General features: G+C 38.7%; 1 protein-coding gene and 1 pseudogene across 1 annotated transcript; one reads left to right on the top strand and one right to left on the bottom strand.

Moving 5' to 3' along the window:
- Positions 1 to 14,195: 14,195 nt before the first annotated feature.
- Positions 14,196 to 17,211, top strand: LOC117719504 (secretoglobin family 3A member 2-like; annotated as a pseudogene).
- A 24,397-nt stretch (positions 17,212 to 41,608) lies between these two features.
- LOC117719621 (serine protease inhibitor Kazal-type 1-like) lies at positions 41,609 to 50,098 on the bottom strand. Its single transcript, XM_034517804.2, has 4 exons — positions 49,998 to 50,098; positions 48,235 to 48,266; positions 46,581 to 46,687; positions 41,609 to 41,726 (listed from the first exon to the last, which is right to left on the bottom strand). Exons 1-4 carry the CDS (start codon positions 50,050 to 50,052, stop codon positions 41,666 to 41,668), a joined length of 255 nt encoding a protein of 84 aa, XP_034373695.1. The 5' UTR covers positions 50,053 to 50,098; the 3' UTR covers positions 41,609 to 41,665.
- Between the last annotated feature and the right edge of the window lie 20,826 nt (positions 50,099 to 70,924).

Here is a 70,924-nt window from a genome sequence, read left to right as displayed (position 1 = left end):
CGTTTGGCATTTAGCTAAGGTTGTCAAGATGATTACAATGGATGTACATGGCAAGGTAAGGTTGCTTTCATTGTTTTCTTAAAGGCAAGTTAAACTTAAACAGGCCGAGTACACAAGAGGACAGGAGATTGGGGACATTCTTTTAAATGATCTCAGAACACTCATTAACTTGTTTACAACACCTGAAGAAATGTAAGTCTTGTTAAGGCAAGTGTTATTTTCGGATCAAGCAAAAATACAGCTAGGTTTAAGGGGATGCAAACACCTTTTAAAATATTTTGGTACTACCATGTTAGGTGGCCATTTCAGCAAGCTTTTCCAAAGTCTACAGCTGTCATATTTCTGAATCTCACACAGAGGTTTAACTACTATGGGTCTACTGGTCATCAACTCAAACCTAACACTTCAGAGGATGGGGAACAGTGGATCCCAACACAGAACCAGCACGTCCATGTGTGATAGATTTCATTAGTCCTGTAACTGATTGCAAGGTAAATGAGTCAATGACTGGGTCTTATAGGCTGACAGCAGTGGATACTTTCCTTTAGTTCTTCCTGACCCCAAGCTAGCAAACTGGAAGGTGACCTGAAAATAGTAAATGCAGTTATTATTCTGTCTTAGCCATGTCCTAAGTTGGAGGCCACTCAGCAATTCTTAGTGACCTTCAGGTTAAAACAAAGTGTTAAAACTAAATACTTGTTTGTTGATTGGCCTGAAAGGGAGAGCTCTGCTTCCCTGTCCAAGGCCAGTGTCACCCTGAGATAAAGACAATTTTGCATCTTTTTAATAAAATGTACAAGGAACAAAGGCCTTTTATTCTTTAAGATGTTTGTTTACTTAGACTCCACTTAAAGTAGGCTCCTTTCTCTTCCTCTTTCTCCTTTTGAAACAGTCATTTATCTGATCTTTGGCCTCAGTGAAATTCTATTTGTCTCCATGCTATACCTTCAGATATTTGAGAATGATGTCTTAGGCCCAACCTAAATTCTCTCTTCTTTGAGAAAGCCTAGCCTAGCAAGTTCTCCATCTTTAACATTATTTTAAGCTTTTTATCTGTAGAGTGTGTTCAGTTTTACTTTTGTGATTTTAAAGAGGAATGTTTTCCCAGAAGAATGCAATGCTTACACATCACCACAGTGAGTCCAGTAATGGTGTCTCAATTTCATTCATTATTTCCTGAAACTTGTACTTTTTGTTCACCTTACACATATATGACCAGGCCCTTGGGTCAGTCAACAGGGTCTGTAAGAAAGAGAGTGTGGATGGATGGGCAAGAAACAAGAAGAATGAAGTCAAGACAGTGTCTCATCAAGTCTCCTCTATTGAAAGAATATCATGGGTATGTAAGCACACGTAGGAGAGTGCAGCTGGAGACACTTTACCACAAGTGCCTTGCAGCTGGGAGCACTAAACAACAAAACAAGATATTTATCAGAGGGTACTCAGCTGTTATAGGTTGCTTGCAAGTCTCTTTTCATGGTGGAAAAGTATTAACCTTCAAATATATGGCCTGAGATGGCTGCAAAAATGATAGTCGCTTTCTGCTAGGAGATGGCTCTCAACACACATAGACGGAAACTATGTTTCTTTTATTTTATGGTGTTTTTGAGTGACTGCTAATTTTTGCTCTTAGTTCTGCTCTTTTGCTGATCTCCCACCCAAGGGGAAGCACTTCATCTTCACCACTTCCTTAGCATGTAGAAAGAGGAAACTAAAGTGCAAGTTTCATTCAACAAGTTTTACCTGTATTTAATGTAAGTCAGGAGTTGGTGGAAGGAATACATACATTTCATTTTCATGACTCCCAAGAGATGGAGATAAAGGCTAAAGGGAAGCATAGAAGGGAAGGGTTTGGAGATGGGAAACACATGTAGGGTTTTTTTTTTTTTTTGAAGACATCCATCACAGAATTTCCTTCTTCATCCATTCAAACTAGGTCCTTATGTGTGTCTCCGTAATAAAGCATTAAACTAAGAGTTCTAGTTGTTTTCTTCTTTTTATTTATCTTTTTTTTCTAGACTAAACTTTGGGATTATGAAGGGTTTTATTTCCATAATCAAGTACATTACCCAATGCAGTGATATTACAACACTGTGTGTGTGTCTGTCTGTGTGTGTGTGTGTGTGTGTGTGTGTGTGTTGGATTCCTTTATTCTAATCACTTTTTGGCACAGAATATTTTATAAATTTGCAAAAGCCAACACTGGACAACAAAATGCCTGAAAAACAAGGAGGGTTTTTTTTTGTTTTTCTTTGTTTTCTTTTTTTAAATGTGATCTCACCTAGAAATTTTCTTCAGCCATTTCCACACCTCAGTAATCAAACACATGCTTTTGATTACTCTGTTCTTTATTCTGCCCTCTGCCCAGAAATCAAATAACCAGTTTGTTTCTTGTCTAGAACAAAACCTTGCAACATCTCATCTCTGATGACGTAATCGCCAACAGGTACTTTTCAGACTATCACGCTATAACGGTAGTTCTTTTATTTATTAATCTTCCAGATTAATTGTGGAGCCAGCTGTGGAGAGACTAACATTCCCAGCACACTGTAAGACAACCACATGCCTAATTCTCAGGGAAGAAGGGCCCTCAGCCTGCCTGTGTGATTGAGAGCTAACCTTTGCCTTAGGACCCAGGTTTCACAGACTTTTCACAAAAATCCTGGGACCAGACAAGTGTTAGAATTTACACACACACACACACACACACACACACACACACACTCACACTCACACACACACTCACACTCACACACACACACTCACACACTCACACTCACACACACACCACATTCACATTTATAAGACTATATAGACACACATTTACATACATGTATGCATATACTTTAATATGTGTCTATCCCTCTCTATTTATCATCTATCTATACACTTACCTATCTATTTATCTATCTATGTATACATTGATCTATCATCTATCCTCTGTCTATCTATGTGTGTTTTAGTAAGGTTACTTCATGATGCAGTTTAGAAAACATGGGTGTCTGCCTTTGGTACTTAATCAAAACACCATAGACTCTTCTTATCAAACAGGTCAGGGATATCCCAGCAAAACATAGCTTATGCAGAGGCTCCTAAACCCACAATTTGTTTGCATCTTAATAATCCAGATAATATAAAACTCATTTGGTATGCTTAACCTTCAGAACATACTATTTGAGACTAGCCTGAGACCTATAGTTTGTGTGTGTGTATTGCATGATATCAACTTACTCTAAGAGTATATAAACATATTCACATGTAATATGTATCTATTACATTTATCAAAATATTATAAATTATAAATATTAACATATGAATTATTATGAAATATATTTATATATTATAATAATATATACTATTATATTTAACTTATTGTGTTATACTATTAAGAATAATAGTAGAATGACTATATGGAAATGCTTTGGTACTATCATAGCATTGTTAAATGAGCAAGTGAAAGCAATTTAAGTTGGGCATTGTCTACACAGAAAACAATTACCCTATGTTTCTTGATAAATTTTATTATTAACAGACGTACAGCAAAAAAACAAAAACTTTTTTCATCATGTATCTGTGAGCTTTCAAATATTAAAATAAGGACTGTGAACTTGTACATAAACTGTTATGGGAAATAAGAAGCATATTGCACATAAATTTTATTATGACAAACACCATCAGAAGCTTAATAAATGGCACATAAATTTTATTATGACAAACACCATCAGAAGCTTAATAAATGGTTACTGAGATGCTCATGTTAATTTTGGATCAATCTTCTGCCTTCTTCTTGTGGGTGGGTATAGTCTTCCTCAGTTGTAAGTTTAATTTGCACAAATCTCCTAAAACTTCTTTCACCCTATTTTTTCCTAAAGGTGCAAGGCACTGGTGAGGAAAATTGGTTGTGTCAGATTCAAAACAGTTCTGAGTGCCTCCCACTCAGCCTTTTCATTGTAGAGCTCTGGTCTCTCCTTCCAGGTGTCTTGTTCCTTAGCCAGTCTTGAGTCCTCTCCAGCAATGATTAACTAAATTCTCAGCACAATGAGGGGGAACTATTCCAATTGTGAAATACAAATGTTTATGGAAAGAAAGGAATTTATATAATATCTAGACACCAGAGAATTTAATAGTTAAAGATTATAATGTATATCTAGGGGCAAAGGGCAGCTACTAAGTTGCTATATTTTAAATAAGAAAACATGGGAGGGGCAGGAAGCAAGTACATCTTGATGGGTAAATATGAGAAGTGACTGCAAATAGTTGGAGGAGATTTCCTTCTGGTGCTGTCCCTCCTGACTGACCTCTTGCACCTTCCAAATGAGTGCTCTGGTCTTTCTCATCCTTAATGTACAGTGTATGTTTCTAGACTCTGGCTGGCTTTGCTTTCCCATGAACATTTTCAACAGAGGGCCTGAAATCACTTCACCTGTGCTATATAAAGTTAAGCTCTTTAATCTTATCGTCAGTTGTCCTTTTTTGATTCTTTCTACTTTTCTCGAGAGCTGCCAGGGTCACCTTTGCTCCAGGCTCTGCAAGGGTTTTATGGAATCCATCATTGCTTTCAAGATGTTCAGTGTGTCTATATCCTTACTATTCCTTTTCTACCACTGTACCCTATTCCAGGATTATCCCTTCAAGTTTGGATGCTCTCTTTTATGTGTGAGAAGCTGTGGTTCTGATGGCCCAGAGAGACAGAAGACTTTGGCATAGGTCTTGCTCCTCTTAGTCCTTGTTCTTCCCCCTTCTCTCAAATCTCTCCTTCCTGCAATAACCAAGTTACCAAGCCACAATTAAGCAATTTCTAAAATTTTGATTGGTTATATTTTTACTGAAAATTCCTTAGTTCAGACCCCTATGCATTGACCTATATTTTGCCATTAAAAGTAGATGTTTTAATTTACAATAGTTTTTAAATTACAGAAAAATAAAAATATGTACTACAAAGTACATGGTACAGCATGTGCCCCTTTGAGTTCTCTGATGGACAGTAATATGTAATTTTAAGCTGAGTAAAACTTTCCTTCATAAATTTCTTGTCAGGATATTTTATCACACCATTAGAAATCAAAATAGAATACCTACCAACACACATAATCTCTATGACTGTAAATATAGTCAAGGTTTTATTAGGCTCAAGTTTCTATAACTATAATCACTGTTTAAATTCTGATCTCATATCTTGTAAAAATTCAAGATGGCTTGCCTACCCCAACAGTAGGATGTGCTGTTCTCATTGATGAAGTGTCTACCTTCCCCAGCCCTCTCCCATTCCTATCTCCCTCCTCCTTTTTTGCCTCTTTGTTCAGACTGATCTGCTCATCTGCAGTTATTTCATTCCCAATAGTACAATATTGCTTACTTTGAATATGTTGTATACCATAAATAACAAACAGTACATGTCTAGCTCCTTCTGTATGTATTATATTTAACTTACTCCTGTCAGCAAGTCTGTGAATTAGAATTAATTACAGATGATAAAACTAACATGCACAGAGGCTAATAAGTTACAGAATGTCAGAAAGAAATTGATTTTGAGCTTAGTTCTGGTCAATTTACATTCACATTTGTGGCCTGAAATTTGGTTTCCTCTGCATATACCTCTCTGAAGGCATGCAAAAAATTCATATTTATATTCCCAATTTTCTGTCAAAAAAGCATCCCTGTGATTTACACTAGTATTTTGCAAGATCTTCTGTTACTATTTATATCCTTTGGACAGAAAGGTTGTTTTCATAACTCGTTACACTAAGAGCCTGCATATCTCTGTGTCTTGAACCAGTGCATTCCAAGACAAATCATGACTGGTCAACACATCACTATTGTGCTTTCCTATTATGGAAAAAACAAGGCATCCTGAAGCTTGTGTTCTGAAAGGGTGTGGCTCATCCATGTTGTCTTAGAGAAAAACAGTCACATTGGTTGCTTTTAGGATCTGAGTGTAAAAGTCAATCCAGAAAATTATTGCTTTTACTGTTTCTATGGAAGTCTTAATTTTTGATTTACAGTGTTCACACTGCCATCTGGTTCTGTTCACACTGGTTCTGTTCCATCTCTCCAGAGAAAGGACAGTCTTCACAGCTATCAATATCTCCATTGTTCTCCTAGGCTCTAAGATGCCTGAAATGCTTCCCCATCCACAATTTCCTGTGGGTGAATTGCAGTGCACACATGCACTCCCTCTGGCTGCTCATGGCTTATACTTGACTCCAGCAGCAGTGTCTGGCTTTTAGAAATTAGTGTCCTGATGCCTGTGTCAGGCATCACTCTGGTCCTATAAGAGGATGACGCAGCCCTCTAACCAGTATATCCTATCTGAGCTTCAGAACTCTTATCTCTGCAAGGGAAAATAACATGAATACAAGATGTAAGGTGATAATTCAGGAAATGTTCAGAAATATAACCAAAAGCAAAATTTCAGCAGACTGATCATTATCACTTCTATTAGTTTTAATACTGTTGCATATAATACACTTGAACTATACTAACTGTTCAAAATGGTGTTTTTTTCTCTTAGTTTCATAGTACTCATAAGGAATATGAGTTCAATGAGATGATATACACAATCAAGACAGAAAGAAGTATCATGCTGGGCTATGGCTTTTCTTTGTCTAAAGTCCATAATTTTGAACACTCATCAGCATGTGACAGACAGATGGTGGTAATCTCTGTTCAACAGCATGTGAATGTGGTCTGTGCATCTCTCACTGGTGCTACTTTCTATGTTCCTGTCCAAGACTTATATATAGTTCTATTCTTTTAAAATATTACCCTCAAGTATTAATTACATTATCTTGAAATCTTAGAACTACAATTTACGAAAAAAAGAATGCAAAGAGAGGCTGAGCATTGTCCGAGCCCGTGTTCACCAGACACAGGTTATTTATTGTGTCTGCTTATTTATTGAGGTTCTGGCATGACAGAATGATCCTGATGGTACTCTCAATGTTAACCAACTGAGTATACTGTAAACATTATAAGGGATAGAAGTGTCTATGCTTCCAGGTCCAACAGCCGATTTGCTCACTCTCCTGTCTGCACCCTCATCTCTCACACTCAAATATTACTAAATTCAGTAAGAAAGCATCCAAGCTTTCTGGCACACAGTGTCTCTTTTTGTGGACTTATCATCACAAAAACACTAAAAACTAAACACCAAACCAAACACAGCACCAAGAATGCAACAAATCTTCCATCTTGAACTGTTACTTTTTGACTTTAAACTTTATAACCAATTATTGTTTTTAAGTATAAGACAATAACTTCTTAATACACTTTGTTTTCTCCATACTGTTGGACATTTCAGCTGTCATCGCATTGAGTCCTGGGAGCCTTTCACATCCCAAGTCTCTTGGACTTTCTAGAGGTTCCCTCAACCTTACCACCACCCACAGCCGCATATTTCTGTTGATTTTCCTGGACATCTGAGCTTCTCTTCTGTCTCCCCTTAAACTTGATCCCCTCCCCTTTCTTCTTTCATCTAGGACCCTCCATCCTTCTGCCTCCTGTAATTATTTTGGGATTGAAGCTTCCTGACTTGAGCCTTCCTTATTGTATAATTTCTTAGGGTCTATGGGCTGTATCACAGGTATTCTGTACCTTATGTATCAGTGAGTACATACCATGCATATCCTTTTGTGTCTGAGTTACGTATTCAGAATATTTTCTAGTTCCATTCAGTTGCCTGCAGAATTCCTGATGTCCTCCTTTTAACCTCTTAATAGTACTCTATTCTATAAATGTATAGTATTTTCTGTGTCCATTCATTGGTTGAGGGACATCTCTGTTGATTCTAGTTTCTGGTTATTACAAATAAGGCTGCTATGAACATAGTGGAGCAAGTGTCCTGGTGGTCTAGTAGCATCTTTTGGGTATATGCCAATGGGAGGTCCTTGTTGTATGGTAGAACATATTTTGGGTATTTTCCCACAATCAGTATAGCTGGGTTTTCAGGGAGAACTATTTCCAGTTTTTTTTTTCAAGAACTTCCAGATTGATTTCCACAGTGGTTATATCAGTTTTCAATTCCACCAGCATTGGGGTAGTGTTCCCCTTTCTTCACAACCTTGTAAACATGTGCTATCACTTGAATTTTTTATTTTAGCCATTTTGATTGGTGTAAGGGGGAAACTCAGGGTCATTTTAATTTGCATTTCCCTGATGACTAATAACTTTGAACATTTCTTTAAGTGCTTCTCAAGCTATTTGAGATTCCTTGTTGAGAATTCTCTGCTTAGCTCTGTACTCCATTTTTTATTTGGGAGACAGAACCTGAAGAAACCACCTCCAGTAGTTAGACAGGGCCCTCAGTGAAAGGGATGGGGACACCACCCCTTCAAAATTTTTGACCCAGAATTGTTCCTGTGTGCAAGAAATGCAGGGAAAAATAGAGCAGAGACTGAAAGAAAGGCAAATCAGTGACTGGCCCAACTTAGGATCCATCCCATGGGTGGGCACACAACCCTGACACTATTACTAATGCCATGTTGTGCTTGCAGACAGGAGCCTAGCATGGCTGTCCTCTGAGAGGTTCTACCAGCAGCTGACTGAGACAGACACAGATACAGCCAAGCATTGGACTGAGGTTGGGGACCCATATGGAAGAATTAGAGAAAGAACTGAAGGATCAGAAGGGGATGGCAACCCCAAAGGAAGAGCAACAGTGTTAACTAACTTAGATTTCTGGGAGCTCACAGAGACTAAACCACCAACTAAAGAGCATACATGGGCTGGTTCAAGGACCCTGGCACATATATAGCAAAGGACTACCTTTCCTGGCCTCAGTGGGAGAGGATGCAGCTAATCTTGTAAGAAGTAATGCTCCAGGAAAAAGTGATGGTGTGTGTGTGTGTGTGTGTGTGTGTGTGTGTGTATGTGTGTGTGTGTGTGTGTACTGAGGTGTGCGTGTGCTCATGTCCTTTCTTAGGTGAAGGGAGAGTGGATGGGATGAAGAACTCTTGGAGGGGGTATCAGGAGGAGGCAACATTTGGGATATAAAGAAATTAAATAATCAATTAAAAACTGTGCTTTTCCCTTGGTCCTGTGAAGGCTTGGTGCCCCAGCATTGGGGAATGCTAGGATTATGTGAAAGGACTGTGTGTGTTTGGGGGCGTTGGGGGGTGAGCACCTTCATAGAAGCAGGAGGTTGGAAGGATGGGATGAGGGTTTTTGGGGGGTAAACTGAAAGGGGGATAACATTTGAAATGTAAATAAATAAAATAACCAATAAAAATTTTAAAAATATGCTTTGCTTTATAGACAAACTGTAGTATAATTTCTATGTTGGCCACAAGAGAGCAAATGTATACACAATTTGAAAGTGTTTCTTGATCGGTATCAATTTCACAAATCTGTTGGGAGCTGATTTTTACCAGAAAGCTGCCAGATCATCTTTGCAGCCATCTGGAACCATATACCCTGATAGAGACTTGTTTTTCAACAGCATACAACAGCTGAGCACACTCTGACAAATATCTTGTTTATCCCACACAGCTTGTTTTGCTGTTTAGTGACCCCAGCTGCATGGTGCATGTGGTAAAATGTCTTCACCTGTGTTCTCCTGCTTGTGCTTATAAATACCCAGGATTTCCTTGTAGTAGAGTGTATAGGAAGGTCAATAGGAGGTGTGAATATAGTCTGTGGGAGACAGTAAAGGAGACTTGACCACACACCCTGTCTTGTCTCCATTCTTTGTGTCTCTTACCCCTCCATCCCCACTCTCTCTCTTGACCAGAGCACTTACCCCAAAGCATGGGGCAGTGTGGATAGCAACATAGTAGCCCCAAAGTGTGGGGGGCAGTGCAGTCCTCAACATTAGTGGCTCCCAAAGCGTGAAGAATGCAGTTCTCAAAACAAATCCTCATAATTTTTTATGACTTGGACTTCTACTTTTTCCTCCACCTCCACTGTAAAACAAAACAAAACAATGAAGATAAGATTTCATGTAGCCCAGGCTAGCCTAAAACTCAGTCTGTAGCTTTGAATCCTTGATCTTCTTATCTTGATCTCCTGTTGCTGAGTATAAAAACACACACTTCCAAACTTGCTTTCTTTGGCACTTGGGACATATATCTTATTAATTAAGAACAAATAATAAGGCATGTATGCAATAAAAGATCTCTCTCAATGTTTGACAGGCCTCAAGAAGCTGAAGAAGTATCTCACAAATACCATGCTTGCCAGGAGCACCTGCATCTTCCCAGCACTGTGCCTTAGTCATTAACATCACAGTTAGTGCAAACATTTAGGAAAAAGAAAATAATTTCTAACGAAGACACTAATTCCAGCCCTATCTCTGGGAGAGAAGAGTCTGAACTCTAAGGGTCACTGAGTGTGGTCATGCTCATTTTGACACCTAGTGGGAGGGTTTGCAGTTCCCACATACAGCATGGTCCAAAGCCAAAGCCTGACACTAAAGGGAGACAGTGTCAGTGTCACTGCTATATTTTGCCAGGTTACTATTTAGAATGCAAAAGTATAAACCAAATGCACCAGCTCTCTGGCATTGTTCTATAAACCAGAAAGGACCACACACAAAAAAAGTTGGTGACCACAGAGTAGGTTTGGGAGTGCCCTGTTGCCATGGAGCTAATTGTAGCATGCTTTTTGCAGGTTTGTGAGACCAATGCTCTGGACACAAGTACTGCCTTTTGTTTCTGAATGTGTTCCTTTCCCCATTCAAGACCTTTGGTCATGTCCTTCTAAATCAAATGTCAATCCCATTCAGTTAATCATGGTTTAGAATACAAGTGCCACACTTCCTAGCTAATTCTTCAGATACACAGTGCTTGTTTCATATAAAGCAAACATATGTAGCATGTGTTTAATTTCTGTGCTAGTGAGATAGAAGGATAGTACAAAGAATAGAAAATTACAAGACCTCAACCCACCCATCTTTGTTCTCAGTCTAATGAAGTACCCCAGTTTGCCTTCTAATATAAGACATTACAAATTCTATGTTTTGCCTTCTGTCTTCTTATCCAACTATTTAAAGTCAAGAACCACTTGAAGCCGTGAGCCCTTGACTGAAACCATCCAGTCATTTGTGACATGTTGCCTCTTTTTCTGCTGTTTTTCTCAATTTTGTTTTGGTTTCCTCTCCATTAATCAGTTATTCTCTCTGCTTTTGCCTTCCAGGGTTACTTTCCATTGGGAATTTTCTGTAAAGCATGAAAAGCTATTGACCTGCGGTAGCATGGAATTATTCCCCTAAACAGAATTAAAGCAACATGGCTGCCTTCATACTGGCTATGCTGAGAACCTATCACTGCTCAGTGTGTGTGGGTGGTGCTGAAGGCCTGGAGAGTTCCTAAAGAGCCACTGGTCACTATTCCACTTTGGAAGGTTTAAGAAACTGAATTTTTGTGTCTGCAAAAGATGACAATGGTGGCATCTGTAATGGTGAATAAACTCATCAGCAAGATATCAATAATTTATAAACATTCCTGAGCCACATGTGAGACAAGATGACAAAAGGAAAATATATATAAAATATTAAAAAATATATAAATTAAAAGATATAAAAAGAAAATATATGTTGTGTGCCCCTGGAGAGGGTGCTATCTTACATTCTGGAAGAGGAAAGTCTTCCCACTTTAGTTAACACAATCAAGACAATCCTCTAAGTGCTGAACAGTGCTGAAGCTTGTCTTTAGTTGATTCCTGATGCAGTCAAGCCAACAATGAAGACTAACCATCACAGTATGTTTAACTGCTGTTTAGTGGAAATACATCTTAATTACTTAAACATAGCAAAATTCAGACCAGAATAGAAAGGCATTAAATCTTGGCTGTTTGTTTTAATTCTTATAATTTATTCATTGTCATAGTTTCATTGTATGTAGTATAAAGTTTCATAAATATAATTTTACCATGTATATAATATATTTTCACAATATTCTCTTTATCACCCACCACTTTCCCTTTCTACCTATCTCATTGTGGTTTTAGTTTACTTTTTCTTAATAGCAAAAGATGAACCTTTAAAAGTAAAATTTCCGACCTTTCATAGTTCATCTTCTGCATTTATTTATTTCACTAACTGCGTATTGAATGGATAGTTTGACTTTATGGTATTTGGGGTTTTTTTGTTTTTTGTTTGTTTGTTTTAGATCTTTTTTCTAAATCCAGGATATTACTTTTCTTTCAGAATCTCTAGCCATACTTTTCTCTCATTTGTGGACTACCTAACTTGTTCTATGTATGCTTCTTGTACTATGCAGAAGGTTTCGAATTTCACAGAATAAGCTCAGTTACCATAGTTCTGAAGGACTAGAGTTATTTTAAGAAAGTTTTTACCTGAATATGAGGGCAATCTGGGTGCAACGTCTCTCACCCCATGGATTACCAGAGTTGAGTTGACTGGTCTAGCTGCCTAGGCATGTGTCCACTTTCTTCCTGACCACTCCAGGTGCATCCTTTCTGAAACTGAATGTTCCATTGAAGAAGATCTTCCCAGAATAGAGGAGGGCCAGTCTTTGTTTGAGGGTATACTAGTAGCATACCTTCAAAGAGCTCTCAAGAAAGTCCTTACTCGCCTAGGTCTAACAAAATTTCCTTTTTCTTTAAAAATTTTATACTTCTGGTATTTTATACTGAAAATTTATACTTATATAAAAGTTTTTCATCCATTTTGAACTCACAGGATTGGTAAGGGCTTAGGTAAAATGTGGCCAAGATTCTTACTGCTATTTCAAAGGGAAATACTAAGCCAGATAGAATAAATGGGGTAAAGTTTGACTAATTTAAACAGTGTCAGTATGTCAGTGGACTCTGGAGCTACTAGGCTGCCTTTAATTGGTTAGTACACAGACACACAGAGACACACAGACACACAGACACACAGACACAGATACACAGAGACACTGAGAGAGGAGGAAGGGAGAGGGAGAAGGAGAGAGCAAAAGTGAGAGAGGTAGAGAAAAGGAGATTTTTAAATCAAACTACCCCATGGCAGCCCTAGTGAAAATAGCAGAGATTTACTGTGCCTAAAGAAATGACACAAGGCTTATGGGAGGTGACTTTGAAGGGTTAATATAGCCACCTCATGTACTAATATGTATGTGAAAATATCTGAGAAAGGAAACTATATATAGCAGAGAAAGCAGCATTGTCTTTGCACAGAAGTGAGCTGTAGTCTTTTCATTTGGGTGATCAAGTAGCTGAAATTAATGACAGTGCAACAATCAGGTGTGTATAGAAATAGTAACAGAGGACCTATGTATTAATTTTAATTTGGCATACATATTTGTTTGCATAATTTATCAAAACTTTAAAGCAATACCATACCTTCAGATGAAGGCAAGATTGGACTGAAATGTTAAGGGACTGACAGCACACTTTGTCTTCTTAGCATTTTTCTTTTTTGGTGTTGAAAATTGTAAAATATGATCAGTGGGTTCTGAGATTCTTCCAGGAACCAAATGAACTTTGTGCCCTGTTTCTCCTATTGAAGATTGTCTTGTACCCTTCCTTACATTCAATCATCAGCCAATGTCCCCACTGAACTCCAGTAAATGTTTAAAAATATGGTCATTCTGGTGTCCTATGGCTGAGCCCTGGGTCCCAGGAGGGCAGCCTTGGAAATAGATTTTTATCTCAGAATGAAGATTGATAGAGATGATGCTATAGATGACACAGACATAGACAGAGGATAACAGACACACTCTCAATTTTTCATGAATTACTAGAGGACATTAGGAAAAGTAACAGAAATCTGGTGAACTGGTCTTTAGTCAATATGTGAATATTGATCAGTGGGTAATTTCAAGAAAAACATGGCAGTGCCAATCAGCTAAATCTAGAAGTTCAACAAATAATGCAATTCTCTAAACTTTAAGTGAACAGAAAACAAACTATAAAAAAACAATCCTCTAAATCTCAACAGAAAGCCTTCACTTCTGCTTCAGTGTTCTTCCAGGAGAAAATCCTTTGCCATCTGTCATTATTTCTATGCAAGGGCATGGGAAAAAAACTACTTAAGACTACTTCTGTGAGTGGCTTTGTTTCTCACAAGAATGTGATGAAACTTAGAAAAACTTCCAGACTGTTTAGTTAGGAAGCACACCCTTCATGCTCTTCTTTGATGAGGTAAGTCAACAGGCAGTGGTTGAAATTCAGGTCTTTACTGCATATATTAATACCCCTGAGGAAAGACTGCTGTCCAGTGACAGAAAGTAGAATTATTGACACTGTGATTTTGTTGTTTTTTCTGACTGCATCCAAAAGTCCAAGAAAACAACACAGGCAACAACTATGAAGCTGGTACCTATCTTTCTGGTGGTGATCATCTGTATTTGTGGTTATTCTGGTAAGTCACTATCTGGAATATTGATAGCTCTCCAATTTTCTGTTTCAATTGTAATAACACAACTAAAACTGGCATACTGGCAATAGAGTATGGTAAAAGAGCTCTCAGAGTCACAGAAAATTGTAACTGTTGGAAGATAGTGGCGCTCCTCAGTCAATCAAGCTGTAACTCAATATAAGTACTATTCCTAATGCACAGTAAATTAGTTAGGTTACTAGATTGATTCTCCTGAAGTAGGTACATTTATCAGCTATAAACACTATTGTAAATGAGCTTATAGTGGGGCAGAGGATGAGCTTTCTACAGATATTGCTGTACTGCACTCTCCAGTGAGGTGTACAGGCAGGGTTCAGTGACTGTACTGGACAGTGAAGTGCATAATTTTCAAATGGGTCATTAGAAGTCCTTTGAGAGAGAGTTGCTGTAACTATCAGGATGAGATGTTTGGGTCCTTGAGAAAAATCCTTGATAGTAGCCATTGCTCACCAAGGGTAAAATGTTTGGAGACTGTTCTCTAGAAAGATATAGAAACTCTAGAAACTTGTGGAAGTGTTTAATGTGAACATCATGAAGATTAATCATGAGATTTTAAATGTTACCTGCACTTAGAATCCTGACCAAAGACGGTTGGTTTTACTAGATTTTCCTTGTTGAGAAATCTGGCCATATTTAAATATTTCTTTGATCCTTAGTGTGCATGGAACATTTTTCCAGACAAAGAAGGCAGAAGAAAGGAACAAAGATCAAAATAACGAGCAGTCTACAAAGAGAAAGTTTGAAGAGGAATCAGGTTACAGAAGATGCAGATGGGCAAGGGACAGGCTTCAGTTTCATACTTTGAATCAGGAATCAGAAAACAGACAGTTTTTCAGAGAAATAATGAACCTCAGAAAAATCTTAGCTACTAAGTTACAATTTATTAGGTGAATGCTCACATGCACATATATATTTAAATATCTGCACAAGTTTTTCTAAAACTATATTATGCATATTTTCCTATTTTGCCTATCTTCTCTGCAAAGTAATTTGCCTTTTTTTTTTAACTGGAAAATTTAAAAAATTATTTTAATTTGTAATTATTAACTTGTCAACTGTATAAATTGATAGGCTTCACTGTGATAAATGCATACATTTATACATCCTTAACTGACCATGTGCAGCTTCTCTTCTTTCTACACCTGCCTTTTATAAGTAGCTTGTTCAGCTTCTATACATCTCTTCTGATTTATTCCAGTCCCTCATCATCCCTGACCTTTTTATCCCTAGTTTACCATTACTCCTTAAATCAAAGATATAAAGTATAATTTCCCCATGCAAAACCTTGATAACTTCCTACTGTCCTCAGGAAATTTTTCTGTAATTATGGGTATGGCATTGAAGGCTTTCAAATATCTTACTTGACTGATTTTTTTCTGCATTGCCTGATTACTTAGTTATTGGCCACACACTGAAATTCTGCATTCTGACCCCACTCTCTGGACATATGATTAGCCATTCTTTATGCGTTCACATTCATTTACACCACGATGATATATATCTAATTGTCTTCACTCTTCTTAACTCAGAACTGTTCCTTTTCTAACTGGTGACAGTTATGGGGTAACACTGAAATCAAGTAATATCATGTAGTCTAATCTAGTTCATCCATGCTTGGCCTTGACTGGAGAAGCTTCATGGCATGTCTCATTTGCCTAAAGGCTATGACTGTGGACAACATATATACAAAATACTCTCTTATTCAATCCACCATTAGTATCTACTGAATGAGTTTCCAGTACTTTTCCTTACTGCATGACACAATCAGTCCTGAACATCAGGCACAGCATCAAACATAAACTCCTCACTCTTATGGAGCTTCTATGACAGAGAAAAAATGAAGCTGGTAAAATAACACACACATAATATTATAGATATCAATAAGAAAAATATGAGAGAAAAGCAACAGAAGATTCTGTTTAAATATGCTGGCTGCTACAGGCTTCTCTAAGAAGTAACATTTAATAAGGAGACAGATCACAAGAGGCTAAAAATACTGTAGCTGTGTGGAGAAAGTTCTAGGTTGATGAACTGCCATATGTCATGTCCCAAAGCTATCAATATGAATGGAAAATCCAAAGTAGTGGATGCAGATTGGAGATATTGATGGGCACAGAGGGAGGAAATGGAGTCTTCGACAGGGATGGTTGTACCATATTTAACTCTTTGCTCCTGTTTGCTCTGTACTCACTGCCTTTCTGATCAACAGTGTCCCTCTTCCTGTTGACAAAGTCTTACCTTTACCTTTGGCCAACCTTATTCCCTTACTTGATCCTTGAAAGATGCTTCTGAAAACCCTGGGCATTTCTGTAGAACATCTGGTGGAAGAGCTGAAGAAGTGTGTAGATGATCTGGGGCCAGAGGCTTCAGAGGCTGTGAAGAAGCTTCTGGTAATTATAATTTGTTCTTATTTCCAGAGAGAACCAATGCTACCTGAATGAACTCCCATCACTTATAAGTGTATTATTTCTTCTTCATTGGTTATACTCAAGATATGTGCATATCCCAGGTACTCCAAAAAGCAAAACATCTGCATATACAGAAAGAATGTTTGAACAATCTAAGCTGTGACTTTATCTAATTGCACAGCCTTGGGATCCTTGATAAGACCCACTGAGTCTTTCCTTCAACATCAGCACAATGTTGTCAAATAGGAGACTGAAAGTGAATATTTTTGAAACATAATAATTATGGGTAAGAAGGCTTATAATATTTATCTTTGTGTTTCTATTTTTAGGAGGCTCTTTCACACCTGGTATAAAATCTGCATAAAGAGATTTAAGGTGGGAGTGAAAAGAGAAGAATGTGCTCACTCTGTGTGGCTGGATCTTTCTATCATTTGTAGACTGAATGTCATAGAGTTTAGGGAATCTAGAAAAGTATGAATAAAGCAATGAAAATATCTGTGGCTCAGCCTGTGTTCATTCAATAATATAACTAGACAATTTCCTCTTCTGTCACACTCTCTAGAGACTACTATTTGACAAATAGTCCAGCATACCTCAAAGAACATACTCATTCCTTTCTCTCTGTAAGACAGTATTGTTTATTACATACCATTATTTATGTATTCATGTTTCCAGATTCCTCATCTTATTCGCCCATTAAAACAATTCTATTTTCTTGGCTGATAATTTGCTATTGCAAGTACCTTTCCTGAACAGCTGGAATCAGTCTGCACAAGATAGTCATTCTATTCCTTCATGACCTCTTCTTCAGTTTCTGCTTCCAAGTTCATGTTTGATTTCCTGTCCTAACTACCATTTATAATGTACTGTAAGAAATAAGATGAAATAAACCATTTCCTCTCAAAAAATGGAAAAAAAGTAAGTAACCTTCAACAAGACAAAGACCATGCTAATATCATTGCAACCCCAAGACTGAAATTTCTATTAAATCTGTAGTTACATTAAGGCCATTCAATAGCTTTAAAATGCTTTTAATACATAATCCTCAGGCAAAACACTCATAAATTATTTATTTTTTCTTCCAAATCTAGAGTCTGCAACAATATTAGCCAGACAGGAATCCCAGTGGATCAATAGGGACACTAGTCTACACACAAGACTTTTGACCCCTCACATTTATCTTGTCTACAAGAAATGCAAGCACAGGGATAAAGCAGCAACTCAGAGAATGGCCAACCGATAACAGTCTCAACTTGGAAAACATCTCATGATCAAGTGCCAGTCTCTGACATTTTATTAATGTCAGAGTATTAATGGTACTGTGTTGGGAGCTGACTCCTAGCAGAAAGCAGCTATCATCTTTGCAGCCATCTCGAGTCATATACCCTGACAAGAGACTTGTTTTCAACAGCCTACAACAGCTGAGCACACTCTGATAAACACCTTGTTTTTCCCACATATCTTGTTTTATTGTTAGTGCTTCCAGCTGCAAGACACACATGGTAAAGTGCCTTCAGCTGTGTTCCCCTGCTTATCCATGACTGCAAGGCATGTGGTGAAGTGTCTATATACCCAGGAGTTTCCTTTTAGTAAATGAGACTTGGTCACACACTCTGGCTTGTCTCCATTCTTTGCATCTCTTCCACTCCACCCCCACTCTCTCTCTTGTTAGACCCTAACCTGTGGACCAGAGCAGCAGCTAGAGAGGGACACAGTGGCCCCCAAGCCAGGCAGTATGGGCCTGAACAGTACTCTATGTCTCTAGCATGGCTGCCCTCTGAGAAGCCCCACCAATCAACTGACTCTGACAGAGCCATACACCTACAGCCAAATACTGGTTTGAACTTAGACCCCTGGTGCTCTCAGAGATTGAGCCATCAACCAAAGAACATACATGGGCTGATCCAGTATTCTTGCCTGGCCATAGGAAGCAGTCTCCTCAGGCTACATATCCCCAGTACTGTGAGTCACAGCTAAGGATCCCCATTGATTCTGGGGTGCCTCCCCTATTTTTCAGGTCTCTGTTTCTTCCTGAAGATGTTCCCTAACTCCCCCCACACATATGTATTGCATGTTTCCATTCATTCTCATAGCCATGCATCCATCCCTTCTGCCCCTCCTCACACATGACCTGGAACCCCCACACCCCTCCTGAGTACCCCTCCCAACCAGTTCCCTCCCTACATCTTCCTTTCACTTCCATTCCATTCCCCTTTCCATGTGAAGCTCAAGCATCCTTCCTTGTGCCCTTCTTCCTGGCCAGCCTCCTTGGGTGTGTGAAATGTAGCATGGGCACCCTGTATTTTATGACTAATATCTATTTTAAACTGAACACATACCATGTATACATGTTCTTTGGGGACTGGACTACCTCACTGAGGATGATATTATCAAGATCCATCCATTTGCCTGCAAAATTCATGATGTCTTTGGTTTTCATAGTGGAATGGTATTCCATTGTTTAGATGTTTCACATTTTCTTTATCCATTCTTCAGTTGAGAGACAATTTGGTTGTTTCCAGTTTCTGGCTATTATAAATAGAGCTACTATAAATATAGCTGAGCAAGTGCCCCTGTATTATTGTATGGTTTGTTTTGGGTATATGCCTAAAAGTGGTATGGCTGGGTCTTGAGGTAGAACTATTCCCAGTTTTCTAAGAAACTGCCAAACTGATTTTCAAAGTCCTTTTACACGTTTGCACTCCCACCAGCAGTGCAGGAGTATTCCTTTTGCTCCACATCCTTGCCAGCACATACTATCACTTAAGTTTTTTTTTTTTTATCTTAGTCATTTTGATTTGTATAAGGTGGAATCTCAGTGTTTTGATTTACATTTTCCTCATGACTAAGGATGTTGAACATTTCTTTAAGTGCTTCTTTGCCGGCCGTTCCAAATTCCTCTGTTGAGAAATTTCTGCTTAGCTCTGTTCGGTCTTGCTGTGGTCTAGGGATCAGGGTGACTGACTTCAGAGCATGAGTTTGGCAAAGTTCCTTCTGGTTTCATTTTAAGGAATAGTTTTAGGAGTATTACTATTAGCTTTTTTTGATAGTCTGACAGAATTCTGCACTAAAACCATCTGCCCTTGGGCTCCCTTTGGTTAGGAGACTTTTACTGACTGTTTCTATTTCTTTAAGAGTTATATGGCTCTTTAAATAGTTTACCTGAACTTGATTTAACTTTCATAAGTGGTGTGTGTCTAAAAATTCTTCATTTCCTTGAAAAAATTTTCAATTTTGTGGAATACAGGTTTTTGAAGTAAGACAATGATTTTTTCAGTGTCTGTTGTTATGTCTTCCTTTTCACTTCTGACTTTGTTTATTTGTATTCTGTCTCTCTGTTTTTTGCTTAGTTTTAGTAAGGGTTACTCTATCTTGTTGATTTTCTCAAAGAACCAGTTCTTGATTTCATTGATTCTTTGTATCGTTTTCTTTGTTTCTAACTGATTGATTTCAACCCTAATGTTGATTATTTTCTGCTTTCTACCCAATGTGAAGTGCTTGCTTTTTTTTTTTTTCTTCTAGAGCTTTCAGGTATACTTTTTAAATTGCTGCCTTATAAAAGTATTAGTGTCAGGAAATTTTTCAGGCATTATTTTAAAGCCTGTTCACTACACAGATATAGACACTCCTTTGTTTAACATACTTATGTCAAAGTTCATTCATTGCAACATCCCTAACCAGGAGTGTAACCTAATCAAGTGTAAACTTATCTATTGAGCAGCTAAAAATAATAATTTTTGGTCATTTGTTGCTTTGTGTATGTATTTTATTCAATAAATGGTCATTAAATATTGATTTCAGTATTTTAATTGATATTAAACATGCAGTGACAAATGAAACCAACATGCTCCACTCATCTAGAAATCTTACAGAGGCCAGATTATCCAAAAAATGCTCTAGAAAGTAGTTGATGGAGTGAATAAGCACATAATGCAGAGAACTTGGCATCTTCAAAGAAATGACCTATATCTGTGTTGCCTAAAGTTGTTTGAACAGATTTAGGGAACATAAATTGAGACTGTACAAGTAGAAGAGTAGAAGCCAAGAGTTGAGTGTCTGCATCATGGCCATTTCTTTCTCTAACCACACAGAAAGGCTTTGAATAGTTTTGTTTTGGTGTTCTCCATCTCCCAGAATGGAATCACCACTCATACTGAGACTTTAGTCAGCCACCTACTATTCTTTATTGATACTGCCCTCACTCTGACAGATACTAACTGACTCATGGTCACACCTGTGTACAGTCAGCTCCTAGTTTCTTGTATTCTCCCACATCACTCCTCTACATTGACACCAGTTTGTTTTGTTCTGTCTACCTCTTCCAAGTGCTGCTAAACCTGCCTTTAAATTTCATCTAGCCTCTACAACAAGCAAGTGAAGTTTTAAAATGTAAGCCAGTGTTTGCATTAATAATTTTAATGCTTAAACATTTTTATTTAAATTTGGAAAGCATTTTTTAGGATAATATGTGAGATCATGTAGGATTACTTTTCTTTTTTCATTGGATATTATATTTACGTTTCAAATTTTATCCCCTAACCCCTCTTCCCCCCACCACCCAGGAATCTCCTATCTCATCCCCTCTCCTCATGTTTTTATGAGGATGTGCCCCCACCTACTGCCCCACTCCCACCTCCCCACCCTCAAATTCCCCCCCTCACTTGGTGTTCATCTTTCATGGGACTAAGAATCTCCTCTCCCACCTATGTCAGACAAGGCCATCCTCCTCTTCATGTACAGATGGAGTCATGGGTCCCTCCCTATGTGCTTCCAGGCTGGTGGTTTAGACCTTGGGGAGCTCTGTTTGGTTGGTATTGTTGCTCTCCTCATGGGACCACAAACCCTTTCTGCTCCTTCAGTCTTCTCTCTAACTTCTCCATTGGGAAACCCTTGATCAGATCAGTGGTTAGCTGTGAGCATTGGCCTCTGAATGTGTCAGCCTTTGGCAGACCTCTAAGGAAACAGCTATATCAGGCTCTTGTCAGCATGCACTCCCTGCCATCCACATCCATGTCTACCTTTGGTGACTGTACCTGGGATGGAGACCCAGGTGGAATGGTCTCCAGAGGGCTCCTCCTTCAGTTTCTGTCCCAGAGTTTGTTTCTATATTTGCTCCCTTGAGTATTTTTGTTATTCCTAAGTAGGCCTGAGGCATCCACACTTGGTCTTTCTACTTTATGAGCTTCATGTTGTCTGTGAGTTGAGTCTTCAATATTCTAAGCTTTTGGTTTAACATCCGCTTATCAGTGAGTAAATACCATGTTTGTTCTTTAGTGATTGGGTTAACTCACTCAGGATGATAATTTCTAGTTCCATTCATTTACCTAAAAATTTCTTGAATTCATTATTTTTAATAGCTGAGTATTCTCCATTATGTAAGTGTACCACATTTTTTTTTATCCATTCCTCTGTTGAAGGGCATCTGGGTTCTTTCCAGCTTCTGGCTATTATAATTAAGGCTGCTATGAACATAGTGGAGCATGTGTCTTTGTTGTATGTTGGAGAATCTTTTGGATATATGCCCAGGAGTAGTATAGCTGGGTCCTCAGGTAATGCTATGTCCAATTTTCTGAGGAACCGCCAGACTGACTTCCAGAGTGGTTGTACCAGCTTGCATCCCCACCAACAATGAAGGAGTGTTCCTCTTTCTCCACATCCTCGCCAGCATCTATTATCACCTGAATTTTTGATCTTAGCCATTCTGACTGGTGTGAAGTGGTATCTCAGTGTTGTTTTGATTTGTATTTCCCTGATGACTAAGGATGTTGAACATTTCTTAAGGTGCTTCTCGGCCATTTATGTTTCCTCAGTTGAGAATTCTTTGTTTAGCTCTGTACCCCATTTTTAATGGGGTTATTTTGTTGTTTGGTGTCTAATTTCTTGAGTTCTTTGTATATATTCGATATTAGCCCTCTACTGGATGTAGGATTGATAATAATCTTTTCCCAATCTGTTGGTTGCCATTTTGTCTTGTTGACAGTGTCCTTTGTCTTACAGAAGCTTTGCAATTTGATGAGGTCCCATTTGTCAATTCTTGATCTTAGAGCATAAGCCATTGGTGTTCTGTTCAAGAACTTTTCCCCTGTGCATAGGTATTTGAGGGTCTTCCCCAACTTCTCTTCTATTAGTTTCAGTGTATCTGGCTTTATGTGACGGTCCTTTGGTCCTTTACCCACTGGAGTTGAGCTTTGTTCAAGGGGATAAGAATAGATTAATTTGCATCCTTCTATATGCTTACCTCCAGTTGAGCCAGCACCATTTGTTAAAAAAGTTGTCCTTTTTCCACTGGATGGTTTTAGCTCCCTTGTCAAAGATCAAGTGACCATAGGTGTGTGGGTTCATTTTTGGATCTTCAATTCTATTCCATTGATCTTCCTGCCTGTCTCTGTACCAATACCATGAAGTTTTTATCACTACTGCTCTGTAGTACAGTTTGAGGTCTGGGATGGTGATTTACCCAGAAGTTCTTTTATTGTTGAGAATAGTTCTTGCTATCCTGGGTTTTTTATTATTCCAAATAAATTTACAAATTGCTCTTTCTATCTCTATGAAGAATTGATTTGGAATTTTGATGGGGATTGCATTGAACCTAGATTGCTTTTGGCAAGATGGCAATTTTTACTAAATTAATCCTGCCAATCCAGGAGCATGGGAGATCTTTCCATCTTCTGAGATCTTCTTTTATTTCTTTCTTCAGAGACTTGAAGTTCTTGTCATACATATCTTTCACTTTCTTGGTTAGATACACTCCAAGATACTTTATATTACTTGTGACTATTGTGAAGGGTGTCATTTTCCTAAATTCTTTTTCAGCTTGTTTATCCTTTGAGTAGAGGAAGGCTACTCATTTGTTTGAGTTGATTTTTTATCCAGCCACTTTGCTGAAGTTGTTTATCAGGTGGAAGTTTTAGGGTCACTTAAGTATACTATCATATCATCTGCAGATACTGAAATTTTGATTTCTAGTTTTCCTATTTGTATTCCTTTGACTTCATTTTGTTGTCTAATTGCTCTGGCTAGGACTTCCAGTACTATATTGAATAGGTAGGGTGAGAGTGGGCAGCCTTGTCTAGTCCCTGATCTTAGTGGGATTGCTTTAAGTTTCTCTCCATTTAGTTTGATGTTGGCTACTGGCTTGCTGTATATTGTTTTTTTTTTTTTATGTTTACTATGTTTACTTTTACTATGTTTAGGTATGGGCCTTGAATTCCTGATCTTTCCAGGACTTTTAACATGAAGGAGTGTTGAGTTTTGTCAAATGCTTTCTCAGCATCTAGTGAGATGATCATGTGGTTACTTTCTTTGAGTTTATTTATGTAGTGGATTACATTGATGGATTTCCAAATATTGAACCATACCTGCATTCCTGGGATAAAGCCCATTTGATCATGATGGATGATTGTTTTGATGTGTCCTTGGATTTGGTTTGCGAGAATTTTATTGAGTATTTTTTATCAATATTGAGAAGAAAGATTGGTCTGTAGTTCTCTTTCTTTGTTGGGTCTTTGTGAGGTTTAGGTATGAGCACACTTGTAGCTTCATAGAATGAATTGGGTATTGTTCCTTCTGTTTCTATTCTGTGGAATAGTTTGCAGAGAATGGGTATTAGGTCTTCCTGGAAGGGCTGATAGAATTCTGCACTAAAACCATTTGGTCCTTGACTTTTTTTGGTGGGGAGACTTTTAATGACTGCTTCTATTTCTTTATGAGTTATGGGATTGTTTAGATGGTTTATCTGCTCCTGATTTATTTTTGATACTTGGTATCTTTCTAGGAAATTGCCCATTTCATCCAGATTTTCCAATTTTGTTGAGTATAGGTCTTTGTAGTAGAATCTGATGATTTTTTTAAATTTCCTCAGTTTCTGTTGTTTTATCTCCATTTTCAGTTCTGATTTTAATAATTTGAATACTGTCTCTGTGCCCTTTGGTTAGTCTGGCTAAGGGTTTATCTATCTTCTGGATTTTCTCAAAGAACCAGCTCCTGGTTTTGTTGACATTTTGTGTAGTTCTTTCTGTTTCTATTTGGTTGATTTCACCTCTGAGTTTGATTATTTCCTGCTGTCTACTCCTCTTGTGTATATTAGCTTCTTTTTGTTCTAAAGCTTTCAGGTGTGCTGTCAAGTTGTTAGTGTATGCTCTTTCCAGTTTGTTTTTGTAGGTGAAAGGGTTAAATTTTTTCAAAAACTCCTAACAGGCTGAGCAGAACCAAGAGTCCAGATCAGCTTGGACATGAGCTCTGTGTTTCAGGAACTTGGCTGACCATGAGATAGATGGTTGATTACGAATAGGCTCTTAGAAAATAGCCTATACAAAAATGTTCCCCATGACTATTCCTTAGACCCTGTCACAAACTGAATAATGGGCTGGGACTTTCCACAGGTACTCTCCAATAACCCCCGTTTACTCCCCCTGTGTTGTGGTTCCCCCCTCACAACCCCCCTGTTGTGGTTTTTGGCTTTAAATTCTCTCTGTCTCCAAAGCCCCAGGGTCAAACCCCACTGCCCCTGTGTTTGTTATGGGTCTTTACCTCAACATGTTGATCGAAATATACCTCTTGCTGATTGCATCAAGTTCGGTGTCTTGTAAGTTATTGGGTGGCTGCAAATTACTGAGGCTTGGGTGAGGTCTTCCCTTCATGGGGGCCTTACATAGGCACTTAGAAGAGCTATGAGTTTTCCTCTTAGTACTGCTTTCATGGAGTCCCACAAGTTTTGGTATGATGTGTCCCCATTATCATTGAATTCTAAAAAGTCTTTAATTTCTTTCTTTATTTCTTCCTTGACCAAGTTATCATTGAGTACAGCATTGTTCAGTTTCTATGTGTATGTGGGCTTTCCATTGTTTTTGTCATTACTAAAGACCAGCCTTAGTCCATGGTGGTCTGATAAGGTACAAGGAATTATTTCAATCTTTTTGTATATGTTGAGGCCTGTTTTGTGACCAATTATATTGTCTATTTTGGAGAAGGTACCATGGGGTGCTGAGAAAAGGTATATTCTTTTGTTTTAGGATGAAATGTTCTATAGATATCAGTTAAGTCCAATTGGTTCATAACTTCTCATAATTTCATTGTGTCTCAGTTTAATTTTGTTTCCATGATCTGTCCATTGCTGAGAGTGAGGTGTTGAAATCTCCCACTATTATTGTTTGAGGTGCAATGTATGCTTCAAGCTTTAGTAAAGTTTCTTTTATGTATGTGGGTTCTCTTGCCTTTGGGGCATAGATGTTCAGAATTGAGAGTTCCTCTTGATACATTTTTCTTTTGATGAATATGAAGTGTACTTCCTTATCTTTTTTTATTACTTTTGGTTGAAAATCAATTTTATTTGTTATTAGAATCGTTATTCCAGCTTGTTTCTTCGGACCATTTGCTTGGAAGATTGTTTTCCATCCTTTTACTCTGAGGTAGTTTCTGTCATTTTCACAGAGGTTCGTTTCCTGTATGCAACAAGGTGCTGGGTCATGTTTATGTATCCAATCTGATAGTTTATGTCTTTTTATTGGTGAGATGAGTCCATTGATATTAAGAGATATTAAGGAAAAATGAATGTTGCTTCCTGTTATTTTTGTTATTGGAGGTAAAATTATGTTTGTATAGTTATCTTCTTTTGGGGTTGTTGGAAGATTACTGTCTTTGTTTTTCTAGGTTATAGTATCCCTCTTTGTGTTGGAGTTTTCTGCCAATTATCCTTTGTAGTGCTGGATTAGTGGTAAGATATTGTGTAAATTTGGTTTTGTCATGGAATATCTTGGTTTCTCCATCAATATTGATTGAGAGTTTTACTGGGTATAGTAATCTGGGCTGGCATTTATGTTCTCTTAGGGTCTGTGTAATATCAGTCCTGGATCTTCTGGCTTTTATAGTCTCTGGTGAGAAGTCTGGTGTAATTCTTACAGGTTGTCCTTTATAGGTTACTTTACCTTTTTCCCTTACTGCTTTTAGTATTTTTTTCTTTGTTTTGTACATTTGATGTTTTGACTATTATGTGGCAGGAGGTATTTCTTCTCTGGTCTAGGCTATTTGGAGTTCTGTAGGCTTCTTATATATTTATGGACATCTCTTTCTGTAGGTTAGGAAACTTTTCCTCTATAATTTTGTTGAAGATATTTACTGGTTCTTTAAGTTGGGAGTCTTCACCCCCATCTATACCTATTATCCTTAGGTTTGGCCTTCTCATTGTGTCCTGGATTTCCTGGATGTTTTGGGTTAGTAGATTTTTACATTTTGCATTTTCTTTGACAGTTGTGTCAATGTTTTCAATGGTATCTTCTGCACATGAGATTCTCTCTTCTATCTCTTGTATTCTGTTGGTGATACTTGTGTCTATGACTCCTGATCTTTTTCCTAGGTTTTCTATCTCCAGGGTAGTCTCCCTTTGGGATTTCTTTATTGTTTTTACTTCCATTTTTAGATACTCGATGGTTTTGTTTAATTTCTTCACCTGTTTGGTTGTGTTTTCTTGCTATTCTTTAAGGGATTTTTGTGTTTCCTCTTTAAGGGCTTCTACCTGTCTACCTGTGTTCTCCTTAAATTCTTTGAGAGTGTTAATGTCCTTCTTAAAGTCCTCTATCATCATCATGAGAAGGGATTTTAATTCTGAATCTTGCTTTTCTGGTGTGATAGGGTGTTCAGGGCTTGCTATAATGGGAGAACTGGGTTCTGATGATGCCATGTAACTTTGGATTCTTTTGCTTATGTTCTTGTGCTTGCCTTTCGCCATCTGGTTAACTCTAGTGCTGCCTGCACTCACTGTCTCTGACTGTAGCCTGACTTTCCAGTTATCTTGCTTGTGTCTAAACTCCTTAGGGTCCAGATGTCTCTGATCTTTTAATCCTGAGATCCAGTTGCTCTGAGTATAGTGGTTCCTCTAGGATGTCTCAGGATATGCTGTCTCCACGGTGGCAGACCAGCTAGGTGTCCACTTCTCTGGGTGCAGTGTCTCCTCTAGGATGTCTCGGTATCTGGTGTCCATACAGGAATAGACCAGGCGGTTGTCTGCCACTCTGGGTTCAGTGGTCTCTCTAGGATGTCTCGGGATCTGGTGTCCACACAGGAGCAGACCAGGCTGGTGTCTGTTCAAGGCAGCAGGCCCAGGTGAGGGGCTGAAGGGGAGTGGTATTCCGCAGGGGCAGGGTTTGTGTTTCTGCTACTCTGGGTTCAGTGGTCCCTCTAGGATGTCTCAGGGATCCAGTGTCCACACAGGAGCAGACCAGGCTGGTGTCTGTTCAAGGCAGCAGGCCCAGGTGAGGGGCTGAAGGGGAGTGGTATTCCGCAGGGGCAGGGTTTGTGTTTCTGCTACTCTGGGTTCAGTGGTCCCTCTAGGATGTCTCAGGGATCCAGTGTCCACACAGGAGCAGACCAGGCTGGTGTCTGTTCAAGGCAGCAGGCCCAGGTGAGGGGCTGAAGGGGAGTGGTATTCCGCAGGGGTGGGGTTTGGGTGTCTGCTGGAACCTGAGCTGCCTGCACCCAGTTATGGGTCTAGGACAGGCGAAGGACAGTGTATGAGTGTTCTTACCTGCTGCTCTTGGTTCAGTGGTCCCTCTAGGATGTCTCGGGATCTGGTGTCCACACAGGAGCAGACCAGGCGGGTGTCTTACATATCTCATTTAGAGCTAAACATTATACAGTCTTTATTCTCAGTACATTGACCTGGTAGGGTCTCTGTTAATTGCCATTCACTGCAAAATAAAGTTTACTTGTTGAAGGTTGTACTTATTTGTAGTATAGTATTAATAGTTCAGGAGTTGTTTTGATAATATGTCCATTTAGCAAAATAATACTGGGTTATCCCACTAGGACCTGTGACTTATCTAATCATAGTTTCTTAGTCCTATCAATAGTGTCAGTCATGGTTCCATCTCATAAAGTGTAGCCAACCAGAAGGTGGTTGTTTACTGCCATTACATTTGTGACACTGCTGTACCAGGGGGAATATCTCATCAGATCGACTGTTAAAGGGAATTTTTTTCCTTTTTTTCTCATCTTTTATTAGATATTTTATTTACACTTCAGATGCCATCCCCCTTTCCCCATCCCCCCCTTAGAAAACTCCTATCCCATGCCTCCTTTTCTTTTTTGCATTTATACATTTTTTTAAAAATGTTAATCATAGGCTTTATAAGTTTGGTATTGTTCAATCAGAGGTGTAACCCACTACCCAACCTAGATATATCAACTATCTTTGACTGATGGAGATACATGAACATCTGCCTCCCTGTCTCCCCCCTCTTTCTCTCTTTCATCACCTAGCTTCTCCTCTCCTTCTCCTCCTCCTCTTCTTACTCCTTCTCTTCCTCTCAGTACTCCTCCCACCTTAGCTCCTTCTACATATCACCATTCCTCTTAAAATAAAACTTTTCTCTCAAAATACAATTAGAGCATAATTATGCTGATTTGTACCAGTGAGGTACAAGATAGTCCTGATACCCAGTCTATCATTTTGTTGACTAACCAGCACCTCTGTCGTCTATCCTAACTAAAACATTTAGTTCTGAACCTGGCTTTAGGATGAATGTCAGCTGACGACCATCCACTCAAATCTTTTCTCTCAAGGTAAATAGCCAGGATTGGCTATAAGGCTATAAGTTTTCAACCCCGTCAGAAATCCAGAATGACTGAGTTAACTATAATTGTGGGAAGCACAAAGCATAGCTTCTAAAACTTAGCCAATTTATAGAGACCTCTGAACACCTGAACACTCGCTCTACTTCAAGACGGTGGAGCATCTGTTCTTTTGCCTTCTGGCCCAGGATCATCTGACAGACCTTAGGGCTGCAGAATTATTAAGGGCTGATTACTCTGTCTAGGCAGATATAATCAGTCAACTATTCTGCAAGTGTGTCCTTTTCTGGACAGTAATTTGTCTGTAGAAGGAAAGAGGCAATTCTTGTCTAGTGGCTGTCTCACCACAACTGGAGTAACTCCAACGATGCTCAATTTCTTCTTAGAATTCAATATAGGAAGCTGTCAGGAGCAGACAGGTCTCTAATCAAAATGAACATTAATACAGAAATGTTTGTCATGTCAATTCTATGGATTTCTGATGTTTTGAAAACCAACTATACAAGTAAGGTAATCTAGACTGTTGCCTGTTAACTCCACTCAGCTATTTCTAAATAAAACATAGAAAACACCCTAACAATAAATTCCCAGACATGAATTTGCTATAGTTCCTTAACTCACAGGCTGACTATCTTAAATCAGTTAAAAAAGTTAAAGAAGGACTGGGTCTAAGCCTTGTATTCCTAAACGTGTTATACTGGTACAATGCCCATGAGAGTATCAATATTCATCTCACTTTTATATCAATAAGAAACTCGTACCAATGAAAACCTTAAAATTTGTAATCAAAGTAAATTGGTGCCGTTTAAGAATTTATATCTTCATCTTGATAATAATTATACAGATTTCTACTAATAGGTTATGGCTATGCAATAAATCCTAGCTAATCCTCTCTATTCCCACAAAACTACTACTTTTCCCTAGAAAGACAGCCCAACATTTACCACCTTAGTCCCCAAGCCCAGGGAATGGTCTTCATTAGCTTCTTCAAGCTGATTATGGGCGTTGAGATATTAGAAGAGGAGTGGGGGGAAGAACAAATAGACAAGCCTCTGATGCTGTGTCTTCACTGCCTCCAGATGGAATTCCCAGACATCAGAGGTTTGAGCAGGTCTGCCCAGCTTGCTTGTTGAGTAGATACACCAAGGCTGACCATTCTGCAATATACAATTTTCAAAACAAATTGCTGTAAAAGGGAATTTTAACTTCAATGAAGTAAAAAAATGCTATTTTGGTGAGGTATACAACTTTAAAAAATATTAGGTTAAATAATATTATACATTTTAGGAACATGATATGATGTATTATAGCAATACTTACATGTAAATTGTGAGAAGGAATCATGAAAGTATAACTGTCTCAGTATTTTTATTTATTAATCTTTAGGGTACTTTTATATTGGCTATAATGCCTATAGTGACAATGAGAAAAGCAACAAAATAGTTGTGTATGCTCTGATGTTATGTGTAATAACTTCATTCCAGTAAATCATTTACAGAACAAGAAAAAGATAAAATTTTATAAAAGCTAAATAATTTCTGATGTTTGAAGCCTAAGGAAAAGTCTAAATAGTTTTCCAAAACCATGACTCAATGAGTATATTTTTTCTAGTCAGAAATGTAGAATAGCCATATTAGATTTGTAGAGATACAGTTGATAGAGACATGCTTAATTCTTTTGCTGTACAACCCTACCTAAGCAAATGTAGGGTAGAGAGGTAAAAGCAAGATCAGAGAAGAGTGAATATGTCAGATGTAGTTCACCAATTCCAATAGTACAAAGTTAAAGTTAGTCTTTTTTTTTTTTTTTTTTTTTTTTTATAACTTGCCCTCCTGCTTTGCTGGGCTTCTTCAGGTTTAGCATTTTAAATTCACTTCCCAAAAGCTCTGTTGATGTTACCATCTTATGCTGGAAGGAGAAAGCAACAAAACACTCCAGTGCCCATTTCTTCACATTTTCTTCTTTGATTACTGTGATCCCACCTACTGCCCTAGGTGGTGGTTTTTTTTTTTTTTTTTTTTTTCTTTTAAATCAGAATTCAACCCTTTAAAGAATCAGTCTCAAGCAGGTGCTTGAATTATTTTACTTGGTTGCTGTTATCAGTAACTGTCCTAGAAGAGACTGAAGGGGCTGGATACCTGCTTCAGATTCAGAAAAACAAAGTTTACATGTTTGCTCTCATATGCAGAATCTTTATCATACATAACACATATGCCATAGGACTGTGGAAATGGGAACTTTCTGCATAGTTGGAAGGTACAATATGCATTTTTCTTCTTTCCTAGGCTTGCATTCCTCTCCCTGTACTATCTCACAGATCCACCATATTCTTTAATTTTCATCCCTTTCAGGTTTACTTAAAAGAATTCTGATTCAACAGAGGGAACAATGGCTTTTACCTGTCTTCAGGCCCATCACTACAGGAACTTCATCTTCATATGAGACCCTTTATCTTTAGCCAGGTTTTCCTTAGTCATGTTCTTGAAAAGTCTCCAGATCTGTCAACTATCAATCCTGATAATTCAGATAATGAAGTAGCATTTGAATTCCAGGTCTGAAGGATTTAAAACATATGGTGTGTGTGTGTGCATGTGCATGTGCATGCTAATTTTTAAATGATAAATAATATAGATAAAGAGACATAGATAGAAATGGAAAAGGGAAAAGGAGGCTAGAGAATAGGTAGAGAACAGAGAGAAACTTCTAAATATTTATAGCAGTTAGATAACTTCAAATGTCCTATTGATTTTATGTTAGCTTAAATCATTTGCTGTTTTACAGAACCAAATTATTTGTGTATTACAGTTATAAAAATCTCATTAATTTGCATATTACAGTTTTTGTACATTGCAGTTTATTTGTGTATTACAGTTATAAAAATTGCATTTATTCTTTCATCAAACCTATGTTTATAATTAAGCCCCGCTCTGAAAAATAATTTAACTTGTATAAGATCACATAATTGTTTCTCTTTCATGCTCTACTCTCCCTAGATGAGGTGGGCAGCCTACTTTCCCATGTTACAGGTCAAGTCTCAGATAGGAAATGCCAGAAAGAGTTCCCAGTTTCAGAAAATTGTTTTTTTATGTATTTTGTAAAACTGGTGTTCATATTTTTGTTAGTTGCTGTCAATCCCAAAACTCATAGGGCATTCTTGGTACTTTGAGAAGAAAGAGATTTAGTGCAGAGAATCAGTTATAATGAACTCACAAAGAACAAAACAGGAAAGGCTGTGGTGTTGTAATAATTATTTTAAAACGGCCACTGGTGAAGCCAACTATCTATGCTGCAGCATCTCTGCCTAGCTCAGCTGCCATGTTGCATGGCCAGAGAGCACATGCACGTAGTACCTAGAAAAGGCCAGTGAGAAACACCAGCCCTGCCACCCATGAGATGCCAGCATGGGAGATGGCTCTGCCAATCTTCCACACTGTCTCTGCAAGGCTGGGCATTGCCCAGATCATCCTACCAACCACACTGGCTCAGTACAAATGAGACTATAATGCTTAGATTATCTAAAGGCTTATATATTTAATAATGATCAATAATAAGATGCCCTTACAATCAGGGGTGTAACCCAATATGCAACCTAGATATACCAACTACATTTGACTGCTACGGACAAACGAACATCAGCCTCCATATTCCCTTCTCTCTTTCTGTCTCACGATTATCTCCTCCTCTTCCTTTTCCTCCGTTTCCTTTACTCCTCCTCTTCCTTTCCTTACTCCTGGCACCTTAGCTCTTCCTACAGCTGGGGCTTAGAACTAGAAGCTCCTATTGAATCTGGATTGAATCCTAGCTGCTCTTAGCAACTATCTGATGAAGGTGCTGAGACTGCATCCTTGCATTTGAGCAGGGATGCAGGAGCATGTAATTCTCCTGCTGCTTAGGAGAAGAAGGAGAAAAAGGAGGAGGAAGAGAAGGAGGAGGAGTGGGGGGAGGAGGAGGAATAGAAGAAAGATTTTTTTTTCTATGATGGGATATGCAATACTTCAACTGGGCATGGAGCTAGGTCATACTCCTCCTGGTGCTGCTGTCATGTTTTGGTTTACCACAGACCCCTGATACTAAAATGGCATTCTTCTTCTTTTCATCCTATGTCATTTTAATATTCACTGTCAAAAGAACCTTGGAAATACAGTTTGATGGTTCCTATTCATATCAACTTCACAGAGAAGCAAAATTAACTGAATACCACAACCACATTAATGAAAGAATCTAGTAGGACTGACAACTGTTAGATAATCAACAAACTTCATCCTTTGGTGATTCAATGCTCAGTCAGCTTTTTTAATTCTTATTTAAACTTCATTCAATAACAATAATGTCATGCTTTTATATGTGGAATAACTTTGCATATAAGCCAAAATGTTCTAATTATAAATATTCTAAAGTTTAAGTATTAAATTGTAAAATTGCCTATATTCCCATTTCTGCCATAATATAGAGTAGAAAAAAAGAAAGAGAATAAATAAATGGTTGATTAACGCAAACAATGTAATAGAAAGGGCAAGAAAAATCGTGTGCCATGACTGCAATTAACATTTCTATGATAATTGCTAATAAATCATGATACTATGGTGATAGTTATAATTCCTTTTTCTGCAACTAATTCCATGCTCCCTTTGACCTCGTGTACAACCTCTTCTAGTTGACATTTTCTACCTGTTAGAATAATTCAAAACTTAAGTACTTAGTAGTTATTTTGTTCATTATCTGTGGTTTTCCACCAATTATTATTGAATATAAAAATAATGTGATAACTTCTCAGGGCTACCTGAGTTTTAAACATACTTTACCCTGTCTCACTGTCTCCCAGCATTCTATTTTTCCCAAATAACAGTGATCAATTACTTCACTTTGGCTCTGCATTGTTTGTTGCCTTGGTGACAGGGAGACTTTCAAAATGGCTGAATAATAGTACTGGCTATAAGATCAATAGAACTACCATGCCATGTGGTAAAATTGTTTTCTCTTCAAAGTTCAGAACTTGAAAGAAATAGACTTGAATTCTAAGGACAGAAAAAAGTAATTGTTCAGCATAGTTTTTGCTTATGCTTCTGTCTTTTGATCCTTACATGTGTGGATCCAAGTGAGGACAGAAAGAGCAACATATTTCATATTTTTCATATTATATTATTCACAAGCATGAGAGCTTCAGTGTTATGGGATGACAAATTAATTTCATATGTGTATGGTCACTGAAATGCTTTAGTTTCTGTGGAGTAAATTATTGATCAATAGTTGCAAGAGCACAAGTATTAATGTCCTAACATGTCTATTTCTAATCTCTGAGCATCAAAATATACAGTGTGAAGAAGGGAATATCATATGGGCCCCAAAAAAGTGAAAGTTCCTGGGATGGGCAGTGAATCTTGGATGCTTTAGGTATTTCAGTGATGTAATCATGAGTCTTCTTAAAAGAGGGAGATGAAAGATGGTCAAGCTACAAAAACGGGGGTGGAACAAAAACAAAACAAAAAAAAACATAAAAACAGAGGATAGAAAATAAATTCTCTCCCCCAGACTCTCCAGAGAACCCAGAATTGAAGATATTTTGACTACTTCAACTTCAATAAATTGAAATCAATTTAGTTTTTTTCCATCCCTAGAATTTTAAGGAAATTCACTTTATGCTGTTGATATGTTTTTTAAGCATGTAGTGTTTTCAATAGTAACAACTGGAAACTAACACAGCAACTGCATTATCTTGAATATTATTACACCAAACTAGGTGTTCCTAATGTACCTCAGGAAGCTGCTGCATACATGAATGTTAACACCACTCACCAGAAGGATTATTTCTGACCCTTCTGATATGGCAGAGGTTGAAGCAAATTAGATCTATCAGGTATGATGCAGTCACAATACATCACTATTGGCATTGTATGTGAAATACTCATTGATGATGAGAGTCACATCAGGCCTGGTGAACAATGTTATTTGAAGCAGTTCATAACTTTCTTCTTTATTTGTTGTGGGTGTTTTAAACTTTATCTCATTGGATAATCTCCAGAGTTTCATGGAAAAGAGATTTTTGATATCAGAACAACATGTTTTATTTATACTATTACTCCAAACATCTTCTGCAGTGGGCATGCATTTTTATATCAGTGTACTAGGAGTTTCATTGGAATCTAAGCATCTTACACTATCAGACATGAGCTCCTTCTAATGAATAGGCTTTAAATTGAATCAGAAAGAAATTGGTTGCAGTATTTCATGAGTGGGTACATCTTGTTCAGCATAATAGCAGTGTAGCAAAAAAACATTTCACAAGGAAGTAGGATTGTTGGTAACTTCCCCTTCCCCAGCATCTATCAGATTAAGTCCTGACACCATGCATGTAATCTAGAAAGTAGTGAGAAAACTGCAGTTTGGTCTCAGCTTAATTTCTCCATGATCTATCTAGTGTTTCTCAACAGTCATTTAGTTCTGATAGACAACCAAGAGCAGTGATAACTATCCTTATTATTGGTGTGTAGTGTGTGTGTGTGTGTGTGTGTGTGTGTGTGTGTGTGTGTGTGTGTGTGTGGATATAGGGCCTCTATAGGCAATAATTCCTAGACAGGTAGCCTATTCCTGGTACTGTGATTTTGTTTTAATAATTTTATATCATCACCTCCCTGAAGGAGTATATTTTCCATTAATGTAAAGTATCTTCATTCAAACTCTATTGTTTAGACTTTTACAGGCACAGGCTGCTGGAAGGTTTTACCCATTCACTTCATTGTATGTCTTCTCTGAGTTACCTGAAAATTTCCAAGATGTGCCTGACCCTTGTACTGTGTGTGGATGAGTTCTCCACCCTCACTCTTTAAGAACACTGTCATGTTTTTCAGTTGCTCTTATAACTCAGTGAATCAGTCCGAGCTTAGTATCATTTGTATTAGATAAAACCTTTTGCACAAGTGGGGAAGATCTCAGAAGGTCAGTCAGCCAGAATTCTAGCCTAGGGCTGATTGGTCTCAGGAGTCAACAGCTAAGAAGATGCTAAATAAAAATGTTAGCAATGTCCAACATGGAATGGAAGATTCCATTTCTTTTAGTGACTGTTTGCACAAGATGTCAATGCTGGGGTACTGCAGCAGGTATGTTAGGCTCAGATGGGATTTGAAACTACCTCTGATCCTCTGTTGAATTCGTTTTACTCCACATACATCCCCAATTCTTTTTTTCTTATCAACAACATTTATTCAAATAGGTACTTTTTATTCCACTTTTCCTTTCTCATTCATTATTCAGTTCCTTCCATGGTAGCCTGCTAGTTTGATCATTATTTCTCTGAAATTGCTTTTGACTTGGTTGCTAGTAAATTTTCTCTGTAACAATGTCCACTGGACCTCCCTCCATCCCATTATTAAATGTCTCAGTAGCATTAGACCTCACTGGGGATTCAGTTTTTTATAACCCTGATGTTCTGTAGCATAATTTTTATGAGTTCATACTGTTGTTATTTTCTATCAATTTAACAGGTGACTCCTACATCATCTCTATGTGATCATGATTTTATTTATACACAGTCAGTATAATTATGGTCATACATGACTTTACATACCATTAACATGCTAAAGAATTCCAAACTCAATTTTCCATGTGTTCTACCCTGTATCCTGTCAGATAGTCAATTTCTCCCTCTGCATCTCCATACTAAATAATCAAACAGTATCAAAATGTAATCTTTGACCTCTTTCCTACTCTCAATGTATTTCTCTGTGACTCATCCATATGATTTTGGCTCAAATCTAAACTCTTTCTTTATAATTCTCTTTCCTTCCTCAGGCACTCAGTGCATCCAAATTATCAGTAATGCCTATAGCTTTTATATCCAAAATACATTCTTAATCTATCTTTCATTTCTATAGTCAGTAACATTCACAGTCATTATATTCTGTCTGTAGTTTAGAATAACCTAATTGCCTTTTGACTGGTCTTATTCATCATTTATGTAACCTGTACTTCAAGCTAATATGTATTTGTAAAAAAAATTTTATTATTTACTCATATAATTTCTCATGAGCTTTTTGTTTTGCAGAGAATGAAATCCAAAGTTGAGACCAGAATATACCAAGGTCTACATGATAAGCCTCTCTCACACTCCCGCCTCATCTTCTGTCCCAATGTTGCCTTTCCTTGTACTCATTTGGCTTCAGACATAATGTCTCTGTTTCTGTAGCATGTCTTGTTTTTCTTCTAGTCTTAGAAACTCATTTTCATTTCCATAGAAACTTGTTTCATGAATCTTTGTAAGATTGGCTTGGCTATTTTTTTTCAAACATGAACACCTTGTATATACCTTCTGACAAGTCCAGTTAAAGCTACAAGATGTTTGTTTAAATTTCAGTAATGTGTTGTCACGTAGCCTTGATCATTTACTCATGACTCAATGAAATTGTCTAATCAGGCTTTGCAGAATTGGCCTGGCTGGTGCATCTTGTTGGTGCCTGTGATCAGTTGGAAAGTCACTGTAAGGTTGCTTTTAAATGTCCTAACTTCCTCTGCATCTCCATACCAAATAATGAAACATCATGAAAATGTAATCTTTTGCCTCTTTCCTACTCTTAGTGTATTTCTCTGTGACTCATCCATATGATTTTGGCTCAAATCTAAACTCTTTCTTTATAATACTCTGTATCCAAGTATTAATTAACCTTTACTGCATATCTAAGCATGAATTTTGTATTGCAAGCCAAGTGATTATATCTAGCCAGGCACCTCCTATCCATACTGTGTCCAGGCCAGCAGCAGACATGTCATTTCAGAAATGAAAGATTCAAGCTCTGTGGTTAGTCTTTAACAGTATGTTGCTTTTATTTTGAAATCAGCAGAGAGAATGATACCCTATCTAGAATAATATTTTTCAGGTATAGGTCTAATTCCTATGAGCTATATGTGACTTTTGTATGAACAGTATTTTTGGTCCTCTTCTTCATACATCCTCACAATGATAACGATTAATATCTAAATCTTAACTGCTGGGAGCAAGTGTCTATTCTTCCTGACAGTATCTACTTGTACTTTTACCTCCAAAGGGACTGAAAGATTTAGATTCCTTTGTTGATGTTCTGGTATTGGAGGGAAGTCTGACCTTTTATGCCCTTTATTTCTTTCTTATGAGGTCTGTAAGTTTTAATGTCATCTTTTAAAAAATTGTCTGCTAAGATCTTGGAATATAGCTATCTCTCTTTTAGAACAGTTACGTAAGCAGGAGTCATTAACCTTAGTGAGTTCCCGCTGCTTACTTGGACTACTGCAGAGTCCACCTAGGGCAACCGGAAGAGCCAGTTTCTGTGGTAGACTGCAAAGAGGCTTAATTTCCTTGTAGAATCTTTAGAAACATTATCAGACTCATCTAAAGGGCTTTTGTCCCAGGAACATCAGCTGCCATCACTACTGACAAAGCTAAAAATTGCGAAGAAGAAAGGATATGAGCTAGAAAGGCTTGAAGCTCATGTCCTTCTCTAGAATCAGAGCAGGGGTCTGCAGCATCTTCTGCACAGGTCCTGGCCAGGGCAATCTCTAAAGAGCCTTGCCCAAGGAGCTCCATTTGCAAAACACCCATGAGCTGTTCCCATAGGTTACAGCATAGCTTCTGGCAGCTGAGGATGTTTGAAAAGCCATAGACAAACCCACTACTTCATAAACTTCATATACTGTTTAAATTTAGTTACCATACATTGGAAGTAACGTTTCTCCAGAAGCCAAAAGTTGCTAAACTAAAAAATGTTGGTCTGGGCAATCTAAGAAATCTTGAAAATAATAGAGATTGTTGCCATTGTTCTTGGTTGCCCACCATAACTAAGTGGTAAGATTCTATAGAGGAAAATACCAGATAATTTAATCACAGAGAAATCAAGGTGGAACTGACCTAGAAGCTTCCTTCATGTTGGCCAGCTTACAGAGGACCAGAAAGTATTATGAAATGTTGTGAAGCAGAGGCAACATCTTGCTCAGCTCAGAGTACTGAAAGCTGATAGCTCTCATGAAGTCTAATGAGGTAATAAACCACTTTTTGACTTAATTTGAAGCCTGTTTCACAGGAGGAAACTCATTCATGGTATGACAAATCTGTCCAAAAAGCCTTATTCGAGGAACTGATAGGCCCTAGGAGTAAATCTACGGGACAAAGTATAATATTGATCTCTAAAAATGCATATCTATATTCATAATAAGTGTACTTCTCATTCCTTATAAAAGAAGCATTTTTGTTCAGTTGATATAGAGACTCCCAACCAAATACAAAGAACAAGTTTGTGTGGAGTTCTCTCATATAACTAGGGCATAAATATCACACCTCTCTCTCCCAGACACAGAAAACATGAAGAGGTGGGAGGAAAGATTTTTTAAAAATATTTATTTATTCTCAAGAATTTCATACAATGTATTTTTATTATATTTTTTCCTATCCCCCAACTCCTCTCAGATCCTGCCCCCTTACTCCTATCCACCCATCTTCATGGTTTTTCCTTTGTCTTGAAAATAAGTAAAAAACAAAAATCAAAAGAAAAAAAAACAAGTAGAAAACATGGAGCTCTATTTGTGTTAGCTAACTGTTTCTGAGCATGGGGCTTGTACTGGGATCATGATTATTATATTCAGAATCTCTTCATTGAGGAAAACAGAATTTCCATCTCCCAGCAGAAAATGGAAAGATATTTTGCCTTATACAAAATGAAGACAGGCAACATTCTAGCATAAATATGGGAGGGCCACAGAATTACCAACCCCTAAAAAGGAGCTATTGACAGTTGGTGGTTTCAATTTTCTTTAGGGCTGTGGTCTTTCATATATTGACAGTAAAAGTAAATGATGGCACACTCATGAGTGTATGAGCAACAGTAACTGGACTCTGTAAGCTGTTTAAAGAATACATTATGTTAGGAAGGGGAAACTTTGCGAAGGGGGACTCAGAATGAGTTTGAGGGAAGGAGTCCCGGTGATACAGATACTATATTTAGGCCTGAGTTGCTAATATCAATATTCTTAATCGTATAATTTCTTTTTCAAAGATGCTCCCAGTTCAGAGGAATTCTCTTTTTAGTCAATTTTTCTTCTTTGAATCACACTTCATAGATTGAAGCTTTATATTCTTATCAGTGTTGATAGTTTCGCTCTTTTCAGCACGTTCTGGTTTATTAGATAATCCTTTTGAAACATGAGTACCACATGCAGAGACAGACTCCACATGCCTGCCTTCTGATAGGCCTCGGAGCAGTGTCCCTAAACATAGATTTGAGATTAGGTCTTATATCTTCTTGTAATTATAAAAACAAAACTCTCTGTGTGTGTGTGTGTGTGTGTGTGTGTGTGTGTGTGTGTGTGTGTGTGTGTATCTTTCTGTCTCTGTCTCTTTGTCTCATCACTTTCTGTCTCTCTGTCTCTGTCTGACTCTCTCTCTCTCTTTCTGTGTATCTTTCTGTGTCTGTCTCTCTGCTTCATACTTTCTGTCTCTCTGTCTCTGTCTGACTCTCTCTCTCTCTCTCTCTGTCTGTCTGTCTCTCTCTCTGTGTGTGTGTGTGTGTGTGTGTGTGTGTGTGTGTGTGTGTGTGTGTGTACTTACAGACTGGTGTAACAAGACAGGGTAACTTACAACATTCATTGATTAAAATAATTTGACCCTCAGGGAATTCCTTAAGGTTTGGTGCCCTACAAGTGTCCTCTAGTGTCACAGATCAGACACTGGGAGCCATCTTGCATTGATAACTTGAGACAGCAATACTTTGGTGACAGCTGTCAGGCTGTTTGAGCTGAGTCAGTTGCTAGATTACAGCACCCTCTAGTGGTACGAGTTCATTTTTCAAGGCAGGAATATTGGAATATCACCAGAGGTGATTGTGTTTAAAAGGAGTGCTCATTGTGCTTAAAGAAAGGTCACCAGATCTAAAAGAGCACTCTGGCAGCTTGTCTGCTGGGCTGTTAGTCAAGTGAGTTTACTCTTCTGTGTTTACTCACAGGACAAGAGTAACTCTGAAGAGTTGTGTTGGCTCACAAGTGAAACAATGTGGGGTACACAAAGCACTCACACTCATTTCCTTGGGTAAACACTCTCTTTTCTCTTTGTCAAGCTACATCTTGGCCATAGCATAGGCTACATTCTTCATCTTAATCCAAATTCTACTCATCACATATGTTCATGCTCAACTTTGTGTTGTTGTCTTCTGCAATGTGTGAAATTGCGAGCATGAAGAATTAACTGGTGAAGCTTAGTCTAGTCTGGGTCTTTGCCCTGTTCCATGTCCTCAATATATTCATCCATGCCTTTGAACAAGAAGCTTTGAGAAGAACAAGGTTTGTTCAAATGCATTTATTCAACAAAACCACTTGCTAAATATTATGGTAGCCTTAACAGACTTCAATCTTCTTCATCTTCGCAAACCCCAGTATGTTTAATGTGGATTTTATTTAGGCGTCTCCTGTAGAAGAGATTTAAGGAAAATAAATTAAGAGTCAGCTTGAAGTTTGCTGGCACAAATAAATGACTATGCAAGAACAGCAATGAAACTTAAAAATAATTCTGCATTTCTTTAAAAGACAGCCTTATGATTTATGCTGTTTGTTCTTTTTCTAATCCATTTATTCATTCAATGTATTATTGAATATCTGTTGCTTGTTTATTATGTCCACAAGAGATACAACAGAGTAGAAAAACTGTGGGTCATTGTTCTTTATAGGCCTAACGGAATGTTACTGGGAACCCTTGAAATTAATCTAAAATTCACCTCTGCTTCTTTTACTACCAAATCTTTGTACTTAGTGACCAGGTCTGTTGTCCAGGCTATGGTGGGGCTTTCTAGCTGTTAAACATTTTAGCTTAGAAGATGGGAGCTTGATTCTGCCAGGCAATCTTGATTCCCATAATAGCAGCCAGTACCAAAGTCTTCTTTACATAATTTTTTTTCTGCCATTTGCCTGTTACCTTGACAAAGCCAGTTTCTCTCAATTGGGTTTTCTCAAACCCAAATGTCCTTTCAATTCTAAAATGGTTCCTTAGTTACGAGACAGCTTCTACAATTCTTTCTTTATTCATTGCTATCTTGACCACGCTGGCATGCAACAAATTTTCTATTTTATTTATTGTTGAAGGAGATGTGATACTCATCTATTTTCACAGACACATTTTGCATTCATTATTTCTTCATTTTAACATTAATGTTAACCTATAGTAGTGCCCAGTTCAATGTCATGTACATAAGCCTGTTATCCACAGCTCTGCTGTTCACTTTGCTACACTCTGTGCGTTAGCCACACTTAGTTGTTTTGTCTTAAATATTTAACAATATTTAAACATCAGTATCTCAGTGTACTATCTGTGTTTAAGAGCCAATGACTATTAGTCATGTATCAGCCCATTACAACAGACAGACAACATTTCTAGCATCAATGAATGTTCTGTCAGTAGTTGCTTTTCTATAGAGAAAAATTATTGACAGTTTCTCTAAGAAAGCACAGAAGGCTATAATGTCCTGATTTAAGAAACCTGTCAACCCTGATAATTACAAGGCCCACAATAAGAAAGCCCTGTTTGGTGTTTTCAGAACATCACAAGCCCCAATAGATAGGGTCAGATTCTGGCTCTGGTAATAGTTATAACATAGGTCATTTTTGTGCAACTTACAAAAATTTGTATTAATTAAAATATAGTCACACCACTTCTCCCTTTTCTTTCTCCACACCCTCCAAGTTTCCTCCATCTCGTCATCCCCCATTCACTTTCAAATTGATAGCTTCCTTTTCTTTTTTACTAATGTTATGTGTGAGTGTATAAATGTATAAATACAACTTGCTGGATCCATTTTTGCTATTTGTATGGACAACTTTAGAAAATATTATTAATTTTAGATCCAGACTGTCTGCAGTTTCCCTTCCTTTCTCTCCTCCAACATACTCTTCTCTGGCCCTCTCTATCCACTCTTCCATTTCTATTAAGAAGTGGACATTAGGTATATACAGGTACAATGTTATACTCCACAGACCCAAGAAGCTAAACAAGAAGGACAGCCCAAGAGAAGAAGCATGAATCACACTTAGAAAGGAGAATAAAATAGTCATAAAAGGCAGATGGAGGGAGGGAACTGGGAGGGAGGGGGAAGAGAGAGGAATGGGGGATTTGGGATCATGTGTGTGGAAGGAAAGGAGAGATTACTGGCTGCCCATGAAAATGAATGGATATCTGCAATTGATGGGGGTGAGGAGGTGGGGGCTCATCTCCAGGATAAGACAGAGACCTGGGGTGTGCCCAAGTATTAGTGGAGGTGATTATAGCTGTGACTCACTACATTGGGGATATGGAAACTGAAGAGGCCACCTCCTGTAGCCAGGCAAGAACTTCAGTGGAGTAAAGAGACACCAACTCACTCTCAAAACATTCAACCCAGATTTATCCTGTCTACAGTAATGCAGGCATGAAGGAGAGAGCAGAGACTGAAGGAATACACAACCAATAACCAGCCCAACTTGAGACCTATCCTATTGGGAAGCACTAATCCCTTTCACTGTTAATGATACTCTGTTATGCTTGCAGACAGAAGCAAGTTGTCCTCTGAGAGGCTCCACCCAGCAGCTGACTTAGACAGATATAGACACCCACAGCCAAAGAGTGGATGGAGCTTGGGGACTCTTATGGAAAAATAGTAGGAAGGATTACTTCCTGAAAGGGTTAGGAACAGCACAGGAAGATCAACAGAGTCAACTAACAGGGACCTTTGGGGCTCTCAGACTCTGAACCAACAACCAAAAACCTTTTGTGGGCTAGACATAGGCCTCCCTGAAAATGTGTAGCAGATGTGCAGCTTGGTCTTCATGTGGGTCTCAACCAACCAGAGCAGAAGCAATCCCAAAAGCTGTTTGCTCCCTGTAGGTGGGATATGTTCTTCTAGCTGGGCTGCCTTGTATTGCCTCAATGGGAGAGAAAGCACATAGCCTCAAGGAGACTTGAAATGTTAGGGTCAGGGGAAAACATAGGCAGCCCCCTTCCTAGGAGGAGAAGAGGAAGGGGATGGGGGAAGGATTATAGGAGGGGGTGACTGGAAGGGGAACAGTGAACAGGAAGTAAAATGAGTAAGTAAAGATCTTAAATTAAATTAATTTTTAAAAAAGAGAAAGAAACGCCTTGCCTCCCATGAATAACCAAACAAACACGGAATATAGCACATCGCAGTAGGAGTAGGCACCTTTCTTGTATTAAGGTTGGACAAAGCAACTCAGTATGAGAGAAAGCATCCCAGAAGCTAGAAACAGAGTCAAAGGCAAACCCTGCTCCCACTGTTAGCACTTTTACAAAAAGATCAAACTACACAGCTGTAACATATGCAGAGGGCCTAGATCAGTCATATACAGGCTCCTTGATTGGTGGTTAACTCTCTGTGAGGCCCTATAAGCCCATGTTAGTTGATTCTGTGGGGTTTTTGTGTTGTATCATTGACCCTTCTGGCTCCTACAATCCTTTCTACCCACTTTCCACAAGCTCTGCCTGATATTTGGCTGTGGGTCTGTGTTAGCATCTCTGATAGCAGTTATGCTAGGTACCTGTTTGCAAGAATAGCAGAATATCATTAGGAATCATTTTATTGACTTTTCCCCCAATCATGTTTGATTCTATCCTAGGTCTCTAGACTATCTAGCCTCTGGGACTTGGTCCTCCAGGGTAGTATTTAGGGGTGGGCTCTCTGTTGGACTTTTAATGAGCAATAGAAAGAAAGGCACTATAGAATCCTTAGAATATCTCTTATGTTTGAGAAAGCCAAACTTATCTCTAGACCTAAGTGTTATTTCAGAACGCAGAGGGAAATGCTGCATGCTCAGACAGTTGAATGTGCCTCTTACATCTACACATATTTGAAAGAATGAAAAGAGTGAACTAAAACCAGTAGGATCAAAGGTCAGAGGAATGAGTGTTCAGCATTTTTCTCTTATTTTCTGAATGCTTCACTTCAAAGTTCACTTTGAACTCTAGACCTTACATTGGACTTTTCATAAATCCCCAGGGTGTTGAGGGGTCTTCCTGCTCCCTGTGGATGGAAATAATGATGCTTGACCTTAATGTCAACAACATGGATCATGAGAAAATGAACAAGTGGTTTCAAGTATATGTTTTCCAAAACATTCACCTGCTCCTCCCAATCTACTGAGCCAGGGCCTAAACATTTGGCCCAGATGGACAGGTGACTGAACAGACTAGCTTGGAATTCAGGTTTCTTCTGCCTGAGCCTGCAGTGTGGGAGAAACAGGCTTGTGCTATCATGCCTGGCAACTTTTAGACACTGGACACACCCTCATTATAAAGCCAAATGCCTACCGTTTGGAGTCTACAATGTCTACAATCCTGGATAAACTGAGAGACTTTTCTGAAATCATTTAGACCTATTTTTGAAGAGAATTTGATCATAGAAGAGAGATTTATGCAGAGGAATAAAGACAATTTATAGTCACTTGAGCCTGAGCTGAAGTTGTTAGCATAGAGTCAATTCTAGAAAACCTAAGTTGTTTTTTGTTTTTGTTTTTTTTTTTGTTTTTTTGTTTTTTTGTTTTTTGTTTTGTCACTTTTGGTGTCTCTGTTGTTTGTTTGAAATTCGGAGCCTTGTTTAAATGGCATTACTTTCATTAAGCTTTTCTTGGCCCTTTCAATTTGAAGATATTACCATCTTTGTTTTGGTCATGTAACACTTTACACTCTGATGACAATCACCACAACTTACAAGAAGCGATTACATGTACTCATGAGTGTTTTGTTTGTTTGTTTCTTTGTACTTTTGAAACAGCCACATGGGAAAAAAGGAAGGCTTAGCATAATGACCGGCATATAGCAATAAGTCAGTTATATTGTAAGAGAAAAATCTTTGTGACATATCTATTTGCCCCAGTGTTCTGAGTCTGATTCCTGTTCCCCAACATTAAATATTTCAGAAAATTAAAGTTTATTGAGGCTAACTCTCATAAACCATGAATACAAATGTTAGAATACATGTTTGTTCACTAAATACTATATAAATCATACTTGCTAATTTGGGGGTCCATTAGAAAATGCAATTTCAGCTATTATCAAGAACTGATTTTTTTTTAGATTAAATGTATGTTGTATGTATAGGATTTTTTAAAATCTAAAAATCAATGTATTGTTTAAAAAATGAGGCTATTATCATCCAAGCAATTTTAAATCATATTATCATACCAAGCTTATGAAAAGAAAGTTCCATTTATTGACTAGCCTTTAAGATGATTACATATGTGAAATTCTAGTGATAAATAAATTAATTAAACTTTATCCTCACCTGTTTTTAAGGCACACAGCGCATTCAATGGAATAAGTAATTCTATCAGTCCCACACACAGGTTCATATCTCCTGGGACAATGAGTAGTTACACCATCACAATTAGGCTAAACACAGAATTAAAGAGTCATTTTCTATCATATTTCAATGTTTGGTTTTATAATAAAATATTAAGACTGTTTTAAGCTTTTTGCAGTTAAGATAATGTCACTGGGTATTGTGCATGAAAACAACAACTACAATAGAATTAAATCTTCCCTGAAATCAAAAAAGCTGAGTTAAAGCCAAAATGTGGTTCTTTCCTAGTTATATGACATCATGGGTCTACAACTTCCTTCCTTGATTTCAGTCAATTCTTCTGCAAGTTAGGAAAAATTATCTTTTCCCCAATTAAGGCATGATGCTGTGGAGATGTGGGATGAGAGGAGCAAGATAACACAGCTGCTGACAGGATAGTCATCCTAGATGGCATCTGTGCTTCCAGTTCTTGCTTTGTGTTTTTCAGCAAAATCTGATTCACATTAAACACTTCTTATAGGTCTCTGTCCTAGATTTTATGTATTGTTCTATTGGAAAAGTCTCACCCTTTAATCAAAACTGTCAGTTGTCCATTTATTCATCTCTCCTTAAAAGACCTTGTAAAGGTTAAACTCTTCTTCAAGGAAAGATTCATGAAGTGACAAACTGACTTAAAGTCACATATCTAGTGATCCTTGAATCCTGGTTCTCAGTTCCTGGGCACTACCACATCACCTCTTCATTACAGGATATCACCCCTGTTTTGCTAACTTTTATTCTTCATAGATCAGTACTTGAAGAACTAGATTTGGGTTCTAACGGTGACAGATTTGTTCTGTAATGCTTCCCAAAAGTGTAATGATTTATTCACTTTAAACTTCAGGTTCATCACTGGTTTTCTCCTAGGAATTCCTATGTAATGAGATGAGGGGCATTTCCTCTAGTCTACTTTGGGAATTAGGAGCAAGAAAAGCCAACATGATCCAGTTAGGTGTAAGGGCTACTTGGAACGAACACAAGCACTTCCATTTAAACTACTTGTCCCACCAGCCAACACTAGTGTATGTATAAAAATCTCCATTACAACAGGATGTAGACAGTTACAGGGACACCAGTGGGCTTGTCTTTCAACACAGCACCATGTGGATTGGGAAAATACTATGAATCCTGCATTTAGCAGCCGAGGTTCCCTATCAGTTGAACCCCAATCCTGACTTGAATTACCAAAAATGTAAATGCTAAAGTATACATTCTCTAACTCTTTTTATTTCAAGGTCTTAACTGTGTAGTCCAACCTGACCTCAAACATGATTCATAAACCAGGCTCCCAAGTACTTTGGATTGCAAATGTACAAAACTATGCATGCTCAGATTCTAACTATACTTTTACAGGATCAAACAATTTCAGTCTGAATAAAAAATTAGAGAATTAAGAAATTATAAAGTAGCTGGGTGGCAGTGGTATGTGCCTTTACTCTCAGCATTTTGGAGGCAGAAGCAGGCAGATCTCTGGGAGATTGAGGCCAGCCTTGTCTACTCAGTGAGTTCCTGGAGGAGAAGGACAACACAGAGAAATCATCTGTCAACCCTTGCCAATGAGGTTATAACTTACAATAAATTATAAAATTCTCTTTACCTTTCTTATACCCTCCTTAGCTGTAGTATTACCTAGAAAACATAAATCAAACATCAATCTGGATTTCATATAAAGAAGCTAGATTTATTTTAGGTGTCAAAGAATATAGTTTTCATATGATGTCTCTGCTTGCACTGTCCACTTCCCAAATCTTTTATTTACATTTGACCTTCAAGAACACCAAATGAGTTTTCTTCCCTCTCTGCCTGCTAAGATTTTGAAAAGAATTAAGTAAAATGTTGATCATTACTGAGTAGTTCGATTTGGCATTTTAGGAACTTTGATCTACTTTCTTGAGATTAGAAATTATCTACTCAGAATTTGAAATGTGTATGTACTAGTAACAATTCAGATACCTTTGGCATGTCCATCAATGATCTTTCTGTACCCAATAGAATTTTCATCTCACAATCAGTGAATTATAAATATCTGCAACTCAGGGCATTGGTGGCACTATAGGAAATAACCATCAGGTCTTCTGATGTAATTAAGTTTTTTCTGTAAACAATGTTAAAACTACAACTTTTCTGACAACTCACTACCAGTTCTATAACAGAATTTTTCCCACAAGTGCGTTACACCAACTGACCATATTTTAAACTTGTATTTCATGTATTTACATAGTTCAGAAAAGAGTCAATTCCTTCTTCAGAAAACATGTCTTACAGTCATCAAAGCATATGATACATACACCACACATATGTAACAACAATTAATGAAAACTGAACTAGAAAGAGAGCAAGGAAGTACATGGGAGGATTTGGCAGAGAATTCTAAGGAAACGTGATGTAATTATATTATAATGTGAAAAAAGTAGTTTTTTAAAAAAAGTAGATAGATGCTAACTGTGAATGCGAATGAGTTTGCAAGGGAAAGAAACCTAGTCTGAGAGCCCCTAAAGTAGAAATGTTTCCAAAACTTAATTTTCAGTCAGTGATCTCTGAGGGAAAAGAAAGATCTCTGGGACTCATCAAGGAAGATGCAGCTTTTGGGGTCCCCTTGGATCTAGAATGTAAATGAGGCTAAAATATTAATGAGCAGGAGCTCACTAAAGGTATTTATTTACTTGTATTAATTATAGGGCATGAGGTGGGACAAAGGGGTTCTTGCTTCCAGAAATATTTATCTGAAACGTTTAGCAATGGTCTTCCACTTCTTAATGAAGCACAGCTTTGGCTTTTGTTACAATTTCTGCAATGAGTGACAGAAGTGAAAATATTAATTAATGCCTGCTACAAAAACCAAACTGACCTCAGAATCAGAAGCATGTCCTGTCATTCTCACAAGTTTAGGGATTCATTGCTATGTTCAAACAGGACGTTTTTTTACAGATCAAATATAAAATATTTAATGGCTCAAAATATGACTTTTCTGCAAACTCAGTGGTGGTCATTATTATTTACATTATGCAAGTTTATAAGAATTTAAATTTTGTAAGTCAGCATTGGATCTACATAGTCTAGCAGACCTTTCTACAATTAAAAGGGTATTTTAGATCAAATTCTTTATTCACCACCAAATCCCTAATAAAGTAGCAGCCTTGTCTTTAGAGCAAACCATATCTATCTCTGGGGAGATCTTACTGGAGCTTTCCTCCATTGTATTAGAAACAACCTCCCTTCTCCTCCATAATTTGCACTAGAAACATTTCTGTTATTCAACTCATTGGCATCAGTTAGCTAGACTATCTTCGTTTACAAGAGGTATAAATTAACAAGTCAAATGTTTTTACTAATAGTTGAAGAATATACAAACACACCTACCTGCTAAATTTAGCAGAGCCAAGGCACTGAGAAGAAAGATAATTGCCACCTTCATGATTGCAGATCTGGATGCAAAAGTCAGAAGAACTATGTAGGGTGCTTCTCTTCAGAAACTAAGGAGTGGTCATATAGGTAGATGGTAATACAGGCTCCACCCACTGTGCCCTATAATAGATATTTTTGGTTATTGATTGACTTGTGTGGCCTCCAGGCTGGGGAAAATGTTACCTAGGTAGATAAAAGGGCAGAAAAGACTGGACCCACCTTCTGCCAGGAAAAGGAAATTAGTTGGATTCCTGATATCCTCTCAGGTTTGGGGAAAGCTTCCTCCCTTCCTGAGCTTTGATTTTCTTATCTTTCTGCAAAGTCAAAGGTTTTGTTTGTCTCCTGTATAGTTCTGAATGGATGAGCAGACATGTAGATCTCAAACATGCTTTCTATTCTTCCCTTTCTTCCATTCTTCCATTCCTGTTTTTGTTTTTACCCATTTCTCTTTTTATCCGATGTGCATTACTTTAGTCCTGATAGGCTGGTGCCAGGCTGGGGTAAAAGATAAGGAGAGTTCAGTTCTGTCTCCTGTGTCTTAGGGTTGTGTGTACTAACCAGATTAGCTGAATGCCTCTAGAAAATTGATCCACTTTCCTATTGCCTGAATTTATGCATTGGAAAATTAAAATAATGGCAATAAATAATCCAAAGCATTCTTTATTAAACAATGTGTACTGACTATCTGCCAAGCCTTGTATCTATTTTCTTTCATGTTTCTGCCTGTCTTGTCAGTAGAAAAATCCTTTCACTTTGTTTCAGACAATCTTTTCCAGGGTGTTTGTATAACAAAGTCTTGACAAATGAAGCAATGTCTCCCTTTGTCACAAAGGATAAGTTGTTTTGTTTTGTTTTTCTGTCAAGTACAATAAAGACACAGATTGCCCAGCAACATTCAGGTGGGGTTACTGCCCTCCTTAAACAACTAGGGACATAAAAAAATGTTGATGTTCTTTTCTAACAGCACAAGACAATTTCTGTTTAGAAGTCATATGGTTCTTCTTACATCATCTTTGGGAAATTGCCCTTTGATACAAATATTGACAGGCAGCCATTGTTACAAGATAATTAAATCACCTTCCTCAACTTAGTGCCTGGCTTCTGTTGATATCCCCAAATGATGGCTGGCTAAAGTTTTAGCTAGCCAGTAGGGTAAATTCTCAGACCTTTTCCAAGCCATCAAAACTGTTAAACGTTAGTCATGTCTTGTGATATATCAAAAGATACAATTAACATGGAAATCTGTGCTTCATCAATCTTGCATGCATTTTAGTTTAGGAGACAGACAATAGATGATACTTAAAGACTATAAAAGTATTCAGATGACAAATTTAAGGAGAGAAGTAGAGAAACAATATAATGGAAGGAGGGAATACTCATGACAAAGTGGTAAGAAAAGGCTTTGATGAGAAGAGAACATCTAAACAGAAGTAACTGTGGAATCGAACAATGAGCATATCTATGAATGTCCACTTCATTCAAAGAGAATGTCTGGAGCTAGGATCTAAGGGAAGAAGGAGCTGATGCGTTTGATATGTTTGACATATGTCAAGCATGACAGTCCGCCTGGAGGAAAGCGAGGAAGAGAAAAGTGGGTAATGATGTGAAGGAAACAGGAAGGGCCTGAGTCATGAGGGGACATGAGGGATGCGAGAGGATTGATCTTTATGAATGAAATAACTTTAGGGATATGAAGTTTGGTATCTTCCTCAGGACATATTGTGGGCATCGAAAATGTGGCATACCGTGTGCTTTTATTTTAAACAATTAGCAACCTTAAGTATATTTTTCTTCATTTTTCTCAGTTTCTTTTTTATTTCAAAATGATTGCTCAAACTAAATCATAGTATTCACCTTGATGCTACCCTTACCAATCATCACCATCTGCACTATTTTTCACCACTCCCACACCCCTTGGCTTTATTTCCAAAATGTATATGCACTTCCAGCCATGTTCACTACTGCATCTTAGACCACACTATGTCATCCATTTTGGTTTGCCATCGATTCCTCCAGGTGTTTCCCCAGTGTCTTTTGTCTTTAGAGCTCTGTCTGCGAAATGGTCTCTGTTGAATATGACTCTGACCACACTTCCTCCAGTTTATCATTCTTCCTACTCCTCTTGCTTTATCTCTGGCCAGCATCCCTCTTAATCTTCCAGCCATGTTGCTCATTTCTTTATTCTCCATGAATAAGAAGTAACACATAAAGCCTTCAACCTTGGAGACACTGTAATAAAAATTTTCTCATTTACATTCAACTCTTTGGTTATATATTTCATGTCAATATTTTGGTTATATATTTCTTTATGTCACTTAAAATAATTTTAATTTTATGGACTTAAGAGATGGCTCAGAATTTATGACTACATGCTGCTCACTTAAAAGACCCAGGTTCAATTTCTAGAACCTATTTGGATTCTCATCACCATCTGTAACTCAGTTCTAGTGAATCTAAAGTCTTCTTCTGGCCTCTGCATGTATCAGGCAGATGCATGGTGTACAAGCATGCATTCATAGACAAAAACTTCATATACTTAACAATTCTAAAAAATAATTTTAAATCTATACTGATAGACAAGATCTTTTTACTTTTTGGGAGCAAATATGGCTGTTTTACTTAGTACCTATCAAAGTATCTGCAAAATGTTGGATATTAAATAATATTTGCTTAAAATAGACATTCGGTAAAATGTAAATTGTAAGAGGAGCCAAAGTGGGAGGAGTCAGGAGAGGAAGAGGAGGAGTAAAGAGAGGAAGAGGGAAAGGAGGTGGAGGAGCTAGGAGAGAAAGAGAGCAGAGATGTAGGACCTGTGGAGAGCCATGCAGGTATGGAGAGCAGTCACAGGTAACAACTTTTATTTAGGTTAGCTAACTGGGAAACAACTCTCTTTGTATGGGCTTATTGTTATTGGGCATTACCAAACATATAAAGCCTATGATTAACATTTAACATCAGAGTCTCATTTTTGTACTGAGTCCTTGTGGTTGGCAGGATGGTCTGAGCAATGCCCAGCCTTGTGGAGACAGTGTGGAAGATTGGCAGAGCCATCTCCCACACTTGCATCTCCTGAATGGCAGGGCTGGTGTTTCTGCCTGGCTGTTTCTAGCTGTGGTGCACACGTGGCCTCCAATCACAGAACATGGCAGCTGAACTAGGCAGAGCCTCTGCAGCTTAGACAGTCAGCTTGACTAGTTGCCATATTAAACAATTATAACAACAGTAAATATCCTGATTTTCCCAGAGGTCAAAGGTTATATCTTATTCATTTATGGGTTTTCATCCTTTCCCATATATGTGGTGCCGTATAGGGTATCTTGGTTTTTGGTGTAGCATAGTCCTCAAAACACGACCCCAATGGGGCAAAGGTAGGTGTTTGGCCATGCCCCTAGAACCCACAGTCCTGACACTTGGTCTAAGACCTCCATTTGAGAGTGTAGCTAATTAAGTGACCCTCCTCCCCGTCTTCCTCCCTATTTAAGTCAGGTCTCTCCTGGCCTAAAGGTGGGTGGGGTGCACATCCAGATTCAACTACCATCTGCTATGCCAATATAGCTGTTTTGAAACCCTGCACCTCCTTGTGTCTTTTGGGCCTGCTATTGTGTTCTCTCAGGGAGGCCCTCTTCAAGCAAGCTAGCTGACCCAGCCAAGTGAGTAACCAGTTCCACGTGGTGCAGTCAGGGCCTCTCTCTTCCCCCTTGTTTTTCTCAGGTGCTCTGGCCATCGAGTGCCCATGTGCTCATCTCCATTCTGCTGCAACACTTCCCCAGTGGTGTCTGGGGGGCCCGAATGGAGACACCAACCTCTGGGTCCCCTCGAGAGTCCTGCTGCCTCTTGGAACCTCAGACTGAGGTCACTCCCCACCCGGGGGTGCCCAGTCACTTCTCATAGCCCAGCATCCATCTGGTGCTGTGTGGAAGGGGACCAGTCAAATCACCCATATGCCCTTCTGCTTCTCTGTGGAGGACTACCTCCGTGAGGTGCCAGTCTCAGGCAGAAGACATGAGGGAACTACAACTAAACACAACAGAGAACTCACGTCCACATGCCCATGTATGAGCCATTAGTATTTTTCCCTCACATGTGGTGGAGGATGCGGGCAGACCCAGCTCTAAGAGTACTCCTCGCTGGTGCCCACGAACAAAACCTCTCCATAAAACTGTGAGTAACTCCAGCCTGGTTCACAAGACTAGTCGGGTCTCTCTCTGTCTCCCCTTCCTTCTCTTTCTCTCTCCATGTGTTCTTGGTCAGCTTCTCTGCTTTAACTCCTCTCTCTTTCTCTCTTTTTTTTCTGTCTCTCTTCCTCTCCTCATGTTCTCCAGCTCAAGGTCAAGATGGCAACGGCTCCCTAATCTCCACTCTCTGCCCCTCCATCAGGGGTCAGCCTTTAGTGCACTGCCTGCTAGCATAGTTTTTTTTTTTTTTTCCTTTCTCTCTCCCCATGTGTTTTCCAATTTTACAAGATGGTGGTGACTCCCTAGCCTCCACTTTGCCCATCCCCCAGATCCACAGAGAGGACTCCTTCACAGCTATCCGCTGTCTTTCAGGCTACAGTGCCTGTTACAACCTTTGTTCTTAGACTTTTTCTCTTGGGTGAGGGACTCCTTCTCATGGCTGATATTGTCCTCTCTCTCAGGAGCGCCAGCTCTGAGCTCTAGTCCCCAGCATTATTTTCCCCAGGGGGTCAGTCTTTTGCACACTGCCTGCTAGAGTAGGCTTCCTCCCCCCTCTGTCATTTGTGGCAGGCTGCACCCACTTAGTTTAGCTGGCTTGCTTGAAGGAGCAGAGCCAGTACCTTGCTTGCTCCCTCTCCCCCTTCACCTCCTCCATCATTTGCTGCTGGTTACAGCCCAGCTGGCTTGCCTGAAACAATGGGTCCAGCGGGACCTTGTGTTCCTTAGATTCTCATTCTAGAACTTCTCCCATTGGGTAAGAGTTTTCCTTTTTGTTTTGAGACAGTTTTCTCTCTCACAACTGAGGACTCCAAGTGGGGCCTAGAAGAACTGTGTGCCACCTGCCAGCTGCTCCCAGTAGCTGCTGGCTCCAAGCCAGCCTCCATGTGTCTCTGCCATGGCTTAAGTCTGTTACACAGCCTTTTACTCTTTCTGATTCTCCTATCAAGCCTCTATGTTTCTTCCTTTGAGCTTTCTTCAAGGTTGGCCTTTTCTCTCCTTCCCTAAAACAAGCCGGGAACACAGGACCTTTCTGCTAGAGCAGACACCACATGGCAGAGCAGGCCCCTCCCCACACTGCTTCTAAACCCACCATTAATGCTTTTTCTCCCCAACAGGAATACCTGCAACAACATTCATGCTTTTCAACCAAAATTTTTCTTGTTTTTGTTTAAATGTTTCCTTTTCTCTCTAACACTCAAGATATATGTCCAACATTTTTTCAACTTTTTAAGATTTTTTTTTAAGGTTCAAAAGTCACCTAATCTACTTCTACAGATCAAATCAAGTATGCTGGTCACCATTTTTCAATCCTTAATTAACAACTAGTTTCCTTTTATAGACAAACTGTTGCTGCCTATTCCAGATACATAATTAACATGATGTTTTCTTCCTCAACCATCCAAAACAGATTCAAAGATACCTTCTAAGACTAAATTTCCTCAAACACTTTGCCTTTTTAGGATCTTAATGGCAGACCATGATGTGCTCCTCCCAAGTAGCCTAATGCTTGCTACACACCCTTTGCAGACACCCCCTTGCTTGGGGTGCTGCTTTCCTGTTGTGACTATCCTATAGGTACTCCCACAAGTCCAGAGGAGACAACGCCACCTCCTGGAACCTGCCTGGGACACCAGGCTTCCTCCTTTCAGACACCATCTGACTGAAACCCAGAGACACACACTGAGATCCAGAGATGCACACTGAGTCCTACAGACAGATCCAGACCTTCCAGCTACAGATAAACTTTTTGCCAAAGTCATATAGCTAAAAGTTACATGTTAGTAAGGAAAACATAATTATAATATATATATATATATATATATATATATATATATATATATATATATGATTAATCTAGCTAGATTAATCAGATGCTATTACCCTCAAGCTGTACAACCTGTATTTAATTGGTTCAATGATTCCTTGTCTTCCCAACCCCCACTCTCAACTTTCCTTACCCTGTGACTTAATTGTGCTACCTCCTCCAGCCTGCATAGTGTTTTCTGTTGACTTCCTCATTCAAAATTTTTATGACAGATGACAGTGAAGTATCTCCTTTTGATAAAAAAAGAAAAACAGGGGGAGATGTGGGGCCATGTAGGGTGTCTTGGTTTTTTGTGTGGCATAGGCCTCAAACACTGACCCCAATGAGGCAATGGCAGTTGTTGGGCCATGCCCCTGGAACCCATGGTCTGACAAGTGGTCTAGGACCTCCATTTGACATATGCCATTCCATCACATATGGCACTGTGTCTGCATCATCCTCCACAAGTAGAGGGCATGACTACAGGCTTCAGCCTCAAGAGATTTCCATATTAATGAGTTACCTAAAGGCCAGAGGGTGTAGCTAATTAAGTAACCCTCTTCACCTTCTCCCTCCCTATTTAATTCAGGTCCCCTATGGCCTAAAGAGGGGTGCACATCCAGATTCAACTATCATGCACTATGTCAATAAAGCCATTTTGGAACCTTGGACCTCCTCGTGTCTTTTGGGGCCTGCAGTGGGAAAGTATGGAGAAGGCTTCAGCTATTGAGCCATCACATTTAACCTCCTGTGGAGAGCTTCTCTGCACTTTTGCCACGGGGGCCACATCTTCAAATAAGCAGCAGCCTTCCAGCCAAACAAGTAGAACAAGCGAGCACTTCCTGCAGAGTGCCTCCAGAGCCCTCTCTTCCCCACTTGTCTCTCTTGGCAGACCAGCTGCTTCTCACAGTGCAGCGCCTGCGTGCTCCTCATCTCTGTTCTTCGGCATCCCCCCCCAGTGGCATCTGGGGGCCCCAAATGGAGATATAGACCTCCAGGTCCACTTGAGAGCCCTGTGGCCCTGCGGAACCAGACTGAGTAAGAACTCCCTCCACTGGGCAGGGCGCAGCCATGCTCGCCCAGTGCTGCATGGAACCAACTAAGTCAAAGATCCCATGTTTCTGCCACTCTGAGCTGTGACAGACACGTGGACCCACAACGCAACAGAGAACTCAAGCCCATGCGACAGCGTGCAGCACATGAGCCATTCAACTTTTCCCTACACATATGGTATTCTATTCTTGGCTCATTTAGTAGTTTATTTATTCAAGTCTTCATATAATAAAAATACTCATTGTTTTTTTCTGCATGTAAACTCTCATGTGCATGTTTTGGGATATGACTATGTTTTCTCCCACCATCAAGCATTGGTTGAACCAGTAACATTATTGCTTTTCACCTAATATCATCGGCTATGTAGTGAGAACATTGCTGGCAAGAAAGTTTCAGCAGCCACTGTTAAGAAGAGTTCATACTTGATCAGGCAACTTCTTTTGTTCCAACAATGTAAAGGATGGTCTCAGTGTGGGAGAGGGCATTGTCTGGAAGCTTGACTTAGGCATACTTTAAGCAACAGTAGCAGCCACAACAGCATTCTTATTTAGATTTTCTGATTCTAGATTCTGGACAGTGATTTGAAATCTTTAACTCTGAATCTAAGGGGTGGGGGAATCATGTTATAATGAATAGCCCAGCAAAATTATGAAGACAGAAAAGTAAATGCTATGATGGTCAAAACTTCACGTTTGATTCTATTTGGCTTCATAACTCAAAAGTCCTCACCTGTGTCTTGGGAAACATTTCACTGCAGTATGAATTCCAAGTAATTTTGTGATTCTGAATGGTAAATGTGGGAGTTAGTTCTAATAAGAGATTGGCTATGGCACTGGGATAAGAATGGCCTTTTGTTGAGACCCACACTGCTCGGCTTGGGGTCCAGCCAGTGTGCAACATCTGCCATTTGGGAATATATGCAGATAAAACCTCTTCCCAGATAAGCACTGGATCTAGCCCATTCCAGGTTCCAGTTAATGGGTCTTTTCACAGGACTGTTACAAAATTATTTTTGGTATCAGGATGCCAAAATCTATCGGCAGCAGATTTTCCTTCAGAATCCAAATTTAAAAAATTTAAAATAAAGAGCATGTGATGAAGAATATTTCTGGTAAGATGAACCAATAATATGGATACAGTTTGCCAAAAAACTGCAGTAGGAGTTAGTTTAGTGTTAAAAATAAGAAAATATAAAGGCTTAGAATAATTAATATGAGTTACAAATTGGGATGAAGTAGCACTCTCCACCTTCTGTAAGGTTTTTCTACCCTCTTCTGTTAGAGCCCTGTCAGACTTAGGGTAAGGATCTCCTTTGAGAATATCAAACAGAATCTTCAATTCTCCTGTCCTGAGTTTCAAATATGGTCATAGCCATTTATTGTCTCCCAATACTTTTTGAAAATCATTAAGTGTCTTAAGGGAACCAGTCCTTAAGGTGGCCTTAATATTAATAATACATGGACCATTAATCTGAAATCCTAAATAAGTATATGGATCTTGTAATTGTACCTTTTCTGATGTTATTTGTAACTCTGCAGTCTGTAAAGCTGTTCTAAGATCATCAAAGCACTGGAGTACCTGTTTTCCATATTTTCCTGCTATTAAAATATCATCCATGAAATGAAACATGTAGATTTGCTTTCATATGGTTCTAACACCATCTATGGCAGAGGCCACAAACTTTTGGCACAAGGTAGGACTGTTGGCCATACCCTGAGGCAAGACCTTCCATTGATATCTTTCAGAGGTTCTCTGAAGTTTATAGTGGGAACACCAAAAGCAAAATGCTTTCTGTAATTAGGATGCAAGGGAATAGTAAAGAAACAGTCTTTTAAATCTATAACTATTTTATAATAGCCTAAAGATATGGCCACCGGTGTGGGCAGCTCAGGTTTTCAGGCTCCCATCTGAATCATGGTCATATTAACAGCCCTCAAGTATTGCAACAATCTCCACTTTCCTGACTTTTTCTTAATGACAAATATTGGGCTATTCCAGGGAGGGTTACTCTCTTCTAAATGTCCTGACTGTAATTGCTCCCACATAAGCAATTGAAAAGCTTTTAATTTTTTGGTGGTTAGGGACCACTGATCCACCCATACGGGTGAGTCCCCCTTCCAGGTGATGGGATCGGCACAACGCCCTAGGGGTACAGCTGAATCAATATCCCCCATCAAAAATACCCCAAGCCTTTTCTTCCACTGTTACCATGGATCTCAATAGGATGAATAATCCCGTCTTTACTTTTTTCTAATCCTTTCCCTGGGGAAATCTAGAGTTTATCATTTGAGCCGTGATTACCTCATTAGGGCTGCACATAATCAATCCTAACTGGGATAACAGATCTTGGCCCCAGAAATTAATGGGAAGGCCCTAGATGACATAGGGTTGTATATTCCCTGTATTTCTTTCTTTATCTTTCCAAGTCAACACCTTAGAGCTTTGCTATGGGTTTTGACATTGGCCAATACCCCTTAAATTGGTTAAGGTTGGGGTCAAAGGCCAGGTGGCAGGCCAATCACTTTGGTTGATACAGCCCCTGTATCAACCAAGTTATGGAATGCCTTTCCATCAAGCCATAGTGTCATCATAGGTTTTTGTTTAACTATAGGCTGTACCCAGTATGCATCAGAGGAACCAAACCCTTGATCCCCTCTCTTAGGACTCATATTTATGATTAGTAGGAAACAATAGAAGTAACAATAGTTGAGCTATTCTCCTTCCTGTAGGAATGGTGACTATATTCTGTATTACCTTTTGGCCATTACCCTAATCTCACATTAATAGTCATTGTTTATAACTCCAGGAAAACAAATCTGTAGTCCCTGCATAGTAGCACTGCTTCTTCCTACTATCAGGCCAAACACATTTAGATAGAGCAGTCCAAACACCCCAGTAGGTAAGGCCTGAGGTCCCATTTCTGGGGTTAATACTGTGTGGGTGGCAGAACTCAGGTCCAGTCCTGCACTTCCTGGTGTTGCTCGACTAAGTTCAGAAAGGGATTGTTGTTTGCTGTTATGAAACTGACTGTCCCATAAGCCTGTTTTGGCTTGTGTTGGTTTGGGGCCTGGGGATGGCCCCTGTTCCCATTGCCCTGATTATGGCAAAGGATATTTCCTTGTGCATATGTTCTGGACCTACATTCACTAGCCCAATGCCTTCCATGTTTGCAAAGTGGACAGAGCCCAGGCTGTTTTCTGGGCTGTCTCTGGCTTAACTCATTTTCTGCTTGGCAATCTCTTGCAAAGTATCCAGGTTTGCCACATTTAAAACAGGCCTTTTTGTTTCTACTTGCCAAAAAAATCTTACTGATTGTCCTTGCATGGCAGCCACCATAGCTAAGCCCTGTTGGCAGGAGGGCCCTATGTCAGAACAGAGTCTGATATACCCAGTAAGGTCTATCTTATTCCTGTAGGGTGTAATGGCCACTGGCAGGCAGGATTGGCATTTTCATATGCAAGTTGATTCATATAATCTATACCTGTCTCTGCATTACCAAAAATCCTCCTTGCTGTTGTCATTAATCAATGAAAAAAATCAGAAAATCACTCATCAGGCCCTTGTCTTACTGCTGTCAAAGATGCACCAGGGTCTCCCTTTGCCAGGAGTTTACGCCAAGCCTTCATGGCTACATTTTGAATTTGAGCGAATAAGCCTGGGTCATATTGCATCTGGTTATCACTAGAAGCAAATTGTCCTTCTCCTACAAAGACATCAAAGGACCAACAGTTGCTTGCCTGAATGTTTCTCCTAGCTGTCTCTTTACAATTCTCATGATATTCTGATTACCAAATAAGATGGTGTCCACTGCTAAGAACTGCTCACACCAAAGTATTCCACTTACCAGGAGTCAGCCACTCCTCTGCAGCAGATTCTAAGATTACAAGAGTAAAAGGAGCAGTGGCACCGTATTGTGATACTGCATTTTAAAATTTTTTAATAATTTGAAAATTAACCTATGTGATGTCTTCAAGCAACCCCTTGAGTGTCTCTGGTCTTAGAGACAAAAAAAAAAGAGAGAGAGAGAAAAAGCCTCAGCCTCTCCCTGATGATCTGTGGCTAAACTAAAGCTAGAGGACAGGGACTGTCTTTGGACTCCAGGTTGAGGAACAAAAGGAGCCAGGGGATTTTCTCAGGTGGCCTTGACCTCTTGAGACCTCTTCCCTGTCTTTAATTTTTGTAGCTGATTAATTAAGTCCTGATACTCTTTATCTAACTCTATTTGTTGTTTAAGAAGAGAAATTCATTGTTTAAGGAGAGAAATTTTGTCCTTTAACTCCTTTCTGGGATCTACAACCACCATCCCCATAGTGGTAGCATTTGGAGGCAGAAGCACTTAGGGATGGGGCCTTTGGGAAGAGGGCCATTTAGAGTCATAATATTTGACTGTCTCTTCCTCTAGGTCAGCAAAATCTGGCTCTGAAAAATTGTACTTTTTTTTCTTTTGAACATGAAACACAGCATTCAAACAACGAACCAAAAGCAGACAATTGATGCATGAAAACAGCAAACAAGAAGACGAAAACAGAGTTGAGTTCAGGCTGACTTATTTCTTGCCCCATTTTTATTATTACTATGATGTACTGGTCTCGATGCAGCAGATTCCCACTGCAATCACCTTTGTTTCACTTCTGAATTTTCAGTTGACCCTTTGCCTCGTGTTGAGTGTCACTGTCAAGCCAGCTCTGTCAGTCAACAGGTTCTCCAGCACAGGAGTGAGGAAGCCTGATTCCAATTCCCATGGTGTCCTTCACTGTATCCTGCTTACTGGAGCTCCAAAGTTGAGGCACCACTATGTTGAGGCTCACACTGCCCAGCTTGGGGGCCACTATGTCCAGGGCCGAGCTGCTGCTCTGATCTGTGAGTCAGGGTCTAGCAAGGGAGAGAGTGGAGATGGAGGGGAAGAGATGCAAAGAATGGAAACAAGACAGAGGGTCTGATCAAGTCTCAAGTCTCCTTTATTGACAGGAAATCCAGGGTATTTATACACTTTTCCACGTGCCTTGCAGGCATGGATACCATGTGCACCTTGCAGATGGGGGCACTAAACAGCAAAACAAGATATGTGGGATAAAGAAGATGTTTATCAGAGTGTGCTCAGCTGTGTAGGCTGTTGAAAAACAAGACTTTTGTCAGGGTATATGGCTTGAGATGGCTGCAAAGATGATAGACACTTTCTGCTGAGTCAGCTCCCAACAGACTTTTATGTGTCATGTTTGAGACAGTGAAGAAAGCTCCTGCAGAAGAGAGGCCTGATTTCAAGACTAAATCTACTATTTTCAATATGAGGTGACACTATTTCCTCAGAGACAAATGCTGGTTAGGATGTGGAGAAATAGGAACACTCCTCCATTGCTGGCTGGTAACACCATTCTGGAAATCAGTCTGGCAGTTCCTCAGAAAATTGAACATAGTATTACATAAGGACCCAGTTATACCACTCCTGGACATATACCCAAAAGATGCTTTAACATATAACAAGGCATATGCTCCACTCTGTTCATAACAACTTATTTATAATAGCCAGAAGCTGGAGACAACTCAGATGTCCTTCAACAGAGGAATGGATACAGAAAAATGTGGTACATTTACACAATGAAGTACTACACAGCTATTAAAAACAGTGAATTCATTAAATACCTAGGCAAATGGAAGGAACTAGAAAATTGTGAGGTAACCAATCACAAAAGAACACACATGGTATGTACTCACTGATAAGTGGATATTAGTCCAAAAGCTCAGAAGACACAAGATACAATTCACAGAGCACATTAAGCTCAAGAAGAAGGAAGACCAAAGTGTGGGCACTTTGGATCTTCTTAGAAGGGGAACAAGATACTCAAGGAAGGAAATATGGAGACAAAATGTGAAGCAGAAACTGAAGGAAATGCCATCCAGAGGCTGTGATACCCCAGGATCCATCTCATATACAGTCACCAAACCCAGACATTATTGTGGATGCTAAGAAGTGCATACTGACAGGAGTCTGATATAGCTGTCTTCTGAGACATTCTGCCAGAGCCTGACAAATACAGAGAAAGATGCTCACAGCTAACCATTGGCCTGAGCATGATGTCCCCCAATGGAGAAGTTAGAGAAAGGACTGAAGGAGCTGAAGGGGTTTCAACCCCATAGGAAGAACAACAATATCAACCAACCAGAACCCCCAGAGCTCCCAGGGACTAAACCACCAACCAAAGAGTACACATGGAGGGTTGCATGGCTCTAGCTGCATATGTAGCAGAGGATGGCCTTGTTGGGCATCAATGGGAAGGAAGGCACTTGGTCCTGTGAAGGTTTGATCCCCCAGTGTAAGGTAATGCCAGGGCAGGGAGGCAGGAGTTAGTGGGTGGGTGGTGGAACACCTTCATAGAAGCAGGGAAGAGGAGATGTGATTGAGGATTTCTGGGGTGGGGCAGTAAAGGGTATAACATTTGAAATGTAAATAAAATAATCCAATAAAAATAAAATAGAAATAATATATTTGTTTGATAAGAGAATAAACTTAGAAAGAGTACATAAATGTTGTACGGAGATATTTGTTCTGGAATTACAATTGCTAGTTGGTAACAATATGATCCCTCTTCCATGGTTGGAGCAATGGAGAATGTATTTAAGCTTCCTATGCTCAGTGTCTGGAGGATGGGAAGGCTTTGACTGGAACAGCCATGATACTTGTGTGCTCAACTCTTGGTCATGTTTAGAATGTTTACATTGTCTAACCTTGTGAGCATCTCTTCCCCTTCTTTACTTCTTTTTGTACCTTGGGAACTCAAGCAAACACATGACCTACTTCCCCCTGAGTTAAGGACTGATTATATATGTGGACAAAGAATGATGACAGCCCTTAAGAGAACTGTTTTTAATAGATGCTGTCGAAACCTGCTGCAATGAGGATGTTGAAAAGGCACCTGTTGATTTTCACATCCTGTACTGGGGTTTACCTTGTAAAGAAAAGGAAGACATTTGAAAATGCCTTTGATAGCTGAATCTTTCTGATGCTTGTCTTTTGAGATAGGGTCTCCTATAACACAACCTGGCCTCACACTATATAACCAAGGCTGGTCTTAAACTACTTATCCTTTTGCTTCTACCACATGAATGCAGGGATTAATTAACATGTGACTTCATGTCCTGAATGACTCAGTTGCATCTTAGCATCATTCTTAGTTGATTATCATTATCATTATTATTATTATTATTATTATTATTATTATTATTTTCAAGAAACTTTGCAACTGCTTAGTCTCCTCCTCTCTCTTTTTCTCTCTTACTCTCTCTCTCTCTCACTCACTCACTTTCTCACTCTCTCACATACTGTATGTGCACAAATGCATAAATGCCCATGCATAAACACGCAGAGGTTAGAGGAGACACTGAGGTGCCTTGCTCTATCACTGTGTCTGTAGCACCACTGTTTACATCTAGGCTGACTGGCCAGTACACCCCAGCAATCATCCCATATCTGCCCCACACACAAGTGCTGGACCTAATAAGCTTGTGTAGTCACAGCCCACTTTTTAAAAAGGCTTATATGGAGTTCTTTTTTAATTCTTCAGTTTATTTTCGACTCATTAACCCCCTCCCAAAATCCTTCTCCCTATCCCCTTAATCTCTGAGTGAGTGAGCTCCCCAACCCTGGGTATTTTTCCAACCTGGTATATCGAGATAGTGAGGCTAAATGAATGCTCTCCTACTGAGGCTATACAAGGCAGCCCAGATAGAAGAACATATCCCATGTACAGGCAACAGTTTTGGGGATAGTTGCAAAATGAAGACCAAGCTGCACATCTGCTACATATGTGCTGGGAGGCCTAGGTCCAGCCCTGTATGTTCTTTGCTTGGTGGCTCAGTCTCTGAGAGACCCAAGGGTCCAGGTTAGTCAACTCTGTTGGTCTTCCCGTGGAGTTCCTATTCCCTTCGGGCTCATAATCCTTCCTCGTATTTTTTCATAAGAGTCTCCAAGCTCCATCCAACATTTGGCTATGGGTGTCTGTATCTGTCTGAGTTCGACTTCTGAATGGAATCTCTTAGAGGACAGCCATGCTAGAAAAAATAACAATCACTATGCCAATTTCCTTTGACTCAGATGTTGTCATCAGGGGCCAGTAACATCTTGGTACATAGAAAATGAAAGTCCTTGCAAGGGAGACAGATTTTCAAAGGGTGAATCTCTAAGCTGGTGGAAATTGTCTTCTAAGTTGCTGGTCTTCGGTGGTTAGACTGGAAATAAATCAACACCAGACAGAAAGTTGTAAGGAATCATAGCCACTGTAACTAATTGTAAGGTTATATGTGACTCAATAGTATGGGTTTTAAACTGGACCAAAGTTAACCAAGCCAAAAGGAAACTTAACAGGAATAGATGTTAGATATTCATTCCTGACTTATATCTAACTAAACTAGATCACAGAACATAAGCTAAATGTATCCTCCTTGGTTGGTTCCAAATGATGGGATACTATTTTCATACCCAAGGCCCATGTCATCCATGGAGGAGTATAATTTTTCTCCCTTCCATTAAAAACAAAACCAAAAAAATAATACAGGAAAAAATACTTTGAGTACCTGGATCTCCATTACCAGCTTGTCGGGGCAAATGGCTTTTTACTTGTGTTCTATTCAATCTGTAATTTTTTCTTTCTTTCTCTTCTTCCCCTCTCTTTTCCCCTAATACTGGCTAAATATCTAAGTCTGTTTGCCCTATCACTCCAGGTATTCTGTCTCCTGGATAACTTGACCCAACAGTTGCTTGAGGACATCTATTGCTAGCCTGCTGATTCGTAGACTCCCCTTCCTTTCACCATTTTCCCTTCTTCCTGGAAGCTGCCAAGAACCACAGTTCCCTCAGTTTTCAATAAAATTATCATCATCTTTCCTTCTGAGGGTGTTTTAAATTTTCTTAATCTACATATCTAAAAAGCTGCTAATAAACCTGTATTCCCTCGTTACAATACCAGGTAGGTCTAATATGTTCCTGGGATTTGATTTTTATATAATGCCTGCTGGCCCTTCTCTGAACAGTTTGTTCTTCAGAAATGTTCCACCTTTGTTAATATGGTGCACATCAGGTGGAAGTTATGCTTCCTTCTACCATGTCTTTTTTTTTTTTTGTTTGTTATTGCTATTGCAGGTATGTTTTTGTGTCTGTAATGATTACTAAAGTTTATCAGAATACACACCAACCCTTAGAGAAGTTGAACTTTTCTAAGCATTTAACAGGAGTTGAATCCCCATTACCACCCCCTCTTTTTTTTTTTTTTTGCTTTGCTTTTGATAAACAATGAGGAAGATAGTGATTATGTACAGATTGTTTCGATATTTATCACACATTTGTTTTATGATTGTTTTCAACCTGTTGCTTGCTTTCACTAAATGATTAGCACAAAACACATATCTGCACATTATTTTTGTCCCCAGGGAGTAGAAGAGTACATAGTTTAAAATTAAAGTTTGGCATTTAGCTAAGGTTGTCAAGCTGATTATATTGGATGTACATGGCAAGGTAAGGTTGCTTTCATTGTTTTCTTAAAGTCAAATTAATTAGGCTGGATACACAAGAGGACAGAAGATTGGGTACATCCTTTTAAATGATCTGAGAACACTCATTAACCTGTTTACAACATCTGAAAAAACATTAGTCTTGTTAAGGCAAGTGATGTTTTCAGATCAAGCAAAAAATACAGCTATATTAAGGGGAATGCAAACACCTTTTAAAATATTTTGGTACTACCATATTAGGTGGCCATTTCAGTGAGCTTTTCCAATGTCTGCTGCCGTCATATTTCTGAATCTCAGACAGAAGTTAAAGTACTATGGGTCTACTGGTCATCAACTCAAACCTAACACTTCAGAGGATGGGGAAGAGTGGATCCCAACACAGAACCAGCACCTCCATATGTGATAGATTTCATTAGTCCTATAACTATCAGCAAGGTTAGATGAGCCAATGACTGGGTCTTATAGGCTGACAGCAGTGGATACTTTCCTTTAGTTCTTCCTGACCCCAAGCTAGCAAACAGGAAGGTGACCTGAAAATAGTAAATGCAGTTATTATTCTGTCTTAGCCATGTCCTAAGTTGGAGGCCACTCAGCAATTCTTAGTGACCTTCAGGTTAAAACAAAGTGTTAAAACTAAATACTTGTTTTTTGGTTGACCTGAAAGGGAGAGCTCTGCTTCCCTGTCCAAGGCCAGTGTCACCCAGAGGTAAAGACAATTTTGCATCTTTTCAATAAAATGTACAAGAAACAAAGGCCCTTTATTCTTGAAGATGTCTGTTTACTTAGACTCCACTTAAAGTAGGCTCCTTTCTCTTCCTCTTTCTCCTTTTGAAACAGTCATTTATCTGATCTTTGGCCTCAGTGGAATTCTATTTGTCTCCATGCTATACCTTCAGGTATTTGCTAATAATGTCTTAGGCCCAACCTAAATTCTCTCTTCTTTGAGAAAGCCTAGCCTAGCAAGTTCTCCATCTTTAACATTATTTTAAGCTTTTTATCTGTAGAGTGTGTTCAGTTTTACTTTTGTGATTTTAAAGAGGAATGTTTTCCCAGAACAATGCAATGCTTACACATCACCACAGTGAGTCCAGTAATGGTGTCTCAGTTGTATTCATTATTTCCTACAACTTGTACTTTTTGCTCACCTTACACATATGACCAGGCCCTCGGGTCTCAATGGGGTCTGCAAGAGAGAGAGGGTGAGAATGGAGGGGCAAGAGACAAGAGGAATGGAGCCAAGACAGAGTGTCTCATCAAGTCTCGTCTATTGAAAGAAAATCATGGGTATATAAGCACACGTAGGAGAGTGCAGCTGGAGACACTTTACCACGAGTGCCTTGCAGCTGGGAGCACTAAACAACAAAACATGATATTTATCAGAGTGTGCTCAGCTGTTGTAGGTTGCTTGCAAGTCTCTTGTCAGGGTGGAAAAGTATCAACCTTCGAATATATGGCCTGAGATGGCTGCAAAAATGATAGTCGCTTTCTGCTAGGAGTTGGCTCTCAACACACATAGACGGAAACTATGTTTCTTTTATTTTATGGTGTTTATGAGTGACTGCTAATTTTTGCTCTTAGTTCTGCTCTTTTGCTGATCTCCCACCCAAGGGGAAGCACTTCATCTTCACCACTTCCTTAGCATGTAGAAAGAGGAAACTAAAGTGAAAGTTTCATTCAACAAGTTTTACCTGTATTTAATGTAAGTCAGGGGTTGGTGGAAGGAATTATACATTTCATTTTCATGACTCCCAAGAGATGGAGATAAAGGCTAAAGGGAAGCATAAAAGGGAAGGGCTTGGAGATGGGAAACACATGTAGGGTTTTGGGATTTTTTTTGTTTGTTTGTTTGTTTGGTTGGTTGGTTTTTTGTTGGTGGTGGTGTTGGTGATGGTGGTTTTTTTTTTTTTTTTTTTTTTTTTTTTTTTTATGTGAAGACATTCATCACAGAATTTCCTTCTTCACCCATTCAAACTAGGTCCTTATGTGTGTCTCCATAATAAAGTATTAAATTAAGAGTTCTAGTTGTTTTCTTCTTTTTTTATTTATCTTCTTTTCTAGACTAAACTTTGGGATATGAAGAGTTTTATTTCCATAATCAAGTACATTACCCAATGCAGTGATATTACAACACTGTGTGTGTGTGTGTGTGTGTGTGTTGGATTCCTTTATTCTAATCACTTTTTGGCACAGAATATTTTATAAATTTGCAAAAGCTAACACTGGACAACAAAATGCCTGAAAAACAAGGAGGGTTTTTTGTTTTTTTGTTTTTTTAAATGTTCTCTTACCTAGAAATCTTCAGCAATTTACACACCTCAGTAGTCAAACACATGCTTTTGATTACACTATTCTTTTTTTCTGCCTTCTGCTCAGAAATCAAATAACCAGTTTGTTTCTTTTCTAGAATAAAACCCCGCAGCATCTCATCTCTGATGATGTAATGACCAACAGGTGCTTTTCAGACTATCACACTATAAAGATTGTTCTTTTATTTATTTTCCAGATAAATTGTGGAGCCAGCTGTGGAGACACTAACATTCCCAGCACCCTGCAATATGACCACATGCCTAATTCTCAGGGAAGAAGGACCCTCAGCTCAAAGCCTGCCTGTGTGATTGAGAGCTAAGCTTTGCATTTAGGACCTAGGTTTTACACATGTTCCACAAAAATCCTGGGACCAGATAAGTGTTAGAATTTACACACACACACACAACACACACACACACACACACACACACTCACACATACATATATGCATATACTCTAATATGTGTTTATCTCTCTCTATCATCTATCTATCTATATATCCACTTACCTATCTATGTATCTATTGATCTATCATTTATTATCTATCCTCTGTCTATCTATGTGTGCTTTAGTAAAGTTACTTCTTAATGCAGTACAGAAAGCTCAAGGGTAGCTTCAGCATCTAAACAAAACACCATAGACTCTCCTTATTAAACAGGCCAGAGATATCCCAGCAAAACATAGCTTATGCAGAGGCTCCTAAACCCACAATTTGTTTGCATCTTGATAATCCAGGTTAAAGAAAACTCATTTGGTATGCTTAACCTTCACAACATTCTATTTGAAACTAGCCTGAGACCTATAGTGTGTGTGTATGTGTGTTTGTGTCTATATATATATATATATATATATATATGTATATATATATTGCATGATATCAACTTGCTCTAAGAATATATATACATATTTATATATAATATGTATATACTATATTTATCATAAATATTATTATAAATTATAAATGTTAATATGAATTATTAAGAAATGTATTTATGTTGCGGTAAATCTCTTGCCCATAGGAAGTCCATAGAATAAAGACACAAGTCAATAAGTATCAAATGAATGCTGCATGCCTAGATTGGGCAGATTTACCATTAAACTACACTATTCCCCGGCTATGAGAGCTCTTAACAACTTGCGGTTTCCTAGGTCAAGGTCTTCTTCGTCTTCTCTCTCTCCACCAACTGCCCTCTGCTTCGACCAACTGCCAACTCCGCTGCTTCCCTCCCCCATCCGCTCCCCCCCCACCCCCCCCTCTTCCTCTTATCTCCTTTCCCTGCCTCTGGCTCCTCCCACTCTTCTTCTACTGCCCAATCACTGGCTGTAGCCTTTATTTAACAAATTTGATTGGACAGAAGGTTTACAAGATTCACTCCTCCTTCGCAGCCCCTCCCAGGAGTGGAGTTACCATGACAACAAGAGGCTAGGGCTATCCACCACATATTTACTATTAATATATACTATTATTATATTTAAATATTATTATATATAACATCCTATTTGAGACTAGCCTGAGACATATAGTGTATGTGTGTATATGTATATATAGTATATATATATTGCATATCAATTTGCTCTAAGAGTATATAGTTATACTCATATGTAATATGTATGTATTATATTCATCATAAATATTATTACAAATTATAAATGTGAATATATGAATTATTATAAAATATATTTATATCATAATAATATATATTATTATATTTAACTTATTGAGTTATAGTATTAAAGATAAAAACAGAATGATTATATGGGAATGCTTTGGTACTATCATAGCATTGTTTTGTTTTTTTTTTGTTGTTGTTGTTGGTTTTTTAGATATTTTATTTACACTTCAGATGCCAACCCCTTTCCCCCTTCCCCCCCCTTAGAAAACCCCTATCCTATGCCCCCTTTTCCTTTTTGCATTTATACATTTTTTTAAATAATGTTAATCATAAGCGTTATAAGTTTGGAATTGTTCAATCAGAGGTGTAACCCACTGACCGACCTAGATATAACAACTGTCTTTGACGGGTGGAGATACATGAATATCT

The sequence above is a fragment of the Arvicanthis niloticus genome, chromosome 14, assembly GCF_011762505.2.
Source record: "Arvicanthis niloticus isolate mArvNil1 chromosome 14, mArvNil1.pat.X, whole genome shotgun sequence".
In the NCBI taxonomy this organism is placed as follows: Eukaryota; Metazoa; Chordata; class Mammalia; order Rodentia; family Muridae; genus Arvicanthis; species Arvicanthis niloticus.
Note: the sequence above shows the minus strand (reverse complement) of the source record. Positions and strands in the feature narration are given on the sequence as shown.

Bases quoted from the DNA above. Each gene is read 5' to 3' on its own strand.
- LOC117719621 (XM_034517804.2), bottom strand. From the start codon at position 50,052: ATGAAGGTGGCAATTATCTTTCTTCTCAGTGCCTTGGCTCTGCTAAAT. The intron at 48,267-49,997 runs GTAGGTGTGTTT...TATGTTTTCTAG, and splicing joins GGCTCTGCTAAATTTAGCAG to GTAATACTACAGCTAAGGAG. The intron at 41,727-46,580 runs GTGAGGATAAAG...TCTCTTCTACAG, and splicing joins GCTGTGTGCCTTAAAAACAG to GAGACGCCTAAATAAAATCC.